This window comes from Nicotiana tabacum, chromosome 2 (genome assembly GCF_000715075.1).
Source record: "Nicotiana tabacum cultivar K326 chromosome 2, ASM71507v2, whole genome shotgun sequence".
Classification (NCBI taxonomy): domain Eukaryota; kingdom Viridiplantae; phylum Streptophyta; class Magnoliopsida; order Solanales; family Solanaceae; genus Nicotiana; species Nicotiana tabacum.
In genome coordinates this window covers 105,361,259-105,433,347 of record NC_134081.1, presented here as the reverse complement: position 1 = coordinate 105,433,347, position 72,089 = coordinate 105,361,259, and the positions used below count along the sequence as shown (strand labels likewise).

The 72,089-nt window shown below is 36.9% G+C and overlaps 5 protein-coding genes and 1 long non-coding RNA gene across 8 annotated transcripts in view; 5 read left to right on the top strand and 1 right to left on the bottom strand.

Moving 5' to 3' along the window:
• LOC107832793 (putative protein phosphatase 2C 52) overlaps positions 1-2,355 on the top strand; it is a 5,642-nt gene extending 3,287 nt beyond the window's left edge. For both annotated transcript variants that reach the window (XM_016660673.2, XM_016660672.2), the window contains exon 6: positions 1,665-2,355. In XM_016660673.2, the coding sequence (XP_016516159.1) occupies positions 1,665-2,135 (471 nt within the window). In that variant the 3' untranslated portion in view covers positions 2,136-2,355. The remainder of the gene's footprint in view (positions 1-1,664) is intronic.
• Positions 2,356-18,698: 16,343 nt separating this feature from the next.
• On the top strand, positions 18,699-19,049 carry LOC142167818 (putative cell wall protein). The gene has a single exon (XM_075227832.1). It carries the CDS (start codon positions 18,699-18,701, stop codon positions 19,047-19,049), a length of 351 nt encoding a protein of 116 aa, XP_075083933.1.
• A 1,666-nt stretch (positions 19,050-20,715) lies between these two features.
• On the bottom strand, positions 20,716-24,243 carry LOC107820716 (uncharacterized). Its single transcript, XR_001655978.2, has 2 exons — positions 23,845-24,243; positions 20,716-21,087 (listed from the first exon to the last, which is right to left on the bottom strand). It is a non-coding gene; the product is annotated as an uncharacterized LOC107820716 (long non-coding RNA).
• Positions 24,244-25,084: 841 nt separating this feature from the next.
• On the top strand, positions 25,085-37,617 carry LOC107820718 (protein LAZ1). 2 transcript variants are annotated; one of them, XM_075237201.1, is made up of 8 exons: positions 25,085-25,496; positions 25,580-25,636; positions 27,052-27,160; positions 28,283-28,467; positions 28,559-28,647; positions 28,990-29,251; positions 29,430-29,681; positions 36,868-37,617. In XM_075237201.1, exons 1-8 carry the CDS (start codon positions 25,314-25,316, stop codon positions 37,210-37,212), a joined length of 1,482 nt encoding a protein of 493 aa, XP_075093302.1. In that variant the 5' UTR covers positions 25,085-25,313; the 3' UTR covers positions 37,213-37,617. The 2 variants fall into 2 exon arrangements, with proteins under 2 accessions (XP_075093302.1, XP_075093307.1); XM_075237206.1 differs by lacking the exon at positions 36,868-37,617 and adding an exon at positions 32,722-32,864.
• A 5,777-nt stretch (positions 37,618-43,394) lies between these two features.
• On the top strand, positions 43,395-46,624 carry LOC107822018 (FBD-associated F-box protein At5g60610-like). The gene is made up of 3 exons (XM_075227828.1): positions 43,395-44,418; positions 45,631-45,716; positions 46,307-46,624. Exons 1-3 carry the CDS (start codon positions 43,395-43,397, stop codon positions 46,622-46,624), a joined length of 1,428 nt encoding a protein of 475 aa, XP_075083929.1.
• A 1,025-nt stretch (positions 46,625-47,649) lies between these two features.
• Positions 47,650-50,505, top strand: LOC142167815 (putative F-box protein At1g60180). The gene is made up of 3 exons (XM_075227827.1): positions 47,650-48,468; positions 49,478-49,657; positions 50,188-50,505. The coding sequence occupies exons 1-3, from the start codon at positions 47,650-47,652 to the stop codon at positions 50,503-50,505; spliced, it is 1,317 nt and encodes a 438-aa protein (XP_075083928.1).
• Positions 50,506-72,089: the final 21,584 nt, after the last annotated feature.

Below are 72,089 nucleotides of genomic sequence, written 5' to 3'. Positions count from 1 at the left end.
GTCCCAGCAATTGTTACCAATGTTGCTACCACATTCAGTTGTCATTCTTCTAAATTTTATGATTCATTGTGAAGTGGCTTTCTTTTGTTAGTATGGTATAAAGGTATTAGGTGACTGTTCAAGTTAGGTTGGCTAGTCAATACCTTTCTATTTTGGCGGAAGAAAGAAGCATTTAGGTTGTATGCGAATCCGCATGTTGGACAGACGTTCATATCCTGTATTTAGAGGAAAGGAGTCTGATTTTCTTTAATTAAATGTGTCTAGACTCCTCATAGGTGATAGTCACCTGTGTACTTTGAAAGGTATTAGCTCATCCTGTTTCGATAGGCGGTCTATTCTGGGGCTTTCTGGTTTGGTGGAAGAAAGGGGAGAAGCTGGTCCTTAAAATCTGCTAGATTTTGCACGAGGTATTAACATTCAGCCCGATTGGCGGAAGGACCTGTGATTAGTTTTAGCATCTGCCTTGCTAAGACTGTAAAGAGTGCACTTGGCTTAACTGTTAGTAATATTTTTGCGGATATTTGACAGCTGTAGAGTTTATTCTGGATAAAAGACTGCTCCTGCTGCTGGAGACAAAGGAGCTTTTGAATTGCATCATATATTAAGAATCTTTAGATAAATCCTTCGCAATTTTGGTTTCCAAAAGTAGAAAATAATTCTATTACACACGACCTACTTTGGTATACTTTATGGTCTTCTTGAAATTCCTGTAAGGAAACTAAAAGTGAGCTTGTTGAATTTCTATAACTTCCTTTTCCGCGAAGTGGTTGATTCTGTTTCCATCTCAATCCTGGAACTCTTATCTCCTGATATAAATCTCCAGACAATTGTCTTTTTGGGCATGATTTTCCCATCCTGAAATTATAAAGATCCCTTTATTTCCTTAATTGCTAATGACATGATTATGCGAATTCCTTTTATACCTGGCAATGCCGAGTTCTGATGAGTGATGACATAGACATAGCTTTTCCATTGACCTAATGGATATTGTACTCAACGAGAGTTCTAATATGGCTTTCTTGATTCTGGTTACTGGATGAAATATATGAAATAACTTTTTAACTTCACTGCAGTCTAGATTGGAAAATATGAACAGGAATTTCTGATTACTAGAGAAGATCTGGAAAGACGATCCTTCCTTATTGGAACTCTACTCTACTGCTTCCTTAAGCAATGTCTTGTTTCAGTACAGACTTTTTCTTATTCTTTAGTTGAAGTAAACAGAACATGGTCGGAAAATTTCCTTAGTGATTCCTGTTGGCATTTATATTTCCTGCACTATTCTTGAATGAAGGCTTTCTTGCTCTCTTTTTTTCTTCATTTGAAGTTCTTTCAATTAGACTACTGTATAGAGCTTTTCGATCCTAGAATATATGTGATCTGCTTTCATCTTGGTCATATGTTGCTTCTTGTCAAAGTGATTTTCTGGTTACTCTCCAATCCTTATCTAATAGTGCTCCTCTCTGGGGCTTTCATTAAAGATGAACCTGAACCAAGCTGTGATCCAGTATCTGGTCCATGCTAGGACTGGTGATCCAATTAAAAAGAGTTCCCCGGCAAAAGCTAGCGTTTAGAAAAATGCATTAAAGTACTATGCAATACTTAAAAATCTGAGGTTTTGGCCTCATTTACTGTTTCTGAGTTGAAGATTTATATGGCTGCAGGTTTGGGACGTCTTGAGTAACGAGGAAGTGGTTGAGATAGTGTCATCAGCCCCTACACGAGCGTCAGCTGCCAGAATCCTGGTCGACTCCGCTGCACGCGAATGGAAAACCAAATATCCAACATCAAAGATGGATGATTGTGCAGTTGTGTGCCTATTCTTGGACGGGAAAATGGATGTTGAATCTGACAACGAAGACCAATGTTTCTCTTCTGCTACACTTCAGAGCAACCATTCTGGTAATGCTGTAGAATCAGAGGATGGACAGAATTCCGAGCCATCTCTTCAGAGAAACTTTACCGTCAGATCAGCTGAAGAGAACAGCGCCTACAAACGAATTGTAGCAGAAGCAGAAGCAAATCAAGAAACCGTGGCAACTGAAGATGAGAACTGGTCAGGATTAGAAGGTGTCACTCGGGTAAACTCCCTCGTTCAGCTTCCAAGATTTTCTGAAGAGAGGCCTAGACCCTAACCTTTTAATTCAATTATATTTGTTGTAATGTAATATAAATTCGTTTATTAAAGTGTAAGGATATATAATTTTGCTGCAGCATCTTAGTCTGTTACGTTTATGATGCATTTGGGGTTTGGTTTATGCACTCAGTTAAGGTCTAACTGTAAAGTCTAATTTTCTTTAAGATATTATCATGCCAAGGGTGATATATCATAAAAATTGTTTGTGTATTCTTTAATTTTTTAGCGTGCCACAAATTTTAGCCCCTCATATATGATTTTATAGCATGTTTGGCCAAGCTTCTAAAATCAGTTTATTTTGAAAAATATTTTTTTTAAAGTATTTTTGGTGATAAGCAGTTTGTGTTTGATTAATTAATTTAAAAATCACTTTTGAGAAGTAATCAGTGTTTGGCTAAGTTTTTAAAAATTACTTCTAAGTGTATTTTTCTCAAAGGTACTTTTGGAGAGAAGTTATTTTTTTTTCTTCTCAAAAACAACTTCTGTTTCTTCTGAATTTTTTTTTTTTTTTTTAAAAAAACTTGGCCAAACACCTCAATTTTTGAAAAAAAAAAACACATATGACCTAAATTTGTTTTGACCAAATAGGCTATTAGTCTCTTTCACAATAAATAAATGAGGCTGCATAAGAGCCTTGCATGTGGTGGGGTTCACAACTTGTGGAACATCTTCATTTCATTATGTTGCTTTTATCATATTTCAAATTAACAAAGCAGGCAAAAAAAATAATTCCTATAGTGATAGGCAATTATTTATCCCATATCATTATCATATACCTTTATAATTATCTTTAACGTGTCAGGTCCTCATTAATGCAAATGATTAGACAGTATTAGTGTTCGATATTTGTATTCAAAGATGTGTTACGAGAATTGACATATTTGTCCAATGGTCCCCTTTTAAAACGACTCCGAAGATCTGATTTTTCTTGATCATTGAGTATCCTCTATATATCCCTCTTAGCTAATTGTGTTGTGGCAATAAAACACGTCACAAGAAAACTAAGACATTCAAGAAATGAACCTAGAAGTGTAGACATTAAATCCTTACACAAAAAGAACCAACTTTTGGTTGGTTCCACTTTGGGTGTAAAAGTATGGCGTTTGATTTTTAGGGGAAAGGAAAATGAGACAGAGTGCCCAAGGAGGTGTAAGGATGATACAAGAAAATGATATCACTTAATCAATTGGGCTAATTTCTTTTTTTTACTATTGGGCCCAGAAGCCTACATTGTATTTATTTTAGTCTGTAGTGTAATTAGTGGACTGACCCACTTATAGATAGGAGGAACAAAATATTTTGTAAGGCTAGATTTTCATTTTCGGACTTTTGAGCAAAATAGAAAACCTAGAAGCTTCCGTCTCTCTCTCTGAACTCACTATGAACTCAAATAATCTTCAGTGATTTTGCCCGTCAATTAAGTTTTAACATAGTATCAGAGCCCAGATCTGGATAGATTGGGTAATTACCTCTCGTCCGATGTTACCCTCACACATTTTCATCGGAGTTTTGAGGTTTCGCTGCTTCTTCGCGATTCTGAGCTTTTTCGACGAGTTTTTCATCACTGTTTTGAGTTTTTCCGGTGTTGACGACGACTGTTGATTGATCGAACTTATTTTGATATTATCTGAGGCGTCTTTCTCAACCTAGGGTTTGGTGATTTCTGAAACTGCTCATTCAGCTAGGGTTTGCTCGTCCTTGCCACTGATTTTGTTTTACAAGGCCGTTGTTCCTTCCGGTCACGAAGGAAATTTGGTAACCTTAGTTATCTCTCCTCATTGTTTGTTTGTGTGCGTATCTTTTCCTGATTAATTGTGTACAAAATGCCGAATGATGATTCCACATTTGCGTTACTAACTGTTCGTTCTAATACTTCTCGTTAAGTTTTTCATGAGGATGATTATACGCATCCATGTCATTCCTTTTATGTGCATCCGTCTGATGTTTTAAGGTCTTCTTTAGTTTCTGTACCCTTTTGATGGTACTGGGTATGGGAGTTGGAGACGAACCATCCTTGTGGCCTTGTCTGTTAGAAATAAACTGGATTTCATTAATGGATCTTCAGTTAAGCCTCCTGACAGTTCTCCCTTGGCGAGACAGTGGCAGAGGTGTAATGATTTGGTCGTCTCTTGGTTAACCAACTCCCTGTCCAAAGACATTGCTCGTAGTGTTGAGTACTCTGAACTTGCCAAAGATATTTGGAGTGAGTTGGAGGAAAGATATGGTCAAGCAGATGCTGCAAGGGTATTTGAGCTTAAGAAATAACTTGCTCACATCTCACAAGGATCACTTGATATTGCTTCATAGTTCAACAAAATTAAGCAATTGTGGGATGAAATTGATGCCTTGTGAATCAGTATAGTCAGGTCCTGTAGCAATTGTGGGTTCAAATCTGATTATCAGAAAGATGATGATGTTCAAAAGGTGTATAAATTTTTGATGGGTCTCAATGATATATATGTGCAAACTAGAAGCAATATATTCATGATTAAGCATTTTCCATCTGTGAGCACTGTCTACAGTATATTGTTGTTAGATGAGAAGTAGAGGCAGGTTTCTACCTCTCCTTAGTTTCTCCCTACATCTGCCTCTTTCAATGCTGGGGTGTCTAAGCAAGGTTTTCCTTACAGAGTCAATTTTGATACTCAAAGAGCCCTAACATGCAAATATTGTAAGAAACCAGGTCACACCATTGACAAGTGCTACAAGCTACATGGGTATCCTTCAAATTTTAAGTTCACAAAAGGGCCTGGCAGTAGGAAAACTGCAGCTCATGTTGAAGTGAACTCTCCTTGCCCTCCTACTAATGTGGATTCTAGTATGGTTCCTGATTCTGTCAAGTCATCTGAATCTAGTAATGTTTCAATGGTTCCTGGTTTAACACAAGGTCAATTCTCCCAGCTGATGATATTACTACAACAATCTCATGTATCTGCTGATTCCTCCTCTACTCCCACTCTGATGGCTTCTGCTAACTTTGCTGGTAAGCTGTTATCAGAAAGTATTCTGCTCAAGTCATGCATGCTTTCACAAGTAGATAGTTTTGTTTGGATAATAAACTTTGGAGCTTTTGACCACATGACTTCTCATAAGGATTTACTCTTTAATCTGAAAACACTACCTATGCCTTGTCTAGTTTCTCTACCAAATGGTTACAAAGTCAAAGTTCATTTAGTAGGATCTTTGACCTTGTTTTCAAATTTCACAATTCATCATATTCTTTATATTCCTTCTTTTCAATACAATCTAATTTCAGTTCATAAGTTGTTAGAACAATACAATAGGATTGTTCTATTTACCAGAATTCTTTGTGCTATACATGCCCCTTCTCTGAAGATGCCTCTGGTTCTTAGTAAACTGGACCACAATCTCTATAAGCTCCTACTTCCTCATGTTACTTCTCCCAGTACTACATCCAATTACTCTTCTAGTATTACTTCCCCTGTTATTCCCCCTGTTATTTCCCCTGTTTGTGTTTTCCCTGAGATACAAGCAAATGTAAAGAATGTCAATGTTGCTGATGCTGATGAAACACATGTAAATACTGATGCAATTCTGAATAATATCAATAAAATGGATGTGGTTTGACATTATAGGCTTGGGCATATTCCTTTTTCTAGAATGAAACATATCTCTATGCTTGGTTCATAGTTATCTTCCAAACAATCTTTTTCTTGCCCAATATGTCCACTAGCCAGACAAACAAGATTACCATTTCCTGATAGTAGTATACAATCCACAAGGCCTTTTCAGTTGATCCACATTGACACCTGGGGTCCATATCACTCTCCTACCTATACTGGCTCCAAATATTTTATGACCATTATTGATGACTTTTCAAGAGCCACCTGGACCCACCTAATGGGAGCCAAAAGCAATGCTTTTGACCTCTTAAAAGCCTTCATTGCTATGACTGAAACTCAATTCCAATTGAAAGTTCAACATGTAAGAAGTGATAATGCCTTGGAGGTGGGATCCAACACTCTTGGATCAAAAAAATTTTCTGAGAAAGGGATATTGCATCAGACAACATATCCTCACACTCCACAACAAAATGGAGTTGTGGAAAGGAAACACAGACATCTTTTAGAAACTGCTAGAGCTCTTCTTTTCCAATCTGGTCTCCCTCTTAGATTTTGGGGAGACTGCATACTCACAGCCACCTACTTGATAAATAAGTTTCCTTATAGTGTGTTAAAGGACAAGAGTCCCTATGAGATCTTATATAACAAATTCCCTACATACTCAAATCTTAGAGCTTTTGGCTGCTTATGTTACTCAACTGTTCCAAAACCTCATAGGGACAAACTGCAGCCTAAGGTCATTCCCTGTGTGTTCATTGGTTATCCCTTTGGGAAGAAAGGCTATAAGCTGTATGATTTACAGAATAAAGTCTGTCTTATCTCCAGAGATGTTATAATTCATGAACATGTCTTTCCTTTTGTTAAATTTGGATCTTCTTCCCCTACCATGTCAAATATGCCATTTTTTACCTGCTTTGATCACACTGTTAAGCAACATTCTTCACTCTCCCATGATCTATTTTACCCTGTCCCATCATCAACATCCCCTGCTTCTCCTCATCCCTCTAATCCTGCTCCTTCTGATTCTGAAATACTCTGAACAACAACTCTAATCTCCCTGTTTCTTCTAGTCCCAACTCTCTTACTTCCTCAAATCTCCCCTTTTCTTTCTCTGAATCTGATTTCCCTCCTTTAAGGAGATCATCTAGGACTCACAATCCTCATTCTTATCTACAGAATTATGTCTGCACCCTCCCTAATCCTAGCTCCAGGTCTGCTAATTCAACTGTTGTGTCTACTTCTAGTGAGCATCATGCATTTGAGCCTACTACTTATTCTCAGGCAGAAGTTATCCCTGAGTGGCAGAATGCTATGAGAAAAGAGTTTGAGGCATTGGAGACTAATGGTACTTGGGACATAGTTGAGTTACCCAAAGGCAAGAAACCAATTGGCTGCAAATGGGTATACAAAATTAAGTACAAAGCTGATGGGAGTATAGAAAGATATAAAGCTAGGCTTGTGGTTAGAGGTGATACAAAAGTTGAAGGCATAGATTTCAATGAAACCTTTTCATCTGTAGTTAAAATGTCTACTATTAAAACTTTGATTGTTGTAGCTGTTAAAAGAAATTGGCCACTTTTCCAACTAGATGTTAATAATGCTTTCTTGCATGGGGACTTAGATGAAGAAGTTTTTATGAAGCTCCTACCTGATCTTTCAGTATATACTGCATCTTCTGCTTCTACTTCCACTCCTTTGGTTTGTAAACTGAAAAGATCTTTGTATAGTTTGAGGCAAGCTTCAAGGCAATGGTATGCCAAGTTGTCTCAAATTTTGTCCTCTAGAGGTTATGTGCATTCTTTCAATGATTATTCACTTTTTACTAAGGGTTCTGGTAATACCTTAGTACTCTTAGTGGTATATATTGATGATATCATCATCACTGGGACAGATATGTGTGAGATTGATGTTGTGAAAAGCTTCCTCCATGATCAATTTAAGATTAAGGATTTAGGCCATCTTAACTATTTTCTGGGTATTGAAGTGTTGTATTCTGAGGGTGGGGTGTTGCTGCATCAGAAAAAATTTATGCATGATCTCCTCAAAGAGTTCCACTCCTATGATTGTTCTTCAGTTATATCTCCTCTTGAGATGCATGACAAGCTGCAGGCTGATCATGGTGATCCCCTGCCCAATCCTGAGACTTATAGGTGTTTAGTGGGTAAACTCAATTTCTTAACCCATACAAGACCTGATATTTGCTTTGCAGTGCAACATTTAAGTCAGTTTATGCAGAAGTCTTGCCTTCCTCACATGCAGGCTGCTTTACGTTTGCTCAAGTATCTCAAGGGTACTCTTGATTTTGGTGTTTTCTACAATAATTCTCCTGATCTTTCTCTCAGTGTATATTGTGATAGTGATTGGGGTTCTTGCCCGGACAATAGGAAGTCCATCAATGGGTTTTGCATTCTATTAGGGGGATGTCTTGTCGGCTGGAAGTCCAAGAAGCAATCTGTAGTCTCTTTGTCATCTGCAGAGGCCGAATACAGGTCTATGAGTAAGGCCACTGCTGAAATCACTTGGGTTTGCATGCTTCTTTCTGATTTTGGTGTTGTCTTTTCTTCTCCTGTTATTCTGTTTTGTGATAACCAGCCAACCATCCACATTGCTAAGAACCCTGTCGTCCATGAGCGCACCAAGCACATTGAGTTGGATTGCCATTTTGTTTGCACCAAGTTGAATGAAGGTCTGCTTCAGCTGCTTCACACTTCCAGTGCCAATCAGCTTGCTGATATGTTCACTAAATCGTTGGGGGGAGCTATTCATCATCTGCATCTTCGCAAGTTGGGGGTTATCTCACCCCCCAACTTGCCGGGGAGTGTTGAGATACAAGCAAATGATATCACTTAACCAATTGGGCTAATTTCTTTCTTTTACTATTGAGCCCAGAAGCCCATATTGTATTTATTTTAGTCTGTAGTGTAATTAGTGGACTGACCCACTTATAGATAGGAGGAACAACATATTTTGTAAGGCTAGATTTTTATTTTCGGACTTTTGAGCAAAATAGAAAACCTAGAAGCTTTCGTCTCTCTCTCTCTCTGAGCTCACTATGAACTCAAATAATCTTCAGTGATTTTGCTCGTCAATCAAGTTTTAACAATGTCCTTGCAAAAAGTGACTATTTCGTGATAATGGACTGAAAGTGGGGTAAAGATTTTTCCCCAAAGTACAAAGGGTAACTCGGTGTACAAAATATTTTACGTTCATACATGGTTCGAGAAAAGGTCTCACACTACCTTGATACAAGCATTATTGGTTGTTTTCACATTTCGAACCCGTGTGATCTGTAAGTCACGTAGAAACAAGTTGACCGTTATTCCAAAACTGCCCTTCTAAAGATTTTTTCCCAAAGGATAAAGATAATTTAGTACGGTTATTTTTTTTTCCTTTCTCTAATTTAGACTCTTAACTTTAGTTGCTTTTATAATTATTTTGAGCCGTTAATTTACTATTAATATTATTTTTACGAAGTTTTTTCACTTGACAAAAATAAGACTCTTCCTTGAGGCTTACTACTACAGTAAATTAGCCACTATAATATTCTCTTATGCTCAATTTTTTATAGCTAGATTTATGGATGTTTCTGTAAGTTTTTTCCTGATCTTCTCAAGCGTAGCAAATCCTTGTTACTATATATTTCTAGCTCGTCTCATTTTGTTCGAATTTTCCATAATCACATATGGCGTGGTTTCGAGGATGTTTAGGAATGAATTGGGCATTTAGTCCCAAGGTTGGAAGCCTAAGTTGAAAGAGTTAACCGGACGCCAACTTATGTGAACATGACTCCATAATGGAGTTTTCATGGTTCCGATAGTTTCGTATGGTGATTTTGGACTTAGGAGTGTATTCAGATATTGATTTGGAGGTTCGTAGTTAATTTTGGCTTGAATTGGCGAAAATTGGAAAAGTTGAAGTTTGGAGAGTTGAGAAGTTTGACCGAGAGTTGACTTTGTGGTTACCGGCCTCAGAATTTGGTTCTGAAAGTTGGAATAGGCCCATTGTGTCATTTATGACTTATGTGCAAAATTTGAGGTCAATCAGAGTTGGTTTGATAAGTTTCGGCATCGATTGTATAAGTTGAAAATTCATTGGTTTCAATAGGCTTGAATTGGGGTGCGATTAGTGTTTTGATATTGTTTGATATGATTTGAGGGTTTGACTAAGTTTGTATCATATTTTAGGATATGTTGGCATGTTTGGATGGGCCCTGGGGGCCTCGGGTGACGGATTGAATATAGATTGAAATTTGGACGTAGAGGGATGCTGTTGCAGCCAAAGTCTGGTGTCATCGCACTTGCCGAGGAAGTGGCCGCAGATGCGGTTACGCATATGTGGTGAGTCATCGTAGGTGCAGGATTTGTGGAGATGGCCTTGGAGCGCAGGTGTGAGGAATATTCCCCACCTGCGAGGTTGTAGATGCGAAGGAGAGGTCGCAGAAGCGGTGTTGGCCAAGATGGCCGGGGGCGCAGAAGCAAACTTACTTCGCAGGTGCGTGTGCATAGAAGCGCTTGTTGCCCGCAGAAGAGGAAGCGCATGTGTGCTATTTGGGCCACAGTTAAATAATTTTCTTTAATCTAAAATCGCACGAAGCGCGAAAAAATCACTAGTTAAAAGATATGAGGAGGAATATCGTTAAGTATGTGATTAAATGCTTAGTGTATCAAATGATTAAGGTTGAGCACCTCTAAACGCTCATGTTTATCATCAAATAGTCACTTTGCTTACCTCTTAGATTGAAAAAGGAAATCAGAAAGATTGAGCATAAAAAATATATATAGAGAATGAGCTAATAGCTATTACAGGCAAACAATAAAAATTCGTGATACTAAGAGTTTGATCTTATCATGTAAGAATAAAGAGAATATTCCATAGCGTTTTTTCTTCGGCTATTAAAATTTTGTTATTCCAGCCAATATTGCTGTATTTGTAAATAATAATTCTGCAAAATATAAGTTAAAGTTATGAACAATAATAAATTCGAGCCCACTGAATTCACAGTGTTTCCTTAAGGAATTTAATCCCCTCTTAGTACCCAAGGTAATGGATTATTTCCTCCCAGGATAGAACGAATAACACACTGGTGTAGCGGTACTTCAAACCCCAGTGTTTCAGCGAACACAAAGTTCGGTAGCAAATTACACTTACAATTGCTTTGTTTGAAGTTAAAAACAATGCAGAACGAAGGAGAAGGAGTATATACTCAGAAAATCGTATGGAAATGCTGAGAGGAATGAGTGCAATGTATAGCCAATTTGTTGAGCGAATTGTATGTTGTGTGTTTAGTGTCTTTCTTCAACATCTGCTGCACATATATATAGCAGCAAAATGTTGAAGAAGACCAAACGTCCACCCTCCATGGTGGAGCAAGCATTACATGTTTGTGGAGCAAGCACATTCATGTTTGTGGAGCAAGCACATTCATGGTGGGAAGAGCATTAGGCGGCTGCCAAATGGTCAATACACGGATTGGAAAATATCCGTTACAAATGCGGATAATCTTACGTTAATATTTACTATTAACAAATAAATTTGGTCCAAAAAATTAATCAATCAATCGATCATTTGACCAAATCCAAATCCAAATCCAAATCCAAAGCCGAAGCCGAAGCCGAAGCCGAAGCCGAGCGAGCGACGACGACGACGGCGCGAGGCTTGCTTTCTTCTTAACTCTTTAAGAGCTACAAGAAGAGCAATTATATATATACCCACCAAAAATGTCTTCCTCTTCCAATATGGGACAATGTCTCATTGTCAAGAGGGAGAAACTTAAAATTTTACTCAAAATTTTATTTTTTCTCCATTTCCCATTCACCCTCATTTTAAGAATATTTTATCTTAAATACAAAACCTCAACAATCCCCCACATGAATGGGGAATGGCTATATCACGGAAGTATGCATGGAAAAACTGTGTGATTTACAAGTAAGGATTAATCGCATCTGGATAAGTAGGTTTCCCTTTGAACTTTCCGTAGTAAACTTATGTCGGATATACTCGGTCAATCGGTAGATTTGATATCTTTGAACCGTCGATCTTTGGTGTATACCTAGACAACCATAAGTCACACAATCAACCCTTAACCGTCTTTGGTTCTCATTGTTGTGTTCGTTTCAGCCATGAACACCGCCTGGTTTCATAAGTGCGTAGAGAACTGGCCTTACAAAGTTCTCCTTGAAGCGGCTAACACTTCACACTTACATAGGTGATTCCTAAACGTGTCATCCTGTAGATACACTATTTGATATACCCCGTATCAAATTTAGAAATCATTAAAAAGCCTTAATGCTTTATCCTTGGTACTGAACATTGTCTCATCACGAGAACGGACTAAAATTTTATTTGACAATGTTGAACCGTCATTAATGACTTTGTTTGATCTCCTTGAACCTAGATCTTGGGATCTCCAGTCTTCTAGGTAGATTTACCGCCACAATGACTTGTTCTCGGCCATAGCCCCATTCCCCTTGATGATTTCTCAACTACTTCTCTAGTTAGGCCTTTTGTAAGTGGATCCGACACATTATCACTTGACTTTACATAGTCAATCGTGATAATTCCTCTAGAGAGTAATTGTCTAACGGTTTTATGTCTTCGTCGTATATGACGAGATTTACCGTTATACATAACGCTCCCAGCCCTTCCAATTGCCGCTTGACTATCACAATGTATGCATATTGGTGCCAACGGTTTGGGCCAAAATGGAATGTCTTCCAAGAAATTCCGGAGCCATTCAGCTTCTTCACCGGCTTTATCTAAGGCTATGAATTCAGCCTCCATTGTAGAGCGGGCAATACATGTTTGTTTGGACGACTTCCAAGATACCGCTCCTTCACCAATAGTGAATACATATCCACTCTTGGACTTAAAATCAGTTGAACCGGTGATCCAATTTGCATCACAGTATCCCTCAATCACCGCAGAGAAATTACTGTAGTGCAATTCAAAGTTCTGGGTATGTTCTAAATATCCCAAAACTCGTTTCATTGCCATCCAATGAGATTGGCCTGGATTGCTCGTATATCGACTCAGTTTACTTATAGCACAAGCTATATCTGGTCGTGTACAATTCATGATATACATTAAGCATCCCAACACACGAGCATAATCCAATTGTGATATGCTTTGGCCTTTGTTCTTTGCTAATGCAAGATTCACGTCAATTGGAGTCTTTGCAACTTTAAAGCCCAAGTGCATGAATTTTTCAAGTACTGTCTTAATATAATGAGATTGTGACAATGCCAGACCTTGAGGAGTCTTATGGATCTTAATTCCCAGAATTAAATCAGCAACTCCCAAGTCTTTCATATCAAACTTGCTATTGAGCATACGCTTAGTAGCATTTATGTTGGCAATGTCATTACTCATTATCAGCATATCATCCACATATAGGCAAACAATGACTATGTGATTTGGAACATTTTTAATGTACACACATTTATCACATTCATTTATCTTAAAACCATTTGACAATATTGTTTGGTCAAATTTCGCATGCCATTGTTTGGGTGCTTGTTTTAGTCCGTAAAGAGACTTAACAAGTCTACATACCTTCTTTTCTTTACCTGGAACCACAAACCCTTCAGGTTGTTCCATGTAAATTTCTTCCTCCAACTCTCCATTTAAGAAGGCAGTCTTAACATCCATTTGATGAATTTCAAGACCATACACTGCAGCTAATGCTACTAACATCCGTATGGACGTAATTCTTGTAACTGGAGAGTATGTATCAAAGTAGTCTAGACCTTCTCGTTATCTATACCCTTTGACTACGAGCCTTGCCTTGAATTTATCAATAGTGCCATCATCTTTGATTTTACTCTTAAAAATCCATTTAGAACCCAAAGGTTTATTTCCAGGAGGAAGATCAACCAATTCCCATGTATGGTTGTTCAATATGGATTCTATTTCACTATTGACTGCCTCTTTCCAAAACAATGATTCCGAAGAAGTCATAGCTTCTTTAAATGTTTGAGGCTCATTCTCCAATAAGAAAGTCACAAAATCTGGTCCAAATGAAGTAGACGTTCTTTGACGTTTACTACGTCTTGGATTCTCCTGATTACATGTACTTTCTTTTGTTTCTTCCCGAGGTCGTTTAGATCCTTCATCAAACGACTCACATTCCTTTTTATATAGATATATATTTTCAAAGAACTCAGCATTAGCTGATTCTATAACCGTATTATTATGAATGTCGGGATTTTCTGATTTATGAACCAGAAATCGATATGCTTTACTATTTGTCGCATATCCTATGAAAACACAATCAACGGTTTTCGGTCCTATCTTTACCCTTTTGGGTTTAGGAACTTGCACTTTTGCCAAACACCCCCACACTTTAAAGTAATTCAAGTTGGGCTTCCTTCCTTTCCATTTTTCATATGGAATGGATTGTGTTTTTCTATGGGGCACTCGATTTAATATTCGATTAGCCGTAAGAATGGCTCCCCCCCACAAGTTCTGTGGCAAACCAGAACTTATCAACAACGCATTCATCATCTCCTTTAATGTGCGATTCTTTCTTTCCGCAATCCCATTAGATTGGGGCGTGTAAGGGGCTGTTGTTTGATAAATAATTCCATATTCTAAACATATTTCTTCAAAAGGAGATTCATATTCACCACCCCTATCACTTCTTATCATTTTTACTTTCTTGTTAAGTTGCGTTTCAACTTCATTTTTGTATTGCCTGAATGCGTCTATTGCTTCATCTTTACTATTTAGTAAGTAAACATAGCAATATCGAGTACCATCGTCAATAAAAGTTATGAAATACTTCTTTCCACCGCGAGATGGTATTGACTTCATGTCACAAATATCTGTATGAATTAAGTCTAAAGGATCTGAATTCCTTTCAACTGACTTATAAGGATGTTTAACATACTTAGATTCCACACATGTTTGACATTTTGATTTTTCGCATTCAAACTTGGGCAGTACTTCCAAGTTAATCATTTTCCGCAAGGTTTTATAATTGATATGACCCAAACGTACATGCCATAAATCATTTGACTCAAGTAAGTAAGAAGAAGCTGAAATATTATTATTATTTTCCACAACCATTACATTTAGATTGAAAAGGCCCTCGGTGAGGTAACCTTTTCCTACAAATATTTCATTCTTACTAATGACAACCTTGTTGGACACAAAAACGCACTTAAAACCGTGCTTAACAAGAAGTCCAGTAGAGACTAAATTCTTTCTCATTTCGGGAACATGAAGGACATTGTTCAAAGTCATGACCTTGCCAGAAGTCATTTTCAGAAATTCTTCCCATATCCTTCAACTTTTGTTGTTGAAGCATTTCCCATATAAATTGTCTCTCCGGGTTCAGCAAGAGCATAAGTAGCAAAAGCCTCTCTAACTGCACAAACATGGCGAGTGGCTCCTGAATCAAACCACCACAGTTTAGGATTTCCCACCAAGTTACATTCAGAAAGCATGACACACAAGTTATCAACATCATCATGGTTTACTACCATGTTTGCTTGACCTCTTTTCTTGTCTTTCTTCGGAGCACGACACTTCGTAGACTTGTGTCCAGTTTTTCCACAGTTGTAGCAGTTTTCACTGAACCGCTTCTTGCTTGGGTTGTATTTCGGACCAGAAACCTTCTTCCTCTTTTTGTTAGCTTCAACAATATTTGCTCCCATTATTGTTGAATTTCCACGGCCTCTCCTTTCAGCAGCTTTATTGTCCTCTTCGATTCTCAACCGAACAATGAGATCTTCAAGGGACATTTCCTTTCGTTTGTGTTTCAAATAATTTTTGAAATCCTTCCACAACGGAGGCAACTTCTCAATCATTGCTGCTACTTGGAATGCTTCGTTGATGACAAGACCTTCAGCAAGTAGATCATGAATAATCACTTGCAATTCCTGGACTTGGGTAATAACAGATTTGCTATCTACCATTTTGTAGTCCAAAAATTTTGCGGCAACGAATTTCTTCATCCCGGCATCTTCAGTTTTATATTTCTTTTCAAGCGCATTCCACAATTCTTTTGACGTCTCCATGCTACTGTATACATTATACAGATTATCATCCAGTCCGCTAAGAATATAATTCTTGCATAAAAAATCAGAATGCTTCCACGCTTCAATCACGAGAAAGCGTTCATTCTCTGGAGTTTTATCTGGCAGATCAGGAACATCTTCCTTGATGAACTTCTGTAGACATAACGTAGTTAGATAGAAGAACATCTTCTGCTGCCAGCGCTTGAAATCAATCCCGAAAAATTTTCCGGGTTTTTCTGCCGGTGCCAACGCCGGTGTTCGGCTTGTCGATGCGTTGGCAGTTACCATCGGAACAGCTTGGTTTTCGTTTTCAGTCATCATTTTTTCTGTAAAAGAATGACACAAACAAACGTTTAATACACGTTTTCAAACTGGAGTAAAAATCACGTAGATTTTAATATCCAACAAAATGCCACGAAGGCTTAACTCTCCAAAACGGGAGTACACAAACCACAAAGGTTTTAGTTTGCAGAATAATAAAAATAACACAAATACAGAAATAAATATTAAATTCCTTAAGATTGTTATTCCCGCCAATATTGCTGTTTTTGTAAATAATAATTCTGTAAAATATAAGTTAAAGTTATAAACAATAATAAATTCGAGCCCACTGAATTCACAGTGTTTCCTTAAGGAATTTAATCCCCTCCTAGTACCCAAGGTAATGGATTATTTCCTCCCAGGATAGAACGAATAACACACTGGTGTAGCGGTACTTCAAACCCCAGTGTTTAGTGTCTTTCTTCAACATCTGCTGCACATATATATAGCAGCAAAATGTTGAAGAAGACCAAACGTCCACCCTCCATGGTGGAGCAAGCACATTCATGGTGGGAAGAGCATTAGGCGGCTGCCAAATAGTCAATACACGGGTTGGAAAATATCCGTTATAAATGCGGATAATCTTACGTTAATATTTACTATTAACAAATAAATTTGGTCCAAAATCCGAATCCAAAATCCGAAGCCGTAGCCGAGCGACGACGACGACGGCGCGAGGCTTGCTTTCTTCTTAACTCTTTAAGAGCTACAAGAAGAGCAATTATATATATATCCACCAAAAATGTCTTCCTCTTCCAATATGGGACAATGTCTCATTGTCAAGAGGGGAAAACTTAAAATTTTACTCAAAATTTCATTTTTCCTCCATTTCCCATTCACCCTCATTTTAAGAATATTTCATCTTAAATACAAAACCTCAACAAATTTCATGTCTAGTAAGAACTGTACTGAAATAAATTTACTATGTAATAAAAAAATGATAAAGGAATATAATATATAATGTAATCCGATCCCATTAACAGAAAAATGATAAAGGAATTTATATAACGGCGTTTCTGACTATATATTCCAAATATATGTTCATTTTGTTTCAAGAACAAGGAGAGCACTACCATTAACAATAAACAAATATCAGTGCAATTAGATTCATGCGCTTGATAACTTCTCAAATTACTGTTCTCAGTATTCGATGAAGCTAGATAAAGAATTCTTATGCTAACGAAATTTAAAAAAACAATTCAACTCGAATGAAGAACAAATTTAATTTAACTGAAATCGACAGTAGATAAATCATAAAATAACAGTGAAAATGAGCAACTAATAACTACGTTGAGGCAGAAACAAATTCCATTTAATTTGCAAATACTGACAAGAAATTACAAAATAAATTAGATTTGATAATTAAAATTGTATACGGTCAAAACCGGGCTCGCCCCTTGTGTGATTAATCGAGACTGGAATATGATAGGTTAAGTAGGGGTGTACATAGATCGGGTTGGTTCGAATTTTGCAATTACCAAACTAAACCAATTGTATCAGATTTTTAAATCTATAGACCAAACCATCGGGGTCGGCTCAACATACTTTTGGCCTGTCAGCTTTAAATTAGAGGCCCAAATTTTTATAATCAATTTTTTTAGTAATTATTTTTTAATCGATAATATAGCTAACTGATTTAATCATTGTTGAGACGTTATTGATCTTATATAAGATTTTATCTATTTTTATTTTGAAAAATTTCTTTCCGTTGAGGCGACTGTTAGGCATTTGCAAAAGAATCAAGTTTTTTATATAATTAAGTATATCAATTAGAGTATTATTTGCTACTTGTACAACTTTTCTAAACTCTTTTAATTCGAAATATAAGTCTAAGACATCAATATTAGAGTGATTATTATGCTTTAGTTGTCAGAATATAAGAAATGCAAAATGAAGGTTATATCAAGTTTAAGAAAATCATAAAGATATGTTTACTTTACTCGGGAGGATTTTTCCATCCGTCAACAGTCACATTAACTTCACAATTTTTTTAAGAAAAAAATTACTAACATATAACATATTCCTTTTAAATTTGGGGTCCCTCAAAATTGGGGGCCTAAGGCATATGTCTTACCTGCGTGGCACTTCAGCCTGCCCTGCTTAAAACAAAAGAATAAAGAACGCCACGAAATTTCCATGGTAGATTGGTAGTAGATCTCACAGATATATTAACGTGCAATAAATATACAAATGACGGTAACAAACAGATACGGTGCAATATTTGCTGACTGAAAAAGCAGTTGGGACTTTAAGGCACATTTGTGGGCTTCGGGGACTATTGGCTTCTCTCGATCGAAGAGGTGGTTGCAGGATTTTAACTTAGATGTGTTCAATCTTATGATTTTATCATTTAATTCATTATAGTTTTAAAGTTATTTATTCAAAACATAATATTTATTATTCTCCTACAGGAGTAGTACTCATATTATGCATGCATGCACCACTTGAAACAAGAATCTCTGGCCTAATAATGCACCGCCAAAAATCCACCCAGCTTTGCCACATACTTCTCCTATAAAACGGTCTTGTTCACAATCTTACTCCATCAGCAATTAAGCAACAGTTTCCCTCCCAAAAACTTTCATTGTTTTGTTGATAAATCTTTGAATCTTGTATCTACCTAAAAATTCCTCAACAATGGCCAACTATGGACACTATTCCATATTTTCCTTCATCTTAATTATCCTCAATATTATTTTACTCTCTTTCTCAGGGCATGCACTTGGGGGGCGTGACATCCCAAATTACAAGAGCACTAAAATCAGTGACAAAAAACAACCAGACTCTTACATAGAGTACGATGGCACTGTTCTAATTCCAGGATTTGGCCGTGTTGTTGTCCCTCCTAAAGGCTCTCATTTCAACCCTTTCACTTACAATCCTATCACTGGTACCAATACTGGCACTGGTTTCATTATTCCCAACCCAGGAACTGGCACTGAAATTCCAGGTGGTGGAAGCATCCCCCTACCACCATCTCGTCATTGAGTTTCTTTAGTTTTGATTCCGTCATTTATCGTTCATGAAATAAGTATGCAAATGTAGTGTCGGGGGGGTTGTGTTTTTGAAATATTGTTTGGTTATCTATCTCTAATCTTGGGTGTTAGGTTTAAGAGGAGTATGACTTTCTAGTGTTTCTCCAATAAATGTCACTGTTATCTGTCTTAATTATATGACCATAAATTATTACTTAATACTATTGCAGTTGGAAGAACAGAGTTAAATATTGTAAGGCATCCAACAAAATACAATTCCAGAACTAGAATCACTCCTCATTTAGTGCCCCAGCGGCTGGCACAATTATTTTAGACCCTAAGGAGGAAGAGTTTAGTTCTATGTATAAAAATAATAATTATACCGTCACTTATAAGGTGATTACAAATACAATAATTTTAAGTGATAACATTCATCTGGTTCCAGTACAGTTTAATTAGATGGATGATTGGCATGAGTAATTAAGAGACAAAGTTCACTGAAAAGCTGTTCTATGCAAAAATGAGAGATATATATTACTCAAATTTCACTAGAAGTATGCTGGAATTTAACCAAAAAAACAAAAACAGCCACTCAATGCCTCAGGAGAAAAGGGGAAATAAGGAGAGGTATATGGCTATATTACATTAGTTTTGCCTACTCGATGTATAGTCGAGTGTGTAAAATAGACTAACCATTGATGGTCCCGAAAATAATGCTCTTTGAATAAGGTCATGTCAACCACAAGTTGAAACATTACCTCCTCCCAACCACTTTTCTACACGAATATATGCCATCTTATGTCTCTGTCAATATCTCACAATTTTTTCAATGTTCAAGTTACCCTCACCATATATAAGATGTATTCTTCACTGAATAAATCTTTCAATATCCTCAGTGTTTTTATTTTTTATTTTTCATGCTCAAATGGTTATTTGCCCATGAGAGAAACCACTCTAATTATGTCGCAATTGGAACGTCACCACTGCAACAACAATAACAACAATAAAACCTAGTGTAATTCCACAAGTAGGGTTTGTGGAGAGTAGTATGTGCACAATGCTCACTATTGAAATGCCGGAAATTGTTTAATTAGGTGGCTGGATTTTGCGCCTGACTTAGCTCAGAAAATTATAGGAAGAAGGGATAGTGACCACAGTTGTAAGAACTGACAAAGTACACACAGCAGAACCATACCTCATTTTAATGCTGCATTTTGTAGGTAACCCTAAAGATGTTATGGTCATTGGTTAATGGTTAGGAGGACAACAAACAAAACTCCGAATGAGTACTTGAGAAACCAAATTCTTTATTGCATTTAAGAAGATAAAGTAGCCTAATTTGAAACTTGTGATAGTGTAGCCTATAGAGCAATAACGATGAGATGGAATCATGGAAATGCAGTCAATTCAAATATTAGACACTACTTAGCTGACGATGCTTCTATTAAAGCACTAGAGATAATCGTGTCCCCTTCTCTTATATCAACACAGGAAAAGGAGAAAGCAACTACAGTCTACAGTATTCAAATTTCCAACTACTTTTACACTAACAGAAGCCATCTGCAGGCTTTATCAACGTCGAACAAATAAGTCATACTTACCAAAAGATCATTATTTAAACCTTTGCCTTGGCTGATATACTTATTGGAAATAATATCAAACTGAAATGATGATTTCGAGTCCCCATCAATATGGTATATTTCGCTTGTGCCCAAGTTAAAAAGAATAAAAATAATTTCGGAATAGTGAAGGAGATCCTAGAAGTTATCAATTGAGCATCCGAATATTTTCAGCGCCATATCAACATGTAAATTGTGTGATCAGGCACACCAAGAAAGCTACTCAATGTCATATATTTTAAGTATATTAAACAAGTAACTCGCGTGGCATAGGTGAATTTGACACAGAACACCAGTGCAACAACTTCATTCCTCTCCATATCTCAGTGTCCAAAATAAGAAGGAAAGAATCTCTAAACTGGAATAAACCAGCAGTTTTGCATTTCATAAGAACTTGGACTCTATTGATCTGGATATAGCTTATCATTAAACCTGAAAATCAAGACAAATGTAATGATCAAAGGAATGGTTCAGGAAATTGGATAATTGCAGGCTCTCATGCACGTGTTTTTCTATATACATTAGTGATTCGACATAAATATTTTGATAGACGATACTAATGGACACCCATTTATCCTTCAATGGTAGCATGCACACTTCATGTATTTCAACTTTTATAGGGTCCCAACTTTTCTAAGAGCATGTGTTCTGGGAATTGGAGATTCAAGAAAAACTCAAAGAAAGGACATCTTTGCGGTTGCCAAAGTATCAAGACGAATGTGCGAGCCATGCTTGCACATAAGAACCTCAAATAGCAAAGCAATCCTCAAATGTCGTCTTCTTCTTCTTCTTCATTATCCTTTTCCCTTATGATGTTTCATTTTCAAGCTTAAAAGCAATGAAAATCTGCACATCTATCTTTAGTTTTTCGCATATTAGAATAGTTGGAAAGATTAACTAGAGCTTTGAATAACAACAACGATAACTATGAAAATGAGCTAGCTGATAACTTGGGCAAAAAGCTTCAGTGTTATACTAATGAACAACCTCAAGAACATCCAGGTCCATAATTCAGTTTGCAATCAATGGGTCTCATAAATAGCACATCACCTAATAAGATCCAGATTGGTTGAGGAACAAAAGACATCAAACTTAAGTTCAGAGAATACAGGGCTGCTCATAGTACAAACGATCCAGATTGGGATGAAAAGTTCCAGCCAGTTTTCCACTCTTAGATCAATGCACTCAACAACATTACTTTATCTACCCTTTTTCCTAGAAAACTTTAATTTTCTTAGCAACAGATTTTCTCTTTCAACTAACTCTAAAGGAGCCCGTTTCCAGCACCGATATACACACATATAGGTACTTCCTACTGGTTTTCCAAAATACATGCAATAGCTGGAAAAGCAAACTCGTATCTTATTAAATGGCTTCAAGCTTAAATGCTGGATCCTCCTATGTTTACCATCACAAGAAAAGACGAAATTAGATATAGAAGCCACGTACCGAAATTAGAGAAGATACTACTCCTACTATAAGGCCCTTTGTATTCACGGACTGCTAAACAGTCATCATTAAAGTACCAATAAACTAGAGATTTTTCTTTTTCAAATTAGCAATCGAGATACTATTCCAAACCACAATTTCTTTCTTCAAAAGAACCCGAGCCAAAAATTGTTCTCAACACCGGAACTGTTGGCAAGGATATGGTTTAGCTTTGGGGACCAATCCAATTGCAGCCGATGTCTCAAATTTCTCCATTGTACAATTCACTAAACAAACTCCAAATTAACCAAACACTCGGCTAATCAAAGATATCTTCACTAGCTTACAGTACTTGGGGTCATTCTGTTGAGTTTTTTGTTTTTAAGATGAAATAGTCTTAAAATGAGGGTGAATGGGAAATGGAGGGAAAATGAAATTTTGAGTAAAATTTTAAGTTTCCCCCTCTTGACAATGAGACATTGTCCCATATTGGAAGAGGAAAAGATTTTTGGTGGGTATATATATAATTGCTCTTCTTGTAACTCTTAAAGAGTTAAGAAGAAAGCAAGCCTCGCGCCGTCGTCGTCGTCGCTCGCTCGGCTCGGCTTCGGCTTCGGCTTCGGATTCGGATTTGGTCATTGATTGATTAATTTTTTGGACCAAATTTATTTGTTAATAGTAAATATTAACGTAAGATTATCCGCATTTGTAACGGATATTTTCCAATCCGTGTATTGACCATTTGGTAGCCGCCTAATGCTCTTACAAACATGAATGTGCTTGCTCCACAAACAAGCTAATGCTTGCTCCACCATGGAGGGTGGACGATTGGTCTTCTTCAACACTGGCTGCTATATATATGTGCAGCAACTGTTGAAGAAAAACACTCAACACACAGCACACAAACTGAAATCCTGAAATCGCTCAACATATTTGGCTATACATTGCACTCCTTCCTCTCAGCATTTCCATACGATTTTCTGAGTTTCTACTCCTTCGTTCTGCATTGTTTTTAAGTTCAAACAAAGCAACTGTAAGTGTGATTTGCTACCGAACTTTGTGTTCGCTGAAACACTGGGGTTTGAAGTACCGCTACACCAGTGTGTGATTCGTTCTATCCTAGGAGGAAATAATCCATAACCTTGGGTACTAGGAGGGGATTAAATTCCTTAAGGAAACACTGTGAATTCAGTGGGCTCGAATTAATTACTGTTTCATTACGTTAACTTATATTTTGCAGAATTATTATTTACAAATACAGCAATATTGGCGGGAATAACACATTCAAAAACCCCTATGAAATGAACTTCCCAATTGATGCAGGTGACTTGAAACCCATTCGTCATAGAGTTTGTGAAATACTTTAAGAGAGAGATATCCACTATCTCAAATCAAACAACTACGCCTCAATCCCAAGCAATTTAGGGTCTGGGTATATGAATCATCACTGTTCATGAGGCACAATTTAAGCTCGCTTTCTCAAATTAATAGTAACCAATATGTCCTATATATCTCAGGTTTCTATACAAAGTTTTTCACCAAGAAACCGAGTAAACAGTTTTAAAATTTGAGCCTTTTATCTTCTAAATGGTTTAGGCATCTTAAATCTCCCATTTTTCGGATCCCAACATTCACAATTATCACAAATACAAATATTTAAGCTCAGATGCAACAATTGAGTCAAATAATACGGAAAACGAAATGGGAAGCTAAAGAAATAGACAGTTGAAACATATATCAAAAAGTGGTTGCAAGAATTACCTGGATAGATCAAATCCCGACCATTTTGAAGAGAATGTAGCAGAGGAAACAAAAGAATACAAAGAGGAATACATAATCTAAAAACACAAAGAATTTAGTGGATCCATGGTTTCTCTTCACCCTCTTCTTCTGATTTGAGGCGTCTTCGTTTGATTCCACCTTTCCCATTATTCTTATTCCCAAACAAAACCGCAGATCAAAGAATTTATTTTGTAGCTGTAGATCTGCCTTTGGCTTCTCTGCTTCTTTGTTTCTTTTTAGTATACCCGCGCTTTGTCGCTCGCATATGCACCGCACGTGACTTGGTAAAGAAATCACCTATAGCATAGTCTTTGCTGGAATTTGAAGTTTTGAACCATGGCCTCCTAGGTTTTCTCCAATTTCATTGACCTATGTTATGAGCTACAAGTTTCCCTATATACAAGGAGAACTAAATCCATGACTTAACATTTATCATCGGTTTAAAAAAAATTATGAGACACCCAATTTGGTCGCTCTCATTTAATTTATATTTATTTTTAAATAAAATTTTATTAGTACTCAAAGTAAAGACAACTTTAAGTTACTTTTAAATGCAGAGCAGGTCTTAATTTTAACATTACTTTTAAACCTATTACTTAAAAAATAATTTACAATCTCAAAGTTAATTTTTCAAAATTAAATCCAATCTCTCATAAAACAAAACAATCGTCTTGTAAGACTTCTTTTATATTTTTAAAATCTGATATGCTTTGTTTATTGGAGGAGTTTACAATAAAGCAATATTCAAAATAGAAAAAAATATAAGAGCTCAATAAATATTGACTTGTAAAAATAAAAAAACAAGGATTGAAATAGCTAAATAATACCTTGATAAAAAGTTTATAATACAAATTAGAATCAACTTCTTAAATAAATAAGACTCAATCATCTATAATAGTTATACTAGATATTACATTTCAAACAAAAGGATGATTTTAGCAGGTCAAGAAAAAGTTGTCTCAAATTTTAATTCTTATATAAAAGATAAGCATATTTATATGTTGATTTGATATAATTTTTCCTTATTTAATAGCAAATCAAATTCATATAAATTTTTTAAATAGATTTGATTCAATTTTCGACTATATTTTCATTTTTCTGGAACACCCTTCCTCTATCATTTTCAATTACTGTTGGGCCCTTCTAATCTCGGAAATTCCAAATAAAAGACCGCTTCTGTTCACTTATAATGACGACAGAAAAACAAACCCAAAACTTCAAGGGACCAAATCATAAATAGTACAAAAGCTTCGACAGAACTCGACTTTGAGAAAAAGAAAAAAATAAAAAATAATCAGGAAGGAGCTTCAACGAATCCTACCAATCATTCATTCAAAATTCAACTTCCAATTTTTTTTGAAAATATTTATTTTAACATTTACCAAAATTCAACCGGAGAAAAAAAATCATATGAGCTCCGATCATCGGAACCCTAAAAATCGTAGCTGATGCAAGGGATAATATCAATATCATCATCATCGGAGCATTTGAATCAGGTCATTCATGGCCTTTTCAGTAATTACTCACCTCCTGTATGGGCAACACTACTTGCTGGAGTTTTCGTTGTTGTTTCTCTCACACTTTCTATGTACCTCCTATTTGAACATCTCTCTGCTTACAAAAACCCTGAGGTACAATTATTTCTCTTAATTCTGTTTGTTTTTATCATTTTCGGTTTTTCTAATAAGATAGTGTTTTCATTTTGTGTTGGCAGGAACAAAAGTTTTTGATTGGTGTGATTTTGATGGTGCCTTGTTATGCAGTTGAATCGGTAAGTTAAAAATATATATTCTTTGTTAGCTATAGTGGTTTATATCAATTTGGGTGTAGATAAAGTTTTGATTTTTTTGCGTAAGTTGGACATGATCACTCCCTTTTTTTTGTGGTGAAGGTTCTATGAGTTCTTCCGCTTCTCCACACTTCTGACTTAACTAGTTTTGTAAAGCCCTTGGAGAGTAAACGATCTGAGAAATAGAGAACATATGGTAGGTCTTGATTGTTGAATGGAAAAAAAGAAAGATTGCTAAAAGAGTTGCTAATGAAGTGCAGAAAGAGAGTAACATTCACGTGTCAGCTTAAGTTGTGCTATCCCATGTTCTTTACTAGTGGAATTTATTTTTTGTTATAGCTTCTCAAGTCTAGTCTTTTTTTGTTGTTCATTGAGGGGAAGAAGGCTTCGTCTTTTAATTTATCTTTTCTTGCTTACATGCTTCGCCATTTGCTTCCGTTGCCTATTACCTATCATTGCTATTATTTGTTTATTGCTTCTTTTTCACTATTCTTGAGCCGAGGGTCTACCGGAAACAGTCTCTCCACCTTCGTAAGGTAGAAGTAAGGTCTGCGTATACTTTATCCTCTCCGGGTTCCACTTGTGGGATCCCACTGGGTTTGTAGTTGTTGTATGGTGTCATCGGTTAAGTTTTAACTGTGATCTACCAAGGATTTCTGAGCACATTTTCTCTTTTTTATGTACAACCTACATGTTCAACTGCGTCTTTCTGCTGTTCTCTTACATATTTATAATGCGTATACTTCTGAAGCCAAAACAAGTGGGATATATCTTTTTATTTTTAAACTAGTTTGACTGAAGAGAATTACATTAAAGCACCAAAACAAAAGAAAAGTAAGGGCAAAGAAAGATAAATCCTATTTTCCAATATTATTATTTTCCTAGATATTTGAAAAGTCAAAACTTTACTAGGGATAGAGGAGAAAAGGAATATATACGGTGTAAAGATATCCATGTTGGTCATAAATAAATTGATAACCTACAGATAGCGAGCACTTATAAAGTTGATCTAAAGTGAGTTTTCCAGAAAATGTTCGAGTTTTAGCGGGGGTGACATGTTCTTTTACATGGTCCCTTCCATCTCTTTATATATAAACTAACAACATTCATTAGCAAATATGTTTTGCTTTTGACTGCAGTCAATTGAATTGAATAAATGAGACATACATTTAACATTGCATGCTACTATAGATATTGTAAGTTATGAAATTTATACAATATACTTCTCTCACAAAGTTGAATTCGTTACATTGACTGAGTTATTGATGTAATTGCCTAAAGGCATATATTTTATTGAATATCAGCTCCAAGTATCCGGTCAATCTCAAGTTGGTTGTCATTGAACTCTGTTAGATTATACTTTGTCAATTTTCTAATTCTACGTTTATTTTTCACAGTTTGTGTCATTGGTACATCCAGCAGTTAGTGTTCACATTGGGATACTGCGGGATTGCTATGAATCCTTTGCTATGTACTGCTTTGGGAGGTATCTTGTTGCATGCTTAGGTATGGTTAAGTTTTTTGTCTTAAACTTGATCTTGCTAACTTTTATTTAGGGGTCGTTTGGTTCGTATACTAGTTATGTCTAGACAATAATGCAATGCTTTTTATGTTGTTAATAACAATGTAGGAGTTGCTATGTAGTGGGTAATAATAAGGATCAGTGTGTAGTGAAAAATAATACATGGCATGTGTATGCAGGGATTACCCACTTTAAGGACATTTTTATTATCTGTAGATACTCTTATCCACATATTGCTAATACTTATATCTTGTTCCACATTTTGTTCCCAAAATAATATGAAGATTCCCTTATAAGTATGTTTGTAGCACCCAAGGTTGTGTCCTTATGGTCAATGATGTGGGTACAAACCTTGGAGTCAAGGGTTCAAATTTCCAGCAGAGACAAAAAATAGTAGATGATTTCTTTCCATTTGCCTAAGCCTTGGTGAGCAGAGTTGCCTAGTATATGTGCTGGTGGAAGATAGTAGGTACACGACAGAATAATTGAGGTAGCAGAAGTTGGCCCGAACACCACGGTTGTTTAAAAAAAGAAAAGAAAAAAGAAGTTATGAATGTATTACATTTTATACCACTAACCAAACACTGCATTTAGTTATGCGGAGATCATTTTTACTTATGCGGCCAACAAAATGTCGCAATAATTATGCTGAGATTATCTTTTCTTATGCGACCAACCAAACACTGTATTACTTATGTATCTTTACTATAGCAGCCAACCAAATGGTCCCTTAATGTGTAAATTCAGGACAGTAATTCATACGTTACAGCCTAAAGAAAAATATGTGATTTCCTTTTTCTAGAAAGTTGAGGACATTGGATAGTGTACTTTTCTCTTCTATTCTTCTTTGATAAGAGCTCAAAGAGTCACTGAGGTCAATGAATCATTTGATTTTTACTCTCTTACATGTTAACACATGGCCCTTTGATATAAAGGGTTGGCATGTCTTCTTGGCTGATGAACTTTCTAGGTTCTCTTGTATTTTTGAAAATGCTGACTGAAGACTACCATGATTAAACCTGTGTTGAAAGTTTGATTCTACAAGTATGTTTTTAGAACATTACTAAAAAGTTGCTTTTTTCCTTCTTTTAAATTTTGTGACTTAGGTGGGGAGGAGAGGGCTATACTATTTATGGAGAGGGAAGGGCGTGCAGCTCCAAAGATGCCACTACTAGATCATGGCTCTGAGAAGGGGGTTGTCAAGCATCTTTTTCCTATGAATTACTTTTTAAAGCCATGGAAGCTTGGTCAGTGGGTCTACCAAGTTATCAAATTTGGAATTGTCCAATATGTGAGCATGCTACCTGACTTAGATCTTATATAATAAAAAGCTGTGATCATCTTTTCCTTGTGATTAACGTGATAGACAATTTTCTTTGTAGATGATCATAAAAGCATTAACCGCTATTTCAGCAGTGATTCTTGAAGCTTTTGATGTGTATTGTGAAGGAGACTTCAAGTGGAATTGTGGGTAAGAAAGACCTCTTATTATTCTTGTACAGATCTAGCACTCTTGTTACGCTTCTTTATTAATACAATCAGTACCTTTAAAAAAAAAGGCCTCTTATTAGTTTATGGATAATGACTGGACATGCCTCGATAGTTGCAAGTTCCAAGTACATTTCTCTAAAGTAGGCAAATATCGTCCTTTATTAACACCAAGTTTCATGCCATAAAATTTCCATAGCATTCATGTGGTAGATAGTCCTACAAGCTATTGTAATCTGGAAGATTTTTCAGTACTGTGCTATGACTTATTGGGCTGATCTACATGTAATTAATACTATCTCTTGCTTCAATTCTGCTTTTTTAGGTATCCATATGTGGCAGTGGTTTTAAATTTCAGTCAATCATGGGCGCTGTATTGTTTAGTACAATTTTATGCCATTACAAAGAATGAATTAGCTCACATCAAACCGCTGTACAAGTTTTTGACGTTCAAGTCAATTGTCTTCTTAACTTGGTGGCAAGGCGTGGCTATAGCTCTTCTCTGTAGCCTTGGTTTGTTTCGAAGTCCAATAGCTGAAGCTTTGCAATTTAAATCCAGTATTCAAGATTTCATCATATGCATCGAGGTAATTGTTCTGAAATTGGCCGTGCATATATTACTCATAGTGTACTGAATATTTGCTTTTATGATTTTTAGAATTTTATTATGGATGCATGTTATGCTTTAAGTTTTTATCGGTGATCTAGTGATGCTTGATTTACTTCGACAGTTTTTTAACAGCTCTGTTTATTCATCCAGTACAGATGGGTGTTGCTTCTGCAGTTCATCTTTATGTCTTCCCAGCAAAACCGTACGAGCTGATGGGAGAACGCTATACTGGGGCTGTTGCTGTTCTTGGGGATTATGTGTCTGCTGACTTGCCAGTAGATCCTGAGGAAGTTAGAGACAGTGAGCGTCCGACCAAATTACGCCTTCCTCAACCTGACATTGATACTAAGAGCAGAATGACAATTAGAGAAAGCGTTAAGGATGTCTTTATTGGAGGTGGAGAATATGTAAGTGCCTCTTTCTCTTTGCTAAAGATTTGAGCTATCTTATATCTTTTGAATCTCCGTACAACTGAGTCAAAACCTCACAACTATGTATTACAAATGATGAGATCTCAATAATCTTCTCAGCAACTGAAGTCTTATCCGGGTGCTGATACTCCTAATTGTCATGAGAGAGAGAGTTAAGGATAAAAGAAATGGACATTCCAAGGAATTGATCCTATTGCATTTTCTGCACCTTACCTTTTCTGTTCTTTAATACCAGGGAATACACCACGATAGGTTGAATTAGCTTATGTCGTTCTTGATATTACCGATATGTTATTTGAAAGCAAAGAGCTTATTTGCCTTTTTCAGGATAACTCAACTTTCTAAGATATCCTCACCATCCAAAATCAAGTCTTCCCGTTTTGATTAATGACAAGTGCAGGAGGGGTCCTGGCAATCATACCTGTGATTGAACTCTAAGTTCCTATTTCTTTTCAGCATCCATGAACTCTGTCATTCACTGTGGTCAAGATAAGAATATATAGTCCAAAATAAGAACGGGGGACAAGGAATGAACAAAAGGGAATACTGAATCTATAGTACTGTATTCAGCTCAACTATGTGAATCTTGCCAATGCTACAATTTTCTAAAATGTAGGGAAATTGTTGAGTTTCCTAGTTTATCCAACACTTTCATCACATTGTTCTTGGGGTGGGATTGGATGATGTATTTTGCTTAGTGTCTGAGTTATCTCATTATCCTTCTTCTTGGCTTGTGGAGAAGTGGTAGAATCTATTCTTGACACTAGGATAGACTGATGAAATGATACCGGTCTTAGGGATGTACCAATGGACCATAGCTGGTCACACAGTTGCCAGGGTTGGGCAAGTTTAGATTTTATTTTCTGGTCTAAGTGATAACAGAATCATGATAGTGCTGATATGGTTTTCTCAGTGGATCCGAATAATGGGCGGCCAGTCGCTGTGATTACTAAGTGATTGCTCATTTTCTTTAATTAACCAGTTCACTGACTGGCTCGTTGGTGATGGTGACAACTGTTAGTTTAATTTATGAAGCTAAGAATAGTGTTCGGGCATGCTTATCTACATGGAATTATATTATTATTTTTATTGTTGTTATTATTATTATTATTATTATTATTATTATTATTATTATTATTATTATTATTATTATTATTATTATTATTATTATTATTTCTGTTCCTTTTTATTTGGATTTTTCGAGAATTTTTAGTTATCATTTACCTTAATGGAAAAAGGAAAAAACATCTAAGTTCACTTCTCCTTATTTTTTCTCTCACCACTATTGCCGCTTTTTGCTCTTTTGCTGAAAGCCTCAAATCTATAGCTGAAGCTGAGTAGTGACTGAAGTAGATAGGAATTGTTAAGGCAATTTTTACATGAGTACTTTATTTGGATTTTTTTTTTTCCGGGTAAGAAGCAGCCCAACTTAGTCTTAAACTAAAATCCAAATAACCAAACCGATTAATCCGAAATCAAACTCTAAAAAACCGAAACAAACTGAGCTTGTTTGATTTGAATTGTAATTTCTTAAATCCGGAAGCTTAAAATTAAATCGAAGTATTCTTAATCCTAACCTAACTGCGAATGATCACCCCTATCTACACTTCTTTACCCTAGTTGTGGATGAGATAATCAATAGGAATACATGAGGTTCCATGGTGCAGTATAATTAAAAATGATAGTGTTATTGATAGAACTCGTGAAAAATTCGGCTAGAAGTTCGAATTATGGAGAAGAACTATATGAACTAGAAAGTAAGGTGTTTTAAGATAATAGAAGTAACACAGTATATGCAGACTGCAGTATATCAAAACTACTTGAAGCTCGCAGGTTTGGTTCTCCTCTAGAGCACAGTTTGCTCATTGTCCGACACTTCTACTTTAAAAAAAAAAAAGTATATGAAGTAAAAAATCTAGCACCTAAGAATGGAGATGAAGTGAGATTAGACGAGATTATTTTACCTAATGTAGCCAAGCAAGATATTTAAGCTGAGTCTTCCAGAGAGAATTGATAGATAAAGATGTAGTACTTAGGATAATTGAAATGGAGAAGTGCTGCATGAACGTTATGCATATAAGAATATATGTAATTGTTAGTTTATTGATATGTATAGTGTAGTCTTGTCCCACATTGGAAGATGAGTAATATCTCCTTGTAGTGTATAGCTATAAATAGGGACCTCTTGTATTGTATTTATCATCCAATATCAATAACATATTTTCTCCCGTGCCTTCTCACATAGTATCAGAGCATTAGTGAGAAAAGATCGCTGTGCGTCTTTCCAGCGTTAACCGGGAAGAAAGAACTTAGTCATCGTATAATTTTTCCGGTGATCTAAGGCTTGTCTAAGTGAAAGTCACTTTCTGTAGGTGTTGTGCTAAAACCAACACCACCACAAGGTAGATCACCCTCCGACTACCAACCCCTGAAATTTTATCCGGCAGAAAAGCCGCCACGCTCCTCCACACGCCGGCAACAACTTTTCCGGCGAGGGTTCCGGCCACTTTCCGGCCATTTTTTCGCGAAGCTTCTTCAGGACAGTATGTTCTCCTCAAAATTCCGAGCCTACCCATCTAATTCAAATCAAATTCCGGCCACTTTTATATTTTTCCGGTGTGAACAGTGACCTTTCTGGCCATTTTTTGAAAATATTTCTTCAGGACAGCTTGCTCGTAAAGTAATTCCAAGTCTATCCATCCTGGTTAGAACAAATTCCGACAACTTTGGAATTTTCCGACGAGCTACAGTATTTCCGGCGTGAACAGTGTTTCTGGCACAGAGCAATGTTCTGTTTTCCTGCTGTAAACAGTGTTTTTCAAGCTATTTCTTCAGTTTTTTCACAGGAGTTACTTATTTTCACTATTTCAAGTTAACCCTACTACTACTAATTGTAGCGACATGGGAACCGATGCTTTGAATAGTCGGATGGTTTCTTTAGCAGAGTATATTGAGTTCTTTCAGTATAAAGCATGTAAGCAGACATCTTCTGAGATAGCTTCTGTTGTTCAAACAGGTAATAACGTGACTTGTTTCTCCCAATCTTCATCCTCTGAGTCTTGGGTCATTGATTCAGGTGCATCAGATCATATTTCTGGTAACAAATCTCTTTTCACTACTATTTCGTAATCTCAATCTCTTCCAGAAGTCACAATGGCCAATGGGTCTCAAACCATGGCAACTGCAATAGGTCAAGCAAGCCCGCTTCCTTCCTTACCTTTAGATTCAGTCCTTTATATTTCCAATAGTCCTTTTAATCTCATAACTGTTAGTCGCTTAGCCAAATCACTTAAATGTGCTGTTTTAGTTCTTGATGACCATGTTTTTATACAGGAACGCAGTACGGGGCGGATCATTGGTACCGGGCGTGAATCAAACGGACTTTATTACCTTATCCTTGCTAAATCACATGGACTCACATCTTGTCTTCCTTCTACAACTTGTCCTGTTACTGATTCACCAGATTTATTACATAAACGGTTGGGACATCCCAGTTTGTCAAAACTTCAGAAAATGGTATCTGGTTTATCTCACTTGTCAGCTCTAGAGTGTGAGTCATGTCAGCTCGGTAAGCATACCCGTTCCTATTTCCCTCGGCGTCTTGATAATCGAGCAGAGTCACCTTTTACTTTAGTCCATTCAGATGTTTGGGGGTCCTAGTCGGGTCAGTTCCACCTTAGGATTCCGCTACTTTGTCAATTTCATTGATGATTATTCCAGTTGTACTTGGATATTTTTGATAAAAAATCGATCTGAGCTGTTTTCTATTTTCCAGACCTTCCACGCTGAAATTCAAAATCAATTTGGGGTTTCTATTCGCACATTTCGTAGTGATAATGTCCGAGAGTATTTGTCTTCCCCATTTCAGCAGTTTATGAAATCTCATGGGATTATTCATCAAACATCTTGTCCGTACACATCTCAACAAAATGGGGTAGCTGAAAGAAAGAATAGACATCTTATTGAAACTGCTCGTACCCTACTCATACAATCTCATGCTCCGTTGCGTTTTTGGGGGATGCCATTCTTACATCTTGCTATCTTATTAATCGTATGCCATCTTCAGCTATCCAGAACCAAGTTCCATTCTCTGTCATGTTTCCCCACTTACCTTTGTTCTCTCTTCCACCCCGTATCTTTGGAAGCACTTGTTTTGTCCATAACCTTACTCCGGGAACAGATAAGTTAGCTCCTCGTGCTCTTAAGTGCGTATTTCTGGGTTTCTCGAGAACACAAAAGGGGTATCGATGCTACTCTCCTGACCTCCAACGGTACCTTATGTCTGCTGATGTTACCTTCTTTGAAACCCAATCATACTTCACAGGTTCAGGTCATCACTTACATATTTCTGAGGTACTACCAGTTTCATCTTTTGGAGATTCAGTCACTCCAGCTCCACCACCTACAGCTTCAGTTGTAGCTCCACCACCTATAGCTCCAGTTGTAGCTCTACCACCTATAGCTCCAGTTCCACCACCTACAACTCCGGTTGTAGCTCCACCACCTATAGCTCCAGTTCCACCACCTACAACTCCGGTTGTAGCTCCACCACCTATAGCTCCAGTTCCTCCACATAATCCAGTTCAACCTTCTGCAGCTCCACCACTCTTGGCTTATCATCGTCGTCCACATCCAGCATCAGGCCCAGGTGATTCACGCCCCGCATCAGATTTTGCACCTACTGCGGACTTGTCTCCTCTTAGTCAACCAATTGCACTCCGCAAAGCTGTACGATCCACACTTAATCCTAATTCCCACTATGTCAGTTTAAGTTATCATCGTCTGTCGTCACCACATTATACTTTTATATCTTCTTTGTCCACTGTTTCTATCCCTAAGTCTACAGGTGAGGCATTATCTCATCCAGGATGACGACATGCTATGATTGACGAGATGTCTGCTTTACATGCGAGTGACACTTGGGAGCTTGTTTCTCTTCCTGCAGGTAAGTCTATTGTTGGTTGTCGTTGGGTTTATGCAGTCAAAGTCGGCCCGGATGGCCAGATTGATAGGCTTAAGGCTCGTCTTGTTGCAAAAGGATATACTCAGATTTTTGGGCTTGATTATAGTGATACTTTCTCTCCCGTGGCTAAAGTAGCATCTGTTCGTCTCTTTTTGTCCATGGCTGCTGTACGTCATTGTCCTCTTTATCAGTTAGATATTAAGAATGCTTTTCTCCACGGTGATCTTGAGGAAAAAGTTTATATGGAGCAACCACCTGGTTTTGTTGCTTAGGGGGAGTTTAATGGTTGTGTGCAGATTGCGTAAGTCACTATATGGTTTGAAACAGTCCCCTCGAGCTTGATTTGGTAAGTTCAGCACAATTATTCAGGAGTTCGGCATGACTCGTAGTGAGGCTGATCACTCTGTGTTTTATCGGCATTCTGCTCCTAATCTGTGTATTTATCTAGTGGTTTATGTTGATGATATTGTTATTACTGGTAATGATCAGGATGGTATTACTAATCTGAAGGAACATCTCTTTCAACACTTCTAGACTAAAGATCTGGACAGATTGAAGTATTTTCTAGGTATTGAGGTCGCTCAGTCTAGCTCAGGTATTGTTATTTCACAGTGAAAGTATGCCTTAGACATTCTTGAGGAGACTGGAATGATGGGTTGTAGACCTATTGACTCTCCTATGGATCCGAATGCTAAGCTTCTGCCTGGACATGGGGAGCCTCTTAGAGACCCTACGAGATATAGGAGGTTGGTTGGCAAATTGAATTACCTCACAGTGACTAGACCTGACATTTCTTTTCCGGTGAGTGTTGTAAGTCAGTTTATGGATTCTCCCTGTGATAATCACTGGGATGCAGTTGTTCGCATTCTTCGGTATATAAAGTCAGCTCCAGGCAAAGGATTACTATTCGAGGATCGAGGCCACGAGCAGATTGTTGGGTACACAGATGCTGATTGGGCAGGATCACCTTTTGATAGACGTTCTACGTCTGGATATTGTGTTCTAGTAGGAGGTAATTTGGTCTCGTGGAAGAGCAAGAAACAGAATGTAGTTGCTCGATCTAGCGCCGAAGCCGAATATCGGGCCATGGCTATGGCGACGTGTGAGTTAGTTTGAATCAAGCAGTTGCTCAAGGAGTTAAAGTTCGGAGAAATCAGCAAGATGGAACTAGTGTGTGATAACTAAGCTGCTCTTCATATTGCGTCAAATCCGGTGTTCTATGATAGGACTAAACACATTGAGATCGACTGTCACTTTGTCAGAGAAAAAATACTTTCAGGAGATATTGTTACAAAGTTTGTAAAGTCGAATGATCAACTAGCAGATATTTTCACTAAGTCTCTTATTGGTTCTCGTATTAGTTACATGTGTAACAAGCTCGGTACATATGATGTGTATGCACCGGCTTGAGGGGGAGTGTTAGTTTATAGATATGTATAGTGTAGTCTTGTCCCACATTGGAAGAGGAGTAATATCTCCTTGTACTGTATAGCTATAAATAGGGACCTCTTGTATTGTATTTATCATCCAATATCAATAACATATTTTCTCCCGTGCCTTCTCACAGTAATAAAGTGAATGCGATATGTCAGAGCATGTTAGGCCCCTAAAGGCCATACCAATAAGATGAGCTTTTAAGGTCATATAGGATTGGACAAAATAAATTCACATCTAATAGAGGGTTCAAGACATAGAGGATAGAATTGCTGGTCTCCTGAGATGGTTTGACACTACCTCCGATGTAGACTCCAAATGTACAGTTCATATGTGCTATAATATAATAGAGGAGAACAGTAAAGAGGGAAAGAGGTAGATCTAATGATTTTGGAGAGTAGTTGTCTCAAATGACATACAATCTCATGGAATCAAGAAATTAGGTTCGATGTTCATCAAGAGTTCTTTAGTTTGGTTATAGACTTGTATGTCAGTGTTGAGATAAGTGCGAGATCCAAAGAACCTCTACTTTTAGATAACTTCAAATTTGCTTTAAACCATAATTCATTTAGTATTGGAATGAAACAGGCTTTAATAAAGTAGGTTGGATAGAAAGGATCCTATATCCAACTTTAATATATATGGTGTTGATCTTTACCTACTATCTTGTGAAAAGTAAAATATCAATCTGAAACGATTGGCATTCTTATTTCTTCTATCTCCCTCTTATCGTTGATTCCCTTGTTAACAAATACTTTCTACCAGATAGTGAATGATTTGAAATTCACGGTAACCCAAGCAGTGGAGCCTGTAGAGAAAGGAATTCAAAAATTGCATAAGATCTCTCAGAACATAAAGAAGCATGAGAAAGAGAAGCGAACGAAGGATGACAGTTGCATTGCAACATCGTCTCCAGCACGGAGAGTCATACGTGGGATAGATGATCCCCTTTTACATGGAAGCATTAGTGACAGTGGAACTTCCAGGAAAAAGAAGCACCGCTCCCGGAAATCTGGATATACCAGTGCAGAAAGTGGTGGAGAAAGTAGCAGTGATCAGAGCTTTGGTGGTATCCAAGTTCGTGGCCGAAGATGGGTTACTAAGGATTAGTCAGAAAAACAAGAACAGAAAATAATTGCTTTGAAGACTTGATGCGCACCTCTGCCTTCAAAAATCTGGAGTTGTTTAGCTCTTCATTACATCATTCTTCTGCTCCGAGGAAGTTTAAGTATTTGCTTCAGCAAAGTTGATCTGGGGCTTTTTTTCTCCAGAGTTGAAGTGCTACATTATGAAAGCACTTGCAGATTCGTTCTCTCTTGTCATTATTGTTGCACATAATGGTCTTCAAATGTTGTATAGATGTATCCTCATCGGTATATGGTCCCTCATTGTATTGGGATCAGTTTGCCTCGTATAGAAGGTTATGCATTCAGTTTTGGATCTTCGGCAGATGTATGTCCTTAATGAAATTAACTCGATCACAGCCATTAATCTATCAGATGGTGTTTTTCTCCAGCATTTTACTGATAATTTATTGAAAGAAAGCATTTTGCTTTGAGCTAAGCCAGTATGTCAATGCTACAATATTTTAGCACAAGACCTTCAATAACTGACTTGGGTATACTTTGCTGAGACATGACAAAATAATCTAACAGCAAAAACAACAGTTTTAATTAGTGCAAAGCTTCTCAAATATTCATTTTGGTATTTTTATGTACTCAGTCGCTACAGGTGCAGTAAAGTGTGTATTAGTTTAGTAATACAATGTATATGCACAATTGTCTTTTCTTTTCTTTCGACTATGAACTTCAAACATCTTTAAGTATTTTTATCAATTAAATGTGGTGATTATATTTTTTTAACGTAGTTTTTGAATAGGTAAATTCCGTCTTAATAAAATTAGATGAATGTACTAATTCTTACTTAAGATAGATCGGTTGACGTTTCCTTTCTATTTGAACTTGACCAAGACAACTTGTTTGATTATGTTGAGATTTTAAAGGCCAAAATTTGGTTTACTTCAAAAGAATTGGTGAAATAGTAAAGGGTCGATCAATTTTACCTAAAGCCTCAATCTATTATCTTTTTCTTTTGCGACGCATTTTTTTTTTGAAAGAACTGACGAGTTTATGATCAAAGCATGAGCTATGCAAATAAGATCTTGACTACAAATTGATGTGGTTAGACATTAATGTACAAATTGATGTGGTTAGACTTTAATTTTAAGTTATCTTGTGATTTATGAGGATAAGTAGATATGGAGTTGGCATTAATTTCCACATTAGTACAAACGATACCGATACTCAGAGGCGGATCCAGGATTTAAATTTTATGGGTTCAATTTTTAAGATTTTTAACATTGAACCCATTATATATTTAAAGTTATGGGTTCAAATCTATTATTTTTGTAATTTTAATAAATTTTTACACATAAATTTCTACTCTGCGTCGAAAGTTATGAGTTCAATTGAACCTGTAACTCTCACACTGGATCCGCCTCTGCCGATACTAGCTGTTATAAACTATCTTTTTGTGCTTGCCATGCAGATACAAACAAATTGCGATAAGTCCAAGGTCAAATACAAACCCAAGTTTGTAACTGAAAACTAAGAGATGTGAACAAACTTCAATGCTACATTATCTAGTGGTTTATGAGGATAACTGGAGATAATATTAGAGTTATCATTATTTTCCTGATGAGTACGAATTTGAAGTCAGTTATAGATGCTATAAAATTTCTTTTGTCCAAGTGCTCCCAAGTCAATTGTTTACGGGTAAAAGACTAAAATTAGTGTTCGTCATAGCATTTACCACTACTTCCTCCTATTTCAAATATTAGTCGTGTTAACAAAGTTGATTTATTTTAAAAGTATTGGCGTTTTAGAAAAACAAGAAATTATTTATGTTACTTTTTTTTAATATATCCTTATTATTCCAATTAAAACTAACAAACTAGAGCTATTATATATATCTTTCTTAAGGAGTATGCGAAAAATATGAAAAGGGACACTACTAGAAATTTGGCAAAAACCGACCAAGATCGACTGACGGTTAAAAAACCGACCAAAGTTGGTCGGTTTTTCAAAAAAAAAAATATATATATATTTTTTACGAAACCGACCAACTTTGGTCGGTTTTCTTTTGCGCAAAAATACGGAAAACTATTTTTGTGTCCCGCGAAATTTATGTTTCAAGAAACCGACCAACTTTGGTCGGTTTTTTCAATTAAAATAAATAAAAATTAATATTAAAAAAACCGACCAAAATTAGTCGGTTAATTCGGCCGGTCATTTAAAAAAACCGACCAACTTTGTTCGGTAATTTTTTAATAAAACCGACTAACTTTGGTCGGTTATTTTCGTGCGAAAATTCAATTAAAGAATATAAATCAAATAAAAGATAGTCTTAAAACAAAATGTATCAATGGTCTAGTGGTAGAATAGTATTCTGCCACAGTACAGACTCCGGTTCGATTCCTAGATGGTGAATATTTTTATTACATAATTAAAATACCGACCAACTTTGGTCGATTTTTTTTGCAATATTTTTTTTTTAATTTAATTGACCGACCAAAGTTGGTCGGTAATTTCCGACCAACTTTGGTCGGTATGCCTTTCCGACCACAAAAATACCGTCCACACGTAAATGGTCGCGTTTTGGTCGGTTTTTTACCATTACCGACCAACGTTGGTCGGTTTTTGTGGTCGATTTTTACCGGATTTCTAGTAGTGGGAAGAGAGAGTAAAATTTGACCATAAATATAACAATCACCAAACTTCAACAAAAAGCACCACTAGTGCAGGGAATACATTAGCTACACTAATTAAGCCAGAGTTTATAACTATGGATATGACCAGACTTCAATTCCAGATTATCTTTATGTGTTTTACGAGGATAAATATGAACTGAAATTAATACAAAAGTTAGTAGATTTTGTCAATTTGCCACTCCCAAAACAGGATAATTAACTTAAATGTCAGTACAAGTTCTACCAACTAAAAAAAAAATATAGTTCGGTGAGTTTATGAAGCGCTATGTTTCTCTTGCAGTTCAAGAAGTTTTAAGTAAAAAGAATAAGAGAAAATTATGAAGCGCTATGTTTCTCTTGCAGTTCAAGAAGTTTTAAGTAAAAAGAACAAGAGAAAATAAAAAATAGTATATATCGAATAATATGCTAAAGTAGTTGGAGTAAATTTTAGCAAATTAATGGAGTAATATTTTTAACATGTGCTAATTTGAAATACTAAAATTAACATTATTATGCAACTTAGTACTAACATTTTAGATTTAATAGATATTAAATTCAAAACTTATTATTTTATTTAAATCTTATTACATTTTTCACTTTCTTAATCACTTTCTATTTAAACTTCTTAAGTAAGTATAAAGTTCAAGAAAGTATATTTCTCCAACAAAATCAAGTCACAATAACAAGACCATAAGTTACAAAGATATTTTTAAAGTACATAGTAATCTTTTTTATGAATTATTTTTCTATAATATACTTTTTATTTATTTATTTAAATATATTTTACAATGAGTTTAATTTTATTATAATTTTGTGACTTAAAAGTTATAGAGCGACAAAACATAGCTTGGATGCATGAAGAATGACATTGTCACAACCTGAAGTCATGTGTATTTTTTGAGCAATTAACATATAATTCGAATACTTTAGCGTAAAATAAAATAGTTTCATGACTTGAATTATATAGTGGCTAAAGTTTATGGACCAAATGTGAAATTAATATATGAATGAGTTTGAATAGCTGGAAATACATATAGTAAATAGGACTTTAATTAATTTGGAATTGTGAGTGCAGTTGATTAAGATAAATATTGGAGACCGTGAAAGTCGAAATTGAAGCTGTTAAGTGTAACACCGATCTTGGCCCAGTTGAGGGTTTCCCCTTTAATCAATTTCTGAATATTTGCTTAAATAGTGTTTTTCTGCTGCAATGGTGATTCAGTCCTCACTCAGGGAAGAAATATTTTGTTATAATTAAACCAAATAATACTAGTATTGATGGCTTGTTGCTGCTCTTTCATAGTAGTTATTTAAAATTCTGTATAATTTTTTCAAATCATAGTAGTATTAAGCTCTTTTGATTTGAATTCATGCATGCGTATATGAACTATGAAATATGAATCCACACCGTGGTATTAAGCTCTTTTGATTTGAATTACATGTTTATTTGTGTAAAAACATTTGTGGGGCTATGGTTTTAATCCTAAGATTAAGCTCAAGAATTTGAAATTGATATGAAGTGTGTTGATAATTCTGACCTAATATTGTGCTTTGTGAACATGAGAGCTGCACATTTTAGAAATTTGCTTATTATTTAGTTTTTACAATAAATAAATTTATTGGTAGCTCTAGCAGACTCTTGGACTATGTTATTGTTTGATCGAATTGAACCAAGTATGTTTTTATCTTTTACTTTTGGGAAGAAATCGATGACAGAGAGTGCGGTTAGGAAGTATGCTTGCAATTTATTTGGAATTCCAAAAGGGAAGAAAAGTTGATCTACAAAAGTATTTGGGGTCAAGGAAATTCGGATTTAGTTTGTGTTGAGAGAATCGATTGTTGGCAATGGAACTGGAGTTATTTTTCCGCTTTAAGGCGAAAATGCAGTTTTTTATTGACAATGGAGTCATCTTAGACGCTTGTGGTTGCTAGAATCTAGGTCAACGCAGTGGCACTCATACAAATTCAGATAAAAGAGCGACGTGGTTTCTGAATACTTGAGGTAAATACCTTGATTATTCCTTTTTCATTTAAGTAAGAATTTCTCAATTTGAGTAGCTCTATATGGTAGGAACAAGGTCGCGTGAATAATTTAGGAATTTAATATATAGGAGTAGTTTTAGATTTCCTGTTATGGCTGTGTTGTATTTTTGCGACGTTATACTACTTTTATGATTGGTTACATATAACCCTTGTGATATGAAGTTATTGACATATATATAATTTTTGACTTATTTATTGCGAAGCGAGGGTTGCTTATAGCGGACGATTGTATCTAATTTACTGACAGCAAAGCATGCACCGGAGTGAGCCTAGTGGTAAGATATTTTGGCCGAAAGCGCCTGATATCCTCTATATAAGTTTCGTGTAACACTGTAATTTTCAGAAGCAAAACTCATATCGTTTCTGTACTAAATAGGCGAGTGTGTAACTTGCGCTAAAAGAGGGCTTGATTTCTTATCTAACACTAGAAAAATCAGTCCTGAAACAGGTATATGAAAAAATGTTATGCTATTCATTCTCTTTCCTTTTGGATAATTGTTAACTTTATGGCTGGAATTGCTCATATGTTTATACAGGTTCATTTTTGGTAGGGGCGTTTAGGTTTGGCAAATCTAGGATTTTGCATTGTGTTCAAAATGTTGAATCCCGAATGAGAATCCTGCTTTGATTTAAACTGTATTGGATCTTTCTTTTATCAATGCATCTTATGATTTTCAGTTTCTTTCTGTTTCAGGGTGTAAAAGGTCTAAGTACTCTGGTTTTAGATATTAAAATTTTGTCTCCCTTTTATGGTTAAAATTTGGTTTGAGTCTATTGTAAGCTCGACGCTATATATGAGATTTTGGATTGAGGTCATCTACAAAAGAGAATTGGTATACATTTTATGCGCTTATCACATTTGTGTGCCGGTAAACTTTTGGTAGGGCCCATTCAGAATAGCAAATCCGGGTTGCTGCGTTGTTTTCAAATTTTTGGATCTCCGAATAAAATGTAGTTATGTGACATTGTAACCTGAGCTGCATTGCTACTTATTGGTCCATGTGTTTCTGTTGATATTTTTTAGGTTTAGATACTAGAAACTTGTTAAGCTTTTCTTTTGGTTTATGATTCTGTTTGTTTATCTTTTAGGTGGATGCCTTGGATATGTGCGCGTATACATTTCTTTTTCCCTTAAAACTCTTCTAAGTGGATTCCTTTTGAAGTTTGTTTTTTATATCAGTGGGTACACTTAGAAAGTGATTGAATCTAAAAATACATTTGCCTTGTCTTAGAAATTTTTTAATCCAAACTATGAGTGGTAATTACTTAAAAAGTTTCCCAATCTATTTGATCCCATGTTTTATCATCATGAATTGTTATCTCTAAATGGAAATTTAATATGCTGAGATTATCGCTCGAGGATTTCTCAGCCTGATTAACTAGAGGAAGGAAAGTTCTTGTTATGTGCCTCTTGGTTTCTAGGAACGGCATATGCTCAGTCATTTCATAGCTTGCAATTTATCGCACCTAAAAATGTGCTATGTTGTCTTACAGAAGGAATATGTCTGCAAGGCAAAGAAGCTGTAACTTTAATGAAGACCGTATAAGTGGACTACCAGATGCCATCCTCATCCATATTCTCTCCTTATTGCCAACAATCGATTCTCTGAACACAATCTTGATTCGACGATTTAATCACCTCTGGCCATTCATCCACACACTCACTTTTGATCAATGCATGTTTCCGGGGCATAACTATGTCTATTATAGTCAAGCTAATCGTCCTGACTATGACGAAAGGTTCTTGAACTTTATTCGTCATGTGATTCTTCTTAATAAGAGCCCAACTCTTTATAAGTTCTGCCTTGATTTTCATTTTAGTATATCTCATTCAATTCGACAGAGAGTATCCAACAGATGGCAGTATGACTGTTTGAGGAGTGAGAAAAGAATGGCTAATGAAATTGGTACTTGGATCCAGTTCGCATTAAATAAGAATTTGAAGGTCCTTGACTTGTCCATCTCTGCACATGGTACATTTGAGCCCTGGGCTTATTATGATCTGCCTAATTTTATTCTAAGCAGTCCTCATTTGGTTGAACTCCGATTGGCATACTGTAAGATCAATGCAAAAAAGAAGAGCGAGTTGAAGGCTCTAACAACATTTTCTCTTGATAATGTTATGCTAATGGATCAATCGATGGATTATATTCTATCTGGTTGCCCGGTGCTTGAGGAATTGACTCTGTGGTTTTGCTACGGCCATAGAAGACTGGTTCTGCTCAATTCGAATTTAAAGACATTGGTACTTGGCATTAGATGGTTTGGAACAAGGATACACGTCTCATGTCCAACTCTCCTATCATTAGACATGTCTGAAACTGTGGAGGTACTGGATATTATCAATGTAGCATCTATTGTTGAAGTGTCTGTCAATCGTATGGAGAAGTTTGATTTCAAAGAGTACAAGGATTATCAAGAAATGAGAATACTCCTCCAAATAATTACTGGGGCCAAAACTCTCAAGCTATGTTCCTGGTTTGCTCTGGTATGTGGCTTTTTCTCTTTCTCCACAACTTCTCCAGGTATATTTGAGATTTCTGACTCTATGGAGAAATAGCCTTTTAGGTGGACATACTAACTATAAACTCTTCTATTCAAGATATGGAATATCAATAAATTTATGGACCGGAGGGGTTATGGTTTTGGACTTTGAGCCCGTTTGGATGGGCTTTTTTTAAGTGACTTGTAAGGATAAACCAATAAGTTAGTAATTCTAGCTTTTGACTTTTGGCTTGTTTTTATCATTTTAACTTAAAAACAAGTGCTTAAAAGCACTTTTTTTACTTTATCCAAACATTACAAAATGACTTTAAAGTTATTCTGCCTTAAAAGCACTTGAAATAAGCCAATCCAAACGGGCTCTTTGTCTTTAACGTCTTAGGTTTAGGCATCCATCAACATTTCATTTACATTGTGCAATCAGTTTTTTAATGCTTTTGTCACTTACCTTGTGGCTGTCAGCACAAGTCCTTGTTGATTAAATCGTCATCTTTAGTTTGTGCTTCTCTGTTTTTCTTAAGAAATTTCATTTTAATTTATCGAAAAAGAAAGAAAGTTTTATTTCAATATCATCAGATTACAAATACACCCTTCTCATGTTGTTTTCCATAAACTCAGAAATGGTAGATAAGTCAATATCCTAAGTCCTACAGCAAAAGGCATATTCTTTCATGTAGGGTCTTATGGAGGCTAGACAATAAAAACTAAAGTATATTGAAGCTGTCATATGACTGTAGGCTACTTCCTCTAAGCAATTTAGATGTCTGCATTTTCATGGTTCAGTTTAGCAAGCATTTATATCAAATTTGGTGGATGCAGCATTCTTTGCTACTGTAAGCATCCGTTTGATTGCATTCTTTATCATGTCAATACATAAGGAAGAAACCTCCTTGTTTTCTTGATCACTTAGAAGCATTGTTCATAGTGCATAGGACCATTTCCTTTTAAACATAGTCTTTTTCGCCAACACAAGAATTTACTTATGTGCTGAAGCACACACCAAATTTGTGCATCGCATTGAATGTGTTTAAGCGTCAAATGTGTTTAATCTTAATTTGAACTTACAGAAAATATATTTTTCATGGTGTAGAGATGCATTGTTCAAATAAATAGATGGAGAATACTCATGTTTCACATAGAAACAAAGAATGTTGACCAAGGGCTTGAATATTCTTATGCAAAAATCTATTTATTTAGTTTCTTTAACTTTTGTGTTTTATTTTTTGTCTGCCTAGGTATTTTCTTCATGGTAGTTGACAAATCTACCAGCTCCGACCTTCAGTTGCAAGACGCTTCACCTTCAATTGGATTTTGTGAAATGGCACTTACCAGGAATACTGAACTTGCTGAAGCACTGTCCTTGCTTGGAAAATCTTATCATCGAAATAACTACTTACTATGATTATCCATCCCGAGTAAGACAAAATTTATTTGTTTTATTGCTCTTGCTGTTAACTGTGTTCTTTGCAATGGTAATACATGTTGGTGTTAGACACTGGTAGGACACTAACCCGAGTTGGCATGATTGGGATACTAACTTTGGCAGTTTCCTTTTTTTTTTTTATATAAAAGAATATCATTTTCATATTTCATATAAATGACCCTACTGTGAAATGTGAGTGTCTCTGTACTATATGCAAATAGGACTTTTTTCCCTAATCTCCTTTTTACTCGTTATTTGGGGAGTCATGAGAAACCATCAAGTAGAAAACATAAGACATCATGTTTCTTCAGGGTGGAAACTTAAATTTTTAAACATGTATGATTTTCGATGTTTGTTTCACAGTAACTGTAGATGTATTTTCATAATGTGTTACCCTAAGATTTTGCAGTTCCGAGTCCTTGTTAGTATCCATTATACATAGTTCGGGACAATTCTTAACTGGATATTTCCTCTTGTGCTTATTTTAGAACGCAACTTCGTGGATTCACTCATATGACTTTGATGGAGATGAATTTTGGAATATAGTAGTTACTCCTGTCCAGTGCTTGACTCATCACCTCAAGACGGTGGAGGTAGCTGGTTTCGTAATGGAGAAGCATGTGATTCATTTTGTGGAATATTTGCTCAGGAGTTCCATGGTGTTAGAGGAAATGGTGATATTCGCGGAGAAGCAGACGTGGATCTATGGCCCAATTACTCTTATGTCTGGTAAGGTTCAGGAATTCGAGGAGAGGCTAATGAATGCCCCAAAAGCCTCTGCCTCTGCTGCAGTGGTTTTCTATTGATGGTGAACCCTTCAGAATGATTTGCCTAGATAGTGTAAAAATTATTACACTATCGGTGTATTTAAGTTAAAACTCTATGATAATAATGTGCATAATGAATTGTGCCGGGGACTGTTTCCTGCATTTTCTGTAATAAACTGTTGAAGGGCTTTCCTATTGGAGATGGGTATCCAAGTTCGTGGCCGAAGATTGGTTACTAAGGATTAGTCAGAAAAACAAGAGCAGATAATAATTGCTTTGAAGACTTGCAACGCACGCTGATGCTGCCTTCGAAATCTGGAGTTTTTTTCCCTCTCTACTACATCGTTCTTCTGTTCCGAGGAAGCTGAAGTATTTGCTTCAGGAAAGTTGATCTGGGGCTTTTTTCTCTCCAGGGTTGAAGTGCTTCATTATGAAAGCACTTGCAGGTTCATTCTCTCTTGTCATTGTTGTTGCACATAATGGTCTTCAAATGTCGTATAGTGTATCCTCATCGGTATATGTTCCCTCATTGTATCGGGATCAATTTGCCTCGTATAGAAGGTTATGCATTCAGTTTTGGATCTTCGGCAGATGTATGTCCTTAATGAAATTACTTAGAAACTTTTTGATCCAAACTATGAATGGTAATTACTTAAAAAGTTTCCCAATCTCTTTGATCCCATGTTTTATCATCATGAATTGTTATCTCTAAATGGAAATTTAATATGCTGAGATTATCGCTCGAGGATTTCTCAGCCTGATTAACTAGAGGGAGGAAAGTTCTTGTTCTGTGCCTCTTGGTTTCTAGGAATAACATATGCTCAGTCATTTCATAGCTTGCAATTTATCGCACCTAAAAATGTGCTATGTTGTTTTACAGAAGGAATATGTCTGCAAGGCAAAGAAGCTGTAACTTTAACGAAGACCGTATAAGTGGACTGCCAGATGCCATCCTCATCCATATTCTCTCCTTATTGCCAACAATCGATTCTCTGAACACAATCTTGATTCGATGATTTAATCACCTCTGGCCATTCATCCACACACTCACTTTTGATCAATGCATGTTTCCGGGGCACAACTGCGTCTATTATAGTCAAGCTAATCGTCCTGACTATGACGAAAGGTTCTTGAACTTTGTTCGTCATGTGCTTCTTCTTAATAAGAGCCCAACTCTTTATAAGTTATGCCTTGATTTTTATTTTAGCTTATCTCATTCAGTTCGACAGAGAGTATCCAGTAGAACAGACAGATGGCAGTATGACTGTTTGAGGAGTGAGAAAAGAATGGCTAATGAAATTGGTACCTGGATCCAGTTCGCATTAAATAAGAATTTGAAGGTCCTTGACTTGTCTTTCTCTGCACATGGTACATTTGAGCCCCAGGCTTATTATGATCTGCCTAATTTTGTTCTAAGCAGTCCTCATTTGGTTGAACTCCGATTGGCATACTGTAAGATAAATGCGAAAAAGAAGAGCGAGCTGAAGGCTCTAACAACATTTTATCTTGATAATGTTATGCTAATGGATCAATCGATGGATTATATTCTATCTGGTTGCCCGGTGCTTGAGGAATTGACTCTGTGGTTTTGCTACGGCCATAGAAGACTGGTTCTGCTCAATTCGAATTTAAAGACATTGGTACTTGGCATTAGATGGTTTGGAACAAGGATACACGTCTCCTGTCCAACTCTCCTATCATTAGACATGTCTGGAACTGTGGAGGTGCTGGATATTACCAATGTAGCATCTATTGTTGAAGTGTCTGTCAATCGTATGGAGAAGTTTGATTTCAAAGAGTACAATGATTATCAAGAAATGAGAATACTCCTCCAAACAATTACAGGGGCCAAAACTCTCAAGCTATGTTCCTGGTTTGCTCTGGTATGTGGCTTTTTCTCTTTCTCAACAACTTCTCCAGGTATATTTGAGATTTCTGACTCTATGGAGAAATAGCGTTTTAGGTGGACACACTAACTATAAACTCTTCTATTCAAGATAGGAATATCAATAAATTTATGGACCGGAGGGGTTATGGTGTTGGACTTTGTCTTTAAGGTCTCAGGTTTAGGCATCCATCAATATTTCATGTACATTGTGCATTCAGTTTTTAATGATTTTGTACCTTGTGGTTGTCGGCACTCGTCCTTGATTAAATTGTCATTTTGTGTTTGTGCTTCTCTGCTTTTCTTAAGAAATTTTATTTTAATTTATCGAAAAAAGAAAGTTTTATTTTAATATCATCAGATTACAAACACACCCTTCTCATATTATTTTCCATAAACTCAGAAATGGTAAATGTGCAATCAGCAAAAGGCATATTCTTTAATGTAGAGTCTTATATATGCTAGACAATAAAAACTCAGAGTATAGTGAAGCTGTCATATGACTGTGGGCTACTTCCTCTAAGCAATTTAGATGTCTGCATTTTCATGGTTCAGTTTAGCAAGCATTTACGTCCAATTTGGTGGATGTAGCATTCTTTGCTATTGTAAGCATCTCTTTGATTGCATTCTTTATCATATCAATACCTAAGGAAGAAACCTCCTTGTTTTCTTGATAACTTAGAAGCATCGTTCACAGTGCATAGGACCATTTCCTTTTAGACATAGTCCTTTTGGCCAACACAATAATTTACTTATGTGCTGAAGCACACACCAAATTTGTGCAGCGCATTGAATGTGTTTAAGCGTCAAATGTGTTTAATCTTAATTTGAACTTACAGACAATATCTTTTTCATGGTGTAGAGATGCATTGTTCAAATAAATAGATGGAGAATACTCATGTTTCACATAGAAACAAAGAATGTTGACCAAGGGCTTGAATATTCTTATGCAAAAATCTATTTATTTAGTTTCTTTAACTTTTGTGTTTTATTTTTTGTCTGCCTAGGTATTTTCTTCATGGCAGTTGACAAATCTACCAGCTCCGACCTTCAGTTGCAAGATGCTTCACCTTCAATTGGATTTTGTGAAATGGCACTTACCAGGAATACTGAACTTGCTGAAGCACTGTCCTAGCTTGGAGAATCTTATCATTGAAATAACTGCTTACTATGATTATCCATCCCGAGTATGACAAAATTTAATTGTTTTATTGCTCTTGCTGTTAACTGTATTCTTTGCAATGTTTGAGTCGAGCCTATTATCATTGACCCTAAAGATTTGGAAACATGTTGGTATCAGACACTGGTAGGACACTAACCCGAGTTGGCATGTTGGGATGTGTTGAATACTAACTTTGGAATTTTCCATTATTTTAAAAATAGCATTTTTAAATTTCATATAAGGGACCCTACTGTGAAATGTGAGTGTCTCTCTACTATATGCAAATAGGATTTTTTTTCCCTAATCTCCTTTTTACTCATTATTTGGGGAGTCATGAGAAACCATCAAGTAGAAACATAAGACATCATGTTTCTTCAAGGTGGAAACTTAAATTTCTAAACATGTATGATTTTCTATGTTTGTTTCACAGTAACTATAGATGTATTTTCATAATGTGTTACCCTAAGATTTTGTAGTTCCGAGTCCTTGTTAGTATCCGTTATACATAGCTCAGGATAATTCTTAACTGGATATTTCCTCTTGTGCTTATTTTAGAACGCAACCTCGTGGATTCACCCATATGACTTTGATGGAGATGAATTTTGGAATATGGTAGATACTCCTGTCCAGTGCTTGACTCATCACCTCAAGACGGTGGAGGTAGCTGGTTTCGTAATGGAGAAGCATGTGATTCATTTTGTGGAATATTTGCTCAGGAGTTCCATGGTGTTAGAGGAAATGGTGATATTCGCGGAGAAGCAGACGTGGATCTATGGCCCAATTACTCTTATGTCTGGTAAGGTTCAGGAATTCGAGGAGAGGCTAATGAATGCCCCAAAAGCCTCTGCCTCTGCTGCAGTGATTTTCTATTGATGGTGAACCCTTCAGAATGATTTACCTATATAGTTTAAAAATTATTTACACTGTTTGTGTTTATAAGTTGAACTTATGATAATAATGTGCTCAATGAATTGTACCGTGGACCGCTTCCTGCATTTTCTGTAATAAACTGTTGAAGAGTTTTCCTGTTGGAGATGGGTATCCAAGTTCGTGGCCGAAGATGGGTTACTAAGGATTAGTCAGAAAAAGAAGAGACGATAATAATAGCTATGAAGACTTGTATGTACGACATCCATTCTTCTGCTGCGAGGGGTTTATTTACATGTTAAAGATCGGGTCTAAGACGTACCTGGTGAAGAGAGTCTTATTTCATCGATAGTGCGAAGACTCTATGCGTATTCACACCGAGACCGATCCTTGCTATAAACTCTTTGATTAATGAAATACACGAACAAATTGAATGAAAGCTTGTGCTGGAATTTTTCTCACAAATCTCAACTCAACGGTAGAAGATCAAGAAACACTTTTCTTGTAATTGTATTTTCTCTCTTGGCTTTGTATTGTATTCTTCTTTCACAAAGTGATTTTTATTCTCAAGACTTAATGTGGCAAATTTTCTTTATCATCCTTTATATAGCATCACTTGTAAACCCTTTTCCTATCTGGTTGAGGTAATGATTTACTTAGGTAAAAGTTTATTCCAAAATAAACTTATGAAATTTTCCATTGGAGAAACGTATATACCATTCCTAATGGGATACGTGCGCCGTCGTCAGCTTGTCCTTTATGGACGTTCCAATTCAATTCCAAATTTGATTGGATTATGAGAATTAACTAATATTTTATATTAAAAAATATCAATCCCATATTTAATGGGTTTGAACTAATCTCACGTCCATTTTTGGACTTTGTTGTCCGTCCAATTATAAATTGGATTTCCAAATAATATATTATATACATACTTTATATAAATAAACATTAATTATATGTATATATATCACATATATATTTCAACCAAGAGATAATTTAATTTTCAATTCCAAATAGAAAACTTCAATTTGTTCACAATATTAATTATATCCTCTGTGCTAGCAAACATTATAATATTTCGTTTGGACTAATAATTTATTTTATTTGACTAATCAAATTCTTTAATTTAATTATCAAACAATAAAATAATTAATTCTTTAGCAAAGATCAGAACACTCGTTAGTGTGCGACCCCATAGGTTCAATACTAAGCCGGTAGTAAATTGATCATATCAGTATACTAATCAAGGGTGGCGTCTAGCAGCACTTCTTAACGACCGGATAGCATGAAGAATACAATTTACTCTCAAGAACCGATAGATGAATAATGTAGTATTTCCTTCTGTCCTTATAGCTCTGGGTTACCCTAGGATATGGTTCAACTGTCAAATCCTAATAGGCGACCAACTATGTGTTCATGTCAAATATAATCGACCATTGAATGACCTAAGAAACTCTTTTCTTCTTTCATTCAATTGTCCTGACCAAGGTCCTAATTTGATCGTTAATAATTCATGGCAACATGGAGCTTAAACTCATTACCAAGAGTCGACAGATTCCATATTGATCAATCACTACTTCTACAAGTATTTAGTCATACCCAATATCTTTTCAACTATCGCTCTAGGGCCATAGGTATCTAGTATCAAAGCACAATAAATAACTTGTCAATTACTATGACGATCTCAGGTCAAAGGAAACTCTTACATCACATTCTTCAAGAGATTATCCTATTGACAGTTTATGGTAATTCTGACTATTAGGAATTATCCAATGAGTCGGTTCAATGATCATATCTCTATATGCATCATTTATCTATGTGATTTAGTTTATAAGATCAACTAATCTTTATCCAATAAAGATAATCACATAAATATTGATCTAACCGGATTACTAATGTCCAATTTAATAATCCTATGATCAAGAATAAATTTAGATTAAATTATAAGAAATTTTACCCTCATTATCATGATCTCCATCATGATGACAAGTCTCAAAATTTAATTAAGGACCTTATCAAGTTAATTAAATAATTAATAATAACAATGATAAAAGAATATCAAATGCCATATATGTTTTATATCAAATAACGTTCATAAAAATACGTTCAAATCATCAAATGTGAGATTGGATCTAGGGCATATCTGTAACGACCCGAGTTGTCATTTTAAGAATTAACGCCTTGTTCAGTGACTTAAGGTCTCGAGCAACTTCGTAAAAGGTATTATGACCCGCGGGTGTGGTCAAGTTTGATTTTTGAAAGATTCAGAATTTAATTAAAAGAATAATTCTTATTTAAGAAGCTTAAAAGAAAAGAGTTGACCGGAGAGTTGACTTTTTGCTATTGGGACCGGACTCCAATTCTGAAAATTGGAATACCTACATTATGTCATTTATGACTTGTGTGTAAAATTTGAAGTAATTCCGAATTGATTTGATACGTTTCGGCGCAGAACATAGAAGTTGGGAGATTCGAAAACTGATAATTCGATTTGAGGCGCGATTCGTAATTTTGACGTTGTTTGACGAGATTTGAAGCCTCCACTAAGTTCGTATTGTATTTTGGGATGTGTTGGTATATTTGGTTGAGGTCCCGAGTGTAACGACCCGGTCGGTCGTTTTGAGAATTAGAGCCCCGATCCCCTAATATCTATTTTTCCCATATTTGTTTCTGCTTTTGGGACTTGCCGGTGTGATTGGTTATGGAATTCTGAGAGTTTTGGGACACTTAATCCCTAGTTGTGAGTTTAAGCCTTAGAGTTTGGACCGTAATCGAAACTGTGTGAAGACGGATCTGGAATGGAATTCCGACGGCTCCGTTAGCTTCGTTGAGTGATTTTGGGGTTAGGAGCACGTCCATAATGTGTTTTGGAGGTCTGTGGTAGATTTAGGCTTGAATTGGCGAAAGTTAGTTTTTCGGCGATTTCGGCCAATAGTGGAAATTTTGATATCGAGTTCGGAATGGAATTCCGAAGTGGCTGTAGGTTCGTGGTGTCATTTGTGACATGTGTGTAAAATATGAGGTCATTCGGACTAGATTTGATGTAGTTCGGCATCGTTTGTAGAATTTGGAATTTTTTTAAAATTCTTAGGCTTGAATCCGTGCTTAATTCATGATTTTGGTGTTGTTCGATGTGGTTTGAAGGCTCAACTAAGTTCGTATGGTATTTTAGGATTGGTTGGTATGTTTGGTTGAGGTCCCGGGGGCCTCGGGTGTGTTTTAGATGCTTAACGGGTGAGAGCTTGGACTTAGAGGAATTTTTGAGTTGTTGGTTCTTATGTTTTCGCACCTACGATGGGGATTCCGCAGGTGCGGCCTCGCAGAAGCGAGGTTGGGATCGCAGGTGCGCTTTTAGGCCAGGGAGTCAATGGTCGCATATGCGACGAGTGAGTCGCAGGAGCGGAGCCGCATCTGCAGAAGGGCAGTCGCAGATGCGAAGGTGAGAAGGACCAAAAGTTCCGTAGAAGCAGACGATTGAGCACAAAAGCGCATCCGCAGGTGCGGACTCAAGCGCGCAAGTGCGTACCCAGCCCTGATAAGTGAACTTCGCACCTGCATTGATTTTTCCGCATGTGCGGCCCCATACGCGCATGTGCGAAAATCACTGGGCAGAAAAGTGGATCCAAGGTTAAGAATGGATGGTACCTATAATCAGACCCAAATTCTGAAGAACTGACGGTTCTATTGGTGACCCATTCAAAAGAAGCTGGCCTCTCTTTTGGCTTTTGAAACTTCGATTAGTGACATATACTCATACGCAGGAGCCGCCAGCCGGATCGACCAACAAATGATAGGCCAGAGAGATGGGCTCATTCGACTAATCAGTGATCCCTGGGCCTACCTAACACAAATGTCCCTGAAATAGGGGATTGGTTGATCGGAAAGCTCAGGCAGGAGTAGGACATTCCGTACAAATCTTTCTGATCGGGCAGGGGGGACGGCGGGGAGGCCGGCTCCACCGGTTGGTTGCCGAAGATGACCCCTCTCCTTGGTCTCCAAATAAGTTTTTATAATAGTCAAAAACACTTAAAACCACGAATAAATTGGAGATGAGGGTGATGTTCGAGGGTTTGAAATTTCATAACACAAAATTCGATTTAGAGCACGGTGGGAGACGATTTCTCGATGATTTTCGAAGGAGAACTATTGGGTAACTAATTCTAACTCTATTTTGATCATAATACATTAATCTATTGCTGTTTTCCTCGTCTAATTAAGGAAATTGAGGGTAGAAGTTTGGAAATGGGGGAAAAGGTTCTCCAATTAAAAATCTGAGATTTGAATGGGAATTTGACGTCGGATTTAGATGATTTTTATTCGAGTGAACTCGTGAGTGAATGGGTGTTCATAATTTGTAATTTTACCCGATTTCGAGACGTGGGCCCGGGGAGACTTTTTGGGCGTTTTCCCTAATTTCACGCTTTAGCTTCGAATTAATTAGCTAAATTAGTTACTTGTAGTTATATTTCCATTATGCAATTAATTTGAATAGATTCGGGCCATTTGGAGTCGGATATTCGTGGCAAGAACGTGATATCGAGTTGATTTGAGCGGTTCGAGGTAAGTGGCTTGCCTAACCTTGTGTTGGGGACTTTTCCCTTAAGATGTTTGATATTAATTGATGTGTAGGCGCCGTGTACGTGAGGTGACGAGTACGTACATGGGCTATTATTGCAAAAATCCCATTTTTCCTTTCTAAATCATAAACTGTTTTCCCTTATTAAATTGCACTAATACATTTAATGGTTTAGCTTAGATTAGAGGAGTATGCTTACGTGTTTTAACTGCCTATTTGATATTTTGTGCGCCATGCTTAGTTAAGTCCCTATTTTCCTTATCTGTGTTCAGTATAAACCGTATAACTCGATGCCATACCTGCCATTTCATCTTGCGTTGCATATTTACTTTGGGACTACGGACGTATTCCGGGAGATCCCCCAGCACTGCATATTTACTTTGGGACTACAGATGTATTCCGGGAGATCCCCCAGCACTGCATATTTACTTTGGGACTACAGACGTATTCCGGGAGATCCCCCAGCACTGCATATTTACTTTGGGACAACGGACGTATTCCGGGAGATCCTGGTGTTTGAGTTCTAGTTTCCTTATACGCGATCGCGTGGGGTGACCCGCGATCACGTAGGCTTAGCTGGGCAGAGGATGGAATTGTTCTTCACGTTCGCGAACGTGGTCATGCGAACGCGTAGTGATATGAGGTGGTGCTCCGGGAACGCGAGACAAGGTCGCGATCGCGTAGGGTTAAGTGCTCCAAAGTTGGACCACGCGCTTTGCTCATCGCGAACGCGTGCGGATGTTCGCGATAGCGTGTGTAGGGGAGCCAGAGCATTGCGTTCGTGTGGTGTTTTACGCGATCACGTAGAGTAATTTCTGGGGCAGCAAAGTTGTTCTTCGCAATCGCGAGGCTATTGCCGCGATCGCAATTAAAGAATCACTGGGCAGTGTTAAAATTTCCAAAAACGGGGGTTTTGCCATTTTTCCAAAAACTTGAGATAGGGATCTCGGATTTGGACGAGATTTTGAGGGATTTTCAGAGATATCGATTGGGTAACGATTCTTAACTCCTTTATAGTTATATCCCAATAATCTATCATTAACTTCCTCTTTAATTTCTGATTTTTGGGGTTGAAATTGGGAAAATTTTGGAAGAACTTCTTCAACAAAGATTTCGAGTTTTGAAGGGGATTTGTGGTCGGATTTGAGCAAATTTTATATGGTTAGACTCGTAGACTCGTGAGGGAATGGGTGTTCGTATTTTGTGACTTTTACCCGATTCTGAGACGTGGGTCCCACAGATAATTTTTGAGTTAGTTTCGAAATTTTCGTTAAAATGTTGATTTCATTAATTAGAAGAGTCTATTATTGTTGTATTTATGATATGTAATTGTTTTTGGCTAGATTTGGGCCATTCGGAGCCGGATATTCGATGGAAAGGCATTGTGACCGATTGATTGAGCTTGGTTGGAGGTAAGTGGCTTGCCTAACCTTGTGTTGGGAACATTTCCCTTAAGATGTTTGATATTAATTGATGTGTGGGTGCCGTGTACGTGAAGTGACGAGAACGTACACGGGCTATTATTGCAAAAATTCCGTTTTTCCTTTCTAAATCATAAACTGTTTTCCCTTATTAAACTGCACTAATACGTTTAATTATTTAGCTTAGATTAGAGGAGCATGCTTATGTGTTTTAACTGCGTAATTGACATTCTGTGCACCATGCTTAGTTCAGTCCCTATTTTCCTTATCTGTGTTCAGTATAAATTGTATAACTCGATGCCATGCCTGCCATTTCATCTTGCGTTGCACATTTAAATTAGGACTACGTACGTATTTCGGGAGATCCCCCTGCCTTGCATATTTAATTTGGGACTACGGACGTATTCCGGGAGATCCCCAGCACTGCATATTTACTTTGGGACTACAGACGTATTCCGGGAGATCCCCCAGCACTGCATATTTACTTTGGGACTACGGATGTATTCCGGGAGATCCCCCTGTACTGCATATTCATTTGGAACTACGGGACAGTATCCCGGAAGATTTCCCACTGTGTTTAGCATGAGATCAGGGTAGTTGCTTCTGAGGCAGAGCAACTCAGACTTGAGAGGTACAAGAAGTACCACCCACCTACTTTCAGCGGACTAGCTTCAGATGATGCTCTAGGTTTTCTTGAGGAGTGTCATCGTATTCTTCGCACTATGGGCATTGTGGAGACGAGTGGGGTTTTGTTCACTGCTTTCCAGCTGAGGGGAGCGGCATATTAGTGGTGGCGTGTCTATGAGCTGAGTAGTCTGGACGAGGCAACTTCACTCATTTGGACTCAATTTTCAGAGATGTTCTTGCGTGAGTATGTTCCCCAGATCCTCAGGGATGCTTGGAGCGCAGAGTTTGAGCAGCTGCGTCAGGGTGCTATGACTGTGTCGAAATATGCAGTCCATTTCAGTGAGTTAGCTCCCCAGATCCTCAGGGATGACACTCCACCGGTTGGTTGCCGAAGATGACCCCTCTCCTTGGTCTCCAAATAAGTTTTTATAATAGTCAAAAACACTTAAAACCACGAATAAATTGGAGATGAGGGTGATGTTCGAGGGTTTGAAATTTCATAACACAAAAACCGATTTAGAGCTCGGTGGGAGACGATTTCTCGAGGGTTTTTGAAGGAGAACTATTGGGTAACTAATTCTAACTCTCTTTTGATCATAATACAGTAATCTATTGTTGTTTTCCTCGTCTAATTATGGAAATTGAGGGTAGAAGTTTGGAAATGGGGGAAAAGGTTCCCCAATTGTAAATCTGAGATTTGAATGGGAATTTGACGTCGGATTTAGATGATTTTTATTCAAGTGAACTCGTGAGTGAATGGGTGTTCATAATTTGTAATTTTTACCCGATTCCGAGACGTGGGCCCGGGGAGACGTTTTGGGCATTTTCCCTAATTTAACGTTTTAGCTTCGAATTAATTAGCTAAATTAGTTACTTGTAGTTATATTTCCATTATGCAATTAATTTGAATAGATTCGGGTCATTTGGAGTCGGATATTCGTGGCAAGAACGTGATATCGAGTTGATTTGAGCGGTTCGAAGTAGGTGGCTTGCCTAACCTTGTGTTGGGGACTTTTCCCTTAAGATGTTTGATATTAATTGATGTGTGTGCACCGTGTACGTGAGGTGACGAGTACTTACATGGGCTATTTTTGCAAAAATCCCGTTTTTCCTTTCTAAATCATAAACTGTTTTCCCTTATTAAATTGCACTAATACGTTTAATTGTTTAGCTTAGATTAGAGGAGTATGCTTACGTGTTTTAACTGCCTATTTGACATTTTGTGCGCCATGCTTAGTTAAGTCCCTATTTTCCTTATCTGTGTTCAGTATAAACCGTATAACTCGATGCCATACCTGTCATTTCATCTAGCATTGCATATTTACTTTGGGACTACAGACGTATTCCGGGAGATCCCCCAGCACTGCATATTTACTTTGGGACTACGGACGTATTCCGGGAGATCCCCCAGCACTGCATATTTACTTTGGGACTACAGACATATTTCGGGAGATCCCCCCCTGTACTGCATATTCATTTGGAACTACGGGCCGGTATACCGGGATCTTTCCCACTGTGTTTACCTTGTTCTGAGCTGAGGGCTCCCTTAACTGTTAAATTTTTAAGAATTTCTTTAACTGTGTTACCGTAAATTTTACTTATATCTTTTATTGTTTAATTTATTATATTTACTCCGGTAGGGCCTTGACCTGTCCTCGTCACTACTCGGCCGAGGTTAGGCTTGGCACTTACTAGGTACCATTTTGGTGTACTCATGCCCTTCCCTGCACATGTTTTCATGTACAGATCCTGGTGTGAGTCATCAGCCTCTGGGCTAGTGTGTGCTGCTGATTTTAGGAGACTTCAAGGTACTACTGCTTTCATCCGTAGATCTTCGGAGTCCCCTTCCACTACCTCGCCTAGAGACTCTCTTTATTATCTTCAGACTTTTGTATAGAGCTACATAGATTATAGCAGCTTGTGACTTAGTGATATTCCGGGTCTTGAGAAATTATTTTGTATATGCCGAGTGGTACTACTATTGGCAATTCACAATATGTTGTTGATCTTTAAAAATGTTATGTTTTTCTTTATGTTTTTTTGTAATATTAGGCTTACCTAGTCATAAAGACTATGTGCCATCACGACACCTTACGGAGGGTTAATTTGGGTCGTGACACCGAGGGGCTTGGGTGTAATTTTGGATCATTGGTTGAGAGATTAGTAAAGTTAAAAAATTTAGGATTTTGGCCATGGTCAATATCGTGTCAAGACGACCTCTTTTCAGTGTTTTGAGTGCGCGAGCAGGTCGGTAGCGTGTTTTATGATTGAAATTCACATATGGTTTGTGTCCAGGAGGTTCCGGATGAGTTGCGGGAGTGCTGAGGCATCTGTAGAGAAAGTTATGGCCAAAATACTAAAGCCTGGCAGTGCAGTTCCATGAGAGTGCGGCCGCACCATTTTTGTGCGACCGCAGAAGCTGGGGATGTGCGGCCGTACCATTTTTGTGCGGACAGCACATTGGAAGTTCAGAGGATGTACTATATATCCGAGGTTTAGGTTATTGTTTCAATTTTGGACTTTGGGAGCTCGATTTGAGATGATTGTTTGTGGGGTTTTCAAGAAATTCATCGGGGTAAGTGACTCTAACTCAGATTTGGTTAATATACTTGAATATATCACTGATTTCATCATTTAATTAGTACTTTGAGATGGAAATTTGGGAAACATTATAGAAACTTCATAAACCACAAATTTAAGATTTAGAGGTCGATTTGTTAGTGGAATTTGATAAAATTGGTATGGTTGAACTCATATCGGAATGTGTGTTTGGATTTCGTGAAAATTTTGTCGGGTTCCGAGAAGCGGGCCCCGCGTTGACATTTGTTGACTTTTCAGAATAAATTTTTAAGTCGACGTTTTATTATCCGGAATTGTTTCTGATGAATTTTAATGAAGTTATACAACTGATTTGAATAGATTTGAGCGGTATGGAGGTCAATTCAAGCAAGAAGGCGATTTTGGAATATCGGCATAACTTCAAAAAGGTAAGTGTCTTGCTTAACCTCGAGTGGGGGAATTACCCCTTAGGCATTGAGTCTTATGTGAAAAGTTTGTAATTGAAAACCATGTACGCGAGGTGACGAGTACGTACTTGGTTTATATGTGCAAATTATATCTGTTGAAATTCGTAGACACCCTTAAGTATTAAGTTGAAAAATCGTTGTAACTTATTAAATCCCTGATTTGTCATGCCTCATTCCTTGTTTGCCGAGGTTGTTTTTATATGATAATTTGGTGTGATTGCTACTTGACTTTTATGTGAACTCTGTGTTTGTTTGAGTTTCCATTTTTATGGAAAATACTTTCATTATTGATTTTACCAAAATATAATTTAAATGAAAAATTTAGTTAATAAGATGAATAAATCTATTTATTTCCTGAAGTTGTGATTTAAAAGAGGTGTTGTTCCTTGATGAATTACTTTTCAGTTCACATTGTTAAAAATTTGGTATTGAATTATAAAGGTCGTGAATCATATTGAGGCAAAGTGCCAAATTGTGAAATATTATTCGGTTGAGTTGTTCACTCAAGAACATTTTGTTAAGATGTTGTGCACATTATGATCGAGTCATGGCTCCTTATTGTGGAAAAATAATGTGTTGTTGATTTTTGTGGCAAGTTAAAATATTTGAGCACTTGACGTGCAATTTGTGATATGTGAGTAGTTGAGGTGCAAGTTGTATTTTGCTGTGATATTTGGGCACTTGAGGTTCGATTTGTGAAATATTGTGATATTGATACGCATACGGTGAGATAAGGGTGGCTTGAAACGCGTGGCTAGTAGGGGAACTACTAGAAGTCATGCGGTGATATAAGGTTAGGATGTTGAAATGCATGCAGTGTGATAAGGGTGGCTTGAAACACGTGGCTAGTAGGGAAACTACTAGAAGTCATGCGGTGTGATAAGGGTGGCTAAAACGCGGGATGCTATTTCGGGAAAAATGATTTCTTTAAAATTAAATGTGAAGGCTCCCGCGGTAATATAAGGAAATAAGATATTGTGAATTTAATTATGATTTGGGACTACGAGGCGGTACCTCGGGAGTGTCCTGTTGATATTTCTTTATTTATGTTCTTGTCTTGGGTGATTTTGTTTCATTTAATATGTAAATTCTTGTCTTCTTCCGTGATGTACTAGTTGACTTTATTATTTTGTATTTTGTGCTCCTAGTTATATTGTGTTGGCTTTGACTTTTTAGCACGTGACTCTGAAGAAGTATATTTCTATTTTTTCTTACTGATGTTCGATGATTGAGTTGATTTAAATATAAGAAATTATTATGTTTTAATTTAAATAGTTTTACATCCAAATTAGTGGTTATCTGATGCTTTAATTTAAGTGCAAAAGTTATTTTCTTCACCCAAATGAATTCTAAAATAAATTCATTTCTTTGTTGATTTCTTACTTGATTAAATTTTTTTTGTAAACTTACTTTATTGAAAATAAATTGATCATGCGGATCTTATATACTTTTATTAAGGACACGTGAGTTATCCGTGTGGTTGTGATAGAAATATGGGCACGAGGTGCTGTGAAAAATATGAAAGTGGGTTGAGACCCATAATTTTTCTGATTGTGAAATGAGATGTCACATGGTGACTTTTACTTGAAAATATATTTATTGGAAAGTATTATATCCTGAAGATTTTTAGTTGCAAAACATATAGGCGAAAGAATTTATATTTGAAGAACTTGATTAATTGGTTGTACTTGTGTTCCTTATTCGTTTGGGCAATAATTATGATGTTCTTGTTGCATTGATGTTATATCACTGGTTGATTTTGTTGTTATCATTGCTAGTTACTTTCTAGTATTATTTTGTATACTATATTGCACATGTTAATAGACTAGTGAGTGTCTTGACTGTACCTCGTCTCTACTCCACTGAGGTTAGTCTTGATACTTACTGGGTACCGACCGTGGTGTACTCATACTACACTTCTGCACATTTTTGTGCAGAGCCAGGTATTGGAGGTATCGGACCCGGACAGAGTTAGAATGTGATCGCAAGGATTCAAGGTAGAGCTGCTTGGTCGTTGCAGTCCCTTGGAGTCTGTTCATTTCATTATACTATTAATTTTTAATCAAACAGTATTGTATATTTTGTCCTCGTGATCATTCTATGTATTCAGTTAGAGTTCGTGACTCAGTACTACCAGTCTTGGGAGGTTGTATATTCACTTTTTTTCCACTGTTAGTTTTGATTACCTAAAAAAATGGCTTCAAAATGTAAATGAAATCGACTTACCTAGTCTTAGAGACTAGGTGCCATCACGACGCCTGTGGTGGAATTTTAGGTCGTGACAAGTTAGTATCAGAGCTCTAGGTTCATAGGTTCTACAAGTCACGAATGAGTCTAGTAGAGTTTTGTGGATCGGTACGGAGACGTCTGTACTTATCTTCGAGAGGTACAGAGCTGTTAGGAAATATCCACTTTTTTCATTCCTGTTGTGCGGATTTGTTGATTGTAGAATTGGAGCCTTTGTATATCTATTCTCTCACATATGGTGAGGACACGTGCTACCGGGTTAGCTGAGTAGGCATCCACACATACCGCTAGGGCTGCAAAGGCTAGGGCCGAGGTAGAGGCCGAGGCCGAGGCCGAGGCAGAAGTCGAGGAAGGGCACGTGCCGCGACTAGAGCACCTGTCAGAACAACAGTTGAGGAGCCGCCAGTAGCTCCAGTTGGGGGACAGGTACCAGAAGCACTTGTTGTTACCCCCGGACTTCAGGAGACTTTAACACAGTTCTTGAGTATGTTTTGTACATTAACTCAGGCTGGATTGATCTCTGTTGCACCATATATTTCGCAGATTGGGGGAGTAGCCCAGACTCCTACCACAACTCCAGAGCAACAGGTTCATGTTGGTCAGGTTCTGGGTGTAGTACCGGTATAACCTGTTATTCCGGTTCGGCCTGAGGTCAGACCAGAGGCATCAGAAAAAGAACAAAAGAGACTTGAAAGGTTTAAGAGGTATAGTCCACCTACTTTCAGTGGCACAACTACAGAGGATGACCAAGGATTTCTAGAAAATTGTCACCGTATTCTCCGCACCATGGTATTGTGAAAGTGAATGGAGTTGCCTTTACTACATTTCACCTGTCAGGCGCAGCGTATCAGTGGTAGAAAATCTATGAAGAAGGTAGACCAGCCGATGCAACACCACCAACTTGGGGTCAATTTTAGGAAATGTTCTTGAAAGAGTTTGTTCCCCAGACTCTCCGAGATGTGTGGCGCACATAGTTTGAATGGTTGCGTCAGGGTACTATGACAGTGTCAGAATATGCTATCAGGTTCAGTGAGTTAGCCCGTCATGCACCTATCTTGGTTCCTACAGTTAGAGAATGGGTCTGTAGATTCATTGAGGGGCTAGATTATGATATTAAAATATGCATGGCTCGAGAGTTGCAAATTGATACTCCATTTCAACAAGTAATGGAGATTGCAAAGAACATTGAGGGTGTTTTAGGCAAGGAAAGGGATTCTAAGGAGGCCAAAAGGTCTCGAAGATCTGGAGGGTTTAGTGGATTTTACTCTTCAACTAGGACCCATTATAGCAGAGGCTCGACCAGTCGGCCAGCTCAGTCCACACATCAGGTTACTCGGAGTGCTCTAGTAAGTTCTTACAATGCACCGCCGACACGGGATTCCTATAATGGTTATTCCAGTTATCCGGCACAGACTCAGTATGAGAAATCGCTACCTCAGAGGGGTTGTTATGAGTGTGGTGATACTAGTCACATTATGAGAGTCTATCCCAGACTTGGGAGGGGTGGATTTTATCAGAACACTCAGACTATAGGCCCCAATGCAGGTAATACTCCACGGGCACAACCAGTTAGGGGTGGAGGACAGGCGGGTAGAGGGCGCCTAAGAGGTAGAGACTCGACCCGTTGATATAATCGCTATGATTTGGCTGAGGCCGATACACCAGATGATGTCGTTACAGGTACGATCCTGATTTGTTATAAAAGGATATTTTCCCTTAATTTGATTCGGTTCTGAATATTGAGGTGAGTTCTCCTATTATGCTCTGCTTATGGGTGAGCTTCGTAATTTTTGTGACCCACTTATATGTTTATCCCTGTTGGGAGATTTGAAGATGTGAGCCCGTGCCTGTCATTTTATTTTTGTACATCATTGAGGGCTATAAGTCCAAAAGAAATTTTATTATTCATTACAGTGGGTTTAATGTGTTTCGAAATAATTGATTCCAATTTTTATGAATTGTATGCCCTACCAGTATGAGGGTTCATTATGTGTTGTGAAAACTATTTATGAAATATTTTGAAAAGAAGAAAGAAAGGAAATTGAAATTTCAGTTGGCACAATGTGCAAAATACTTGTGATTCGGAGTTGAGGACGAAATCCTCGCATTTTTATATGATGTGAAATATTTAAACCGGGCTATAAGCCGCAGTGGAAGTCATATAAGGACGAGGTCCTTGTGGTGAAATATTTATGAGTTTAAAATTCTCCCTGTGTGAAATTTAATCTGTACAATAATATTAATAGGGAGTCATGCCTGTTAGGATTATTTGATAATTCTTGTATATTTTCTGTGCATATTCAGCCATTTTCGTGCTGTAAACATTGAGTTTTAGCCTATGAGATGAGTGACCAGGTTGCGTTAAATGTGACTCATTTATCCGAGTAAGTAATCATGAAGTCTTCATTGCCTCACATTTTGTTGTCAGTGTTGTAAAAATTCGAAATGAGGTGGGGGTTAATATGAGATTAATTGATGATGCTGGAATTAATTATGAACGACTTTTAAGACCAGAGATGTGGTGATGAGCATACATATAATGTGCTTCATGTCCTGATATCATTGTGATAATGCAGTGCTTATAATGCTCAGATTAGTGTTATTGATATATACATTTTGGTATTTTGTTGGGTTGTGGATGTGTTGTTAGGAGTTGTTTTGGTGTTACTCTGGCAGGTGGATAGGCCCAATTACATGGGAGACATTGCCGAAATTTCTGAAAAATTTGGGAGTTAGAAAATTTTGGGAGATTGATATGTGCAAAAGAAGAGATAAATTATGTTATGTGTTTGAGGGCGAATGATCCTAAGCGGAAAAGAATGTAACACACCAGAAATTTTTTGAAGTACTTCAACACTGTCAAGAAAGTTGATGTGTGCGTAGGCACGAGTTGCTATAGCCAGTTGAGACTAATACCGTGCGTTGTTGTAAAAAATCAGGCCTTTTGAAAATGTTGGAGTGTGAGAAATTGATCTTAAAGTTTACAAATATGGATAAAAGAAATAATCTCAAATGAGATGGTGTTGTCGGGATTATCTCAAATGCGGTAACGGGAGATCAACTGTGAGTATTTATGTAAAAGTAAAATCATCAATTTGGTAACCTCAGAATAATTCTTAGCACGTTCGAGGACGAACATTTGTTTAAGAGGTGGAGAATGTAACGACCCGACTTGTCATTTTAAGAATTAATGCCCCGTTCAATGACTTAAAGTCTTGAGCAACTTCGTAATAAGTATTATGACCCGCGGGTGTGGTCGAGTTTGATTTTCGAAAGATTCAAAATTTAATTAAAAGAACAATTTTTATTTAAGAAGCTTAAAAGAAAAGAGTTGATATTGGGGCCGGAATCCGATTCTGAAAATTGAATACCTACATTATGTCATTTATGACTTGTGTGCAAAATTTGAAGTCATTCCGGATTGATTTGATACGTTTCGGCGCAAAATGTAGAAGTTGGGAGATTCGAAAATTCATAATTCGATTCGAGGTACGATTCGTAATTTTGACGTTGTTTGACTAGATTTGAAGCCTCCACTAAGTTCGTATTGTATTTTGGGACGTGTTGCTATATTTGGTTGAGGTCCCGAGGGGCTTGGGTGTATTTTTGGATCATTGGTTGAGAGATTAGTAAAGTTAAATAATTTGGGAGTTTGTCCATCGTCAATATCGTGTCAAGACGACCTCTTTTCAGTGTTTTGAGTGCGCGATCAGGTCCGTAGCGTGTTTTATGATTGAAATTCATATATGGTTTGTGTCCGGGAGATTCCGGATGAGTTTCGGGAGTGCTGAGGCATCTGTAGAGAAAGTTATGGCCTAAATACTAAAGCCTGGCAGTGTAGTTCCAAGAGAGTGCGGCCGCACCATTTTTGTGCGACCGCAGGAGCTGGGGATGTGAGGCCGCACCAATTTTGTGCGGACCGCACATTGGAAGTTCAGAGGATGTACTATATATCTGAGGTTTAGGTTATTATTTCATTTTTGGACTTTGGAAGCTCGGTTTGAGACGATTGTTCGTGGGTTTTTCAAGAAATTCATCGAGGTAAGTGATTCTAACTCGGATTTGGTTAATATACATGAATATATCACTGATTTCATCATTTAATTTGTACTTTGAGATGGAAATTTGGGAAAAATTATATAAACTTCATAAACCACAAATTTAAGATTTGGAAGTCGATTTGTTATTGAAATTTGATAAAATTGGTATGGTTGAACTCATATCGGAATGTGTGTTCGGATTTCGTGGAAATTTTGTTGGGTTCCGAGAAGCGGGCCCCGCGTTGACTTTTGTTGAATTTTTGGAATAAATGTTTAAGTCGACGTTTTATTATCCAGAATTATTTCCGATGAATTTTAATGAAGTTATACAACTGATTTGAATAGATTTTAGCGGTGCGGAGGTCAATTCAAGCAAGAAGGCAATTTTGGAATATCGGCATAACTTCAAAAAGGTAAGTGTCTTGCTTAACCCCGAGTGGGGGAATTACCCCTTAGGCATTGAGTCTTATGTGAAAATTTTGTAATTGAAAACCATGTATGCGAGGTGACGAGTACGTACTTGGTTTATATGTGCAAATTATATCTGTTGAAATTCGTAGACGCCCTAAAGTATTAAGTTGGAAAATCGTTGTAACTTATTAAATCCCTTATTTGTTATGCCTCATTCCTTGTTTGCCGAGGTTGTTTTTATATGATAATTTGGTGTGATTGCTACTTGACTTTTATGTGAACTCTGTGTTTGTTTGAGTTGCCATTTTTATGGAAAATACTTTCATTATTGATTTTACCCACAGATAATTTAAATGAAAAATTTAGTTAATAAGATGAATAAATCTATTTATTTCCTGAAGTTGTGATTTAAAAGAAGTGTTATTCCTTGATGAATTAATTTTTAGTTCACGTTGTTGAAAATTTGGTATTGAATTATAAAGGCCGTGAATCATATTGAGGCAAAGTGCCAAATTGTGAAATATTATTCGGTTGAGTTGTTCACTCAAGAACATTTTGTTAAGATATTGTGCACATTATGATCGAGTCGTGGCTCCTTATTGTGAAAAAATAATGTGTTGTTGATTTTTGTGGCAAGTTGAAATATTTGAGCACTTGACGTACAATTTGTGATATGTGAGCAGTTGAGGTGCAAGTTGTATTTTGTTGTGATATTTGGGCACTTGAGGTGTGATTTGTGAAATATTGTGATATTGATATGCAAACGGTGAGATAAGGGTGGCTTGAAACGCGTGGCTAGTAGGGGAACTACTAGAAGTCATCCGGTGATATAAGGTCAGGGTATTGAAATGCATGCGGTGAGATAAGGGTGGCTTGAAACGCGTGGCTAGTAGAGGAACTACTAGAAGTCATGCGGTGTGATAAGGGTGGCTAAAACGCGGGATGCTATTTCAGGAAAATAATTTCTTTAAAATTAAATGTGAAGGCTCCCGCGGTGATATAAGAAAATGAGATATTGTAAATTTAATTATTATTTGGGACAACGAGGCGGTACCTCGGGAGTGCCCTGTTGATATTTCTTTATTGATGTTCTTGTCTTGGGTGATTTTATTTCATTTAATATGTAAATTCTTGTTTTCTTCCGTGATGTACTAGTTGACTTTATTATTATGTGTTTTATGCTCCTAGTTATATTGTGTTGGCTTTGGCTTTTTAGCACATGACTCCGAAGAAGTATATTTCTTTTTTTTTCTTACTGATGTTCGATGATTGAGTTGATTTAAATAAAAGGAATTATTATGTTTTAAATTAAATAGTTTTACATCTAAATTAGTGGTTATCTGATGCTTTAATTTAAGTGCAAATGTTATTTTCTTCACTCATATGAATTCTAAAATAAATTCATTTCTTTGTTGATTTTTTACTTGATTAAAAAAAATTGTAAACTTACTTTATTGAAAATAAATTGATCCTACGGATCTTATATACTTTTATTATGGACAAGTGAGTTGTCCGTGTGGTTGTGATAGAAATATGGGCACGAGGTACCGTAGAAAATATGAAAGTGGGCTGAGACCCGTAATTTTTATGATTGTGAAATGAGGTGTCACATGGTGACTTTTACTTGAAAATATATTTATTGGAAAGTATTACATCCTGAAGATTTTTATTTGAAAAACATATAGGTGAAAGAATTTGTATTTGAAGAACTTGATTAATTGGTTGTACTTGTGTTCCTTATTCGTCTGAGCAATAATTATGATGTTCTTGTTGCATTGATGTTATATCACTGGTTGATTTTGTTGTTATCATTGCTAGTTACTTTCCAGTATTATTTTGTATACTATATTGCACATGTTAATAGACTAGTGAGTGTCTTGACTGTACCTCGTCTCTACTCCACTGAGGTTAGTCTTGATACTTACTGGGTACCGACCGTGGTGTACTCATACTATACTTCTGCACATTTTTGTGCAGAGCCAGGTATTGGAGGTATCGGACCCAGACAGAGTTAGAATGTGATTGCAAGGATTCAAGGTAGAGCTGCTTGGTCGTCGCAGTCCCTTGGAGTCTGTTCATTTCATTATACTGTTAATTTTTAATCAAACAATATTGTATATTTGGTCCTCGTGATCATTCTATGTATTCAGTTAGAGTTCGTGACTTAGTACTACCAGTCTTGGGAGGTTGTATATTCACTTTTGTTCCGCTGTTAGTTTTGATTACCTAAAAACAATGGCTTCAAAATGTAATTGAAATCGGCTTACCTGGTCTTAGAGACTAGGTGCCATCACGACGCCTGTGGTGGGATTTTGGGTCGTGACAATATCTACTATATCCCCAACAATCTCCCACTTGCCCTAGAGCCAATTGCTCTTGTACTTCATTCCCAATTTTTAATTGTTCTTGGCAAACTCCTTTACGCCAAGAGCTTTAGTGAATGGGTCTGCAGCATTTTCCTTTCCATCAACCTTTTGTATCTCAATATCTCCATGTTCATTGATTTCTCTTATCAAGTGATACCTTCGCAGAACATGTTTGGATTTTTTGTGTGATCTTGGTTCTTTTGCTTGAGAAATGGCTCCAGTATTGTCACCCAATAATGGAACTACGCCTTCTATTGAAAGAACCACACCAAGTTCAGTTAAGAATTGTTTCATCCACACAACTTTCTTAACAACTTTACTAGCTGTTATATATTCTGCTTCAGCTACTGAATCAGCTACTGTAGCTTGTTTGGAATACGACACCATTTAAGGTGAATACATAACCAAAAATAGATTTGCTATTATCTCTATCTGAAGAGAAACTTGCATCAATATAAACTTCAAGTTTCAACTCAGAATCTCCATAGATAAGCAATTGGTCTTTAGTCCTTCTTAAGTACTTAAGGATGGTCTTCTCCACCTTCTAATGTTCCTCACTAGGATTTTCCTGATATCGGCTAGTCACTCCAAGTGCATAAGCCACATCAGGACGTGTACATGTCATGGTATACATGATAGCTCCCACTGCACTAGCGTATGGGATTCTACCTATACGTTCTCTCTCTTCAGGTGTTTTAGGACAATCCTCCCTACTGAGAGTGATTCCAGTGCCTATCGGTAGATAGCCTCTTTTGAAATTATCCATGTTATACCTTTTCAAAATGGTATCAATGTACAAAGACTGGGAAAGTCCAAGCAGCTTCCTTGATCTATCTCTATAGATCTTTATTCCCAATATATGAGTTGTTTCTCCCAAGCTTTTCATGGAGAACTGTTCAGATAGCCAAATTTTGGTACTTTGCAATGCCGGTATATCATTCCCTATGAGTAATATATCATCAACATACAATACTAAGAATATAATTGTGCTCCCACTAACCTTTTTGTACACACATGGCTCTTCTCTGCATCTAACAAAATTGAACTTGTCGATTGTCTTGTTAAAACGAATATTCCAACTTCGAGAAGCTTGCTTTAGTCTATAAATGGATCTTCGTAGCTTGCAAATTTTATTATGATCAGACGGAGATGTGAAACCTTTAGGTTGTGTCATGTATACATCCTCTTCTAGCTCACCATTAAGGAAACCTGTTTTCACATTCATTTGCCATATTTCATAATCATAGTATGCTTCTATAGCAAGCAAAATCCGAATTGATTTGAGCATTTCCACAGGAGAGAAAGTCTCGTCATAGTCGACTCCTTCTTTCTGACGATATCCCTTGGCAACAAGACGGGCTTTATAGGTCTCCACCTTTCCGTCTGCTCCAATCTTTTTCTTAAAAACCCATTTACAACCTATAGATTTTATATCCTTTGAAGGTTCAACTAAAGTCCATACTTTCTTTTCTTTCATGGATTCCATTTTGGATTCCATGGCCTTTTGCCATCTCTCATAGTCAGAACTATGTATAGCCTCTTCATAGGTCTTAAGGTCATCATCATTATGATCAACCTCATTTGATACATCATATTATACCATTAGATTTAATCTAGTTGGTACTTGACGTTCTCGTGTAGACCTTCTAAGAGGTGCTTGTACAACTTGTTCACCTTGTGCTGGATTTGATTATTGTTCAATTTGGTTTGGAACTGGTTCATTAACCTGTTCTTGAACTACATTTAGTTATTGAACTTCAGCCTTTGAAGATGGCAACTTCTTTTTCAACTTTGAATCATCCAATAAAGGTTCTTCAACTTGTGTCTCATGATCTTAATTTTGTGTTGATTCATTAGTTTCTTGAACTTCATTAAGTTCTATTTCCCCACTACAATCTCCTTCCAAAAGAAATTTCCTTTTCTAAAAGGTTGCTCCTCTAGCCACAAACACTTTATGGTCAAAAGAGTGATAGAAATAATATCCCATTGTGTAACAACCCGACTTGTCGTTTTAAGAATTTATGCCCCGTTCAATGACTTAAGCTATCGAGCAGCTTCGCAATATGTATTATGACCTGCGGATGTGGTAGAGTTATAATTACTGAAGATTCAGAATTTTATTAAAAGAACAATCCTTATTTAGAAGCTTAAATGGAAAGAGTTGATCAGAGAGTTGACTTTTGAGCAAATAACTCCGGAATGAAATTTTGATGACGTCAATAGCTCCGTATGGTGATTATGGACTTAGGAGCATGTCCGAAAAATTATTTGGAGGTATGTAGTTGAATTAGGCTTGAAATGACGAAAGATGAATTTTTGGGAAGTTTGACCGGGGGTTGACTTTTTGATATAAGGGTCGAAATCCGATTCTGGAAATTGGAATAGCTTAGTTATGCCAATTATGACTTGTGTGCAAAAATTTGAAGTCATTCTGAATTGATTTGATCTGTTTCGGCACAAGATATAGAATTTGAAAGTTCAAAGTTCATAGATTTTGATTTGAGGTGTGATTCGTAATTTTGATATCGTTTGATGTGATTTGAGGCCTCGAGCAGGTTCGTGTTATGTATTGGGACTGGTTGGTATGCTCAGACAGGATTTCGAGTGGCTCAGGTGAGTTTCGGGGTGGTTTCAGATCATTTCTAGGCCATTTTTAGTTGCTGGTTTTATGCCACAGAGGTATGCTTCACGATCGCGGACAAACGATAGCGATTGCGAAGAGCAATTTTGTTGTTTGGAGACTGTGAATTGCGATCGCGGAAGCCTTTTCGCGATCGCGTAGAGGAAACTCCTGCCGCACTGACCCGACTTTGGAAGCTCGTATCTCGCAATCTATAAGGAATTTGGAGATGATCCAAAATTAAAAGTTGTAG

What these genes read in the sequence shown, in the direction of transcription:
- LOC142167818 (XM_075227832.1), top strand. Translation starts at nt 18,699, where the DNA reads ATGGCCAACTATGGACACTATTCCATATTTTCCTTCATCTTAATTATC.
- LOC107820718 (XM_075237201.1), top strand. Translation starts at nt 25,314, where the DNA reads ATGCAAGGGATAATATCAATATCATCATCATCGGAGCATTTGAATCAG. An exon ending in AATTTGGAATTGTCCAATAT is followed by an intron (nt 28,468 to 28,558) that starts GTGAGCATGCTA and finishes TTTTCTTTGTAG; the next exon opens with ATGATCATAAAAGCATTAAC. An exon ending in TTATTGGAGGTGGAGAATAT is followed by an intron (nt 29,682 to 36,867) that starts GTAAGTGCCTCT and finishes ACTTTCTACCAG; the next exon opens with ATAGTGAATGATTTGAAATT.
- LOC107822018 (XM_075227828.1), top strand. Translation starts at nt 43,395, where the DNA reads ATGTCTGCAAGGCAAAGAAGCTGTAACTTTAATGAAGACCGTATAAGT. An exon ending in TTTCTCCACAACTTCTCCAG is followed by an intron (nt 44,419 to 45,630) that starts GTATATTTGAGA and finishes TTGTCTGCCTAG; the next exon opens with GTATTTTCTTCATGGTAGTT. An exon ending in CAATTGGATTTTGTGAAATG is followed by an intron (nt 45,717 to 46,306) that starts GCACTTACCAGG and finishes TGCTTATTTTAG; the next exon opens with AACGCAACTTCGTGGATTCA.
- LOC142167815 (XM_075227827.1), top strand. Translation starts at nt 47,650, where the DNA reads ATGTTTCCGGGGCACAACTGCGTCTATTATAGTCAAGCTAATCGTCCT. An exon ending in TATGTTCCTGGTTTGCTCTG is followed by an intron (nt 48,469 to 49,477) that starts GTATGTGGCTTT and finishes TTGTCTGCCTAG; the next exon opens with GTATTTTCTTCATGGCAGTT. An exon ending in ACTATGATTATCCATCCCGA is followed by an intron (nt 49,658 to 50,187) that starts GTATGACAAAAT and finishes TGCTTATTTTAG; the next exon opens with AACGCAACCTCGTGGATTCA.